This window comes from Oncorhynchus masou, chromosome 32 (genome assembly GCF_036934945.1).
Source record: "Oncorhynchus masou masou isolate Uvic2021 chromosome 32, UVic_Omas_1.1, whole genome shotgun sequence".
Taxonomy (NCBI): domain Eukaryota; kingdom Metazoa; phylum Chordata; class Actinopteri; order Salmoniformes; family Salmonidae; genus Oncorhynchus; species Oncorhynchus masou.
This window is the reverse complement of record NC_088243.1, coordinates 36,129,824-36,191,470: the sequence shown is the minus strand read 5'-3', so window position 1 is coordinate 36,191,470 and position 61,647 is coordinate 36,129,824. Positions and strand designations below refer to the sequence as shown.

The 61,647-nt window shown below is 43.5% G+C and overlaps 2 protein-coding genes across 2 annotated transcripts; one reads left to right on the top strand and one right to left on the bottom strand.

Annotated features, from left to right (window-relative positions):
* The first annotated feature begins 10,607 nt into the window (after positions 1 to 10,607).
* On the top strand, positions 10,608 to 12,490 carry LOC135526981 (gap junction alpha-5 protein-like). Its single transcript, XM_064955654.1, has 2 exons — positions 10,608 to 12,119; positions 12,452 to 12,490. The coding sequence occupies exons 1-2, from the start codon at positions 10,608 to 10,610 to the stop codon at positions 12,488 to 12,490; spliced, it is 1,551 nt and encodes a 516-aa protein (XP_064811726.1).
* A 2,422-nt stretch (positions 12,491 to 14,912) lies between these two features.
* On the bottom strand, positions 14,913 to 60,865 carry LOC135526022 (transcription regulator protein BACH2-like). Its single transcript, XM_064954042.1, has 5 exons — positions 60,631 to 60,865; positions 35,485 to 35,766; positions 23,043 to 24,593; positions 19,323 to 19,529; positions 14,913 to 19,084 (listed from the first exon to the last, which is right to left on the bottom strand). Exons 2-5 carry the CDS (start codon positions 35,752 to 35,754, stop codon positions 18,581 to 18,583), a joined length of 2,532 nt encoding a protein of 843 aa, XP_064810114.1. The 5' UTR covers positions 35,755 to 35,766; positions 60,631 to 60,865; the 3' UTR covers positions 14,913 to 18,580.
* Positions 60,866 to 61,647: the final 782 nt, after the last annotated feature.

The window sequence follows — 61,647 nt, the reverse complement described above, 5'->3', positions numbered from 1 at the left end:
CAAGCCTTCAACTTCCAGCTTATACATACTAAATATATACATTTTACAGACACTGTATACTTTGCATTAGTTATGTTTTTGTTTTGTTTTTAGTCCTATCCTTCAGCTGCCCTCAACTCTTCCCATCTATCTCTGAAAACCATCCAGTTTTGATTTCTATTTGATGTTTCCCAAAAGTTCTGAACCTTTCTATTCTCATAATTTCTACAGATCATAAATTAAAGATTAACATTTTTACTAAGAGTATTATTATATTAGTCCTTGATTTTCAAGTCACCCAGCAGTGCTAAATGTTTAAATTCTTCAGACATTCATGAACCTGTGACCAGAAACATGCTACGTATGTGCAGCACCAAACAAGTGATCTAATGATTCTGTCTCTTCACAGCAAAATCTAAAGAGCTGGGATGGTTGCAAGAATTTTGTATAATAATTTACATGTTTTGAATCCCGTTTTGTTTTGTGTATCAGTTCATATATCATGTGCTATGGAATTGGCACATCGAACATCTCTTCCCAACTATTTTTCAACCTGTACTTCTCTTCTTGGTGACTGACAATTTCCACTCAGCAGGAGTGCTGGTACTGGATTAAAGTCCCAGGGGGCCAAGCAGCATGCAGGCGGGGTTCAGTGCACAGCAGGACAGGGCCAAACTCCTGCAGAGAATCACTAGCCTGGAGGAGGGGTTGGAACTGCTCAGGACCAATGGGAGCACAGAGAACTGATGCCAACCATGGTTGACAACATGAATTCTGACATTGAGGGAGTTTTATTAACCTGAGCAGCGGCTCACCAGATAAAGCGTTTTTATCAAAGGCAATCACCTTTGCATGTGAAAACAGAGTCCTACGCATTACTCCACATGCTTAATCTATTTTAGGCTATGTCACTTTTGTTTTGAGTCAACTTCGCCATGGGCTCTCACACTTGAGATGCAGCTCAGTTCCAAAACGAATGCAATCACTGTTCACCCGGTGAAAATGTAGCGCAGATGTATGAAACATACTCCTCAGTCTGAACCAATAGCTAGCTTTTCACATGGCGTGACTGGTAAGATGCTTCAGGAGGGTGGTCACGTGTGCTAGCAAAGCAGAGGTCCTGGGTTCGAAGCTAGTGTGAGCTAAATCAGGAAGAAGTGGTACTTGCTAAGCAAGCAGTGTGATGTCCTTTACAGTGGTGCCTAGTGACTTGAATCAACAGTTGCGCAGAGATCACTGTTGAGTAAGTTTGAGAGGGGAATGTTGCAATTCGGGATGTGAACCTTAATCCTCAGCCTGAAGTGTCCCCCACTTGTGCCAGCAAATAGCTAGATTTCTGCCAGGCGTGACTGGTAAGATGCTTCAGGATGGTGGTCATGTGTTCTAGCAAAGCAGAGGTCCTGGGTTCAAAACTCAATGTGAGCTGAATCAGGAGGAAGTAGTATTCACTCAGCAAGCAGTGTGACATATACTTTACACAAACTCCTCCCACCAGGGTTACCCGGGCCTTATAATCAAATCCCCTCAGTTACTATGGGAACAGCCCCCGCCAACCTGCCACCCAGCCTTCTCGTGCCAGAGCACAGGGCACGTGCCAATAAGCAGCAAATTAGATCTTACTGTACAGTGTGGTATGGATTGAGAATGATCTGTCTATATCTGTGATGAGGCACTGTGGCCCCTCTCTTGCGCTCTCAGTTAGTCCTGTATTATTTTCACTATACCCTGCAGTCACACCTGCAACCCTGTTCATGTCACTATTAAACACTCTGAATCTCTATCTCTCGCTTTCTTACTCTCTCACTCTGAATTGTGTTTGCTTTCTATACCTTGTGTGATATACTGTAAGTAATGGGTGTGAAAAGTACTGGTAATCAATTGGTAATTAATGTGTATGTGGACACCCCTTCAAATGAGTGGATTCAGCTATTTCAGCCACACCCGTTGATGACAGGTGTATAAAATCAAGCACACAGCCATGCAATCGCCATTGACAAACATTGGCAGTGGAATGGTCTTACTGAAGAGCTCAGTTACTTTCAACGTGGCACCGTCACAGGGTGCCAACTTCCCAACAAGTCAGTGTGTCAAATGTCTGCCCTGCTAGAGCTTCCCCAGTCAACTGTGTTAGGTTCTAAATATCAGAGTAAGAACTCGACGGACACTATGCAAGCTTAAACCAATTTCATTCATTCATTCATCATCGAACAGCTGAACAGACAAAGACATATTCACACAAACACGGATATTTAATCCTTTCTCCTATGCAGAGTCTCCTCCTACACATCTGAACATGCAATGCATCTCTGTTGCGAGACAGAACCTTAGTGATATCTGTTCTTCCTCACTTCATCTGACCTGACCTCTGCCCCAAAGTGCTCACTCCTGCCCAACTCACGGCTGTCATGTTGACTCGTTCCAGACTGTGTCTTTCTTCCTCCCATGGGATCCCTGATGGCTAACAATAACATATCCCGACTGAATGCAAACGTTATACATTCCCCTCTCTCCCTCAGTGACATGAATAAGTATGTTTCATATTTTTCAGAACCCAACAACTGTAAGTGCCCTTGTTGATAAGTGGAAACGTCTAGGAGCAACAACGGCTCAGCCGCGAAGTGGTTGGCCACACAAGCTCACAGAACAGGACAAAGTGCAGAGGCTCGTAGCACGTAAAAATCATCTGTCCTCAGTTGCAACACTTCAAACTGCCTCTGAAAGCAACATCGGGAACTTTATGAGATGGGTTTCCGTGGCCGAGCAGCCGCACCATCTCGCTTCACCATCTGGCAGTCCAACGGACAAATCTGAGTTTGACAAATGCCAGGAAAAGGCTACCTGCCAAATGCATACTCACAACTGTAAGGTTTGACGGAGGAAGAATAATGATCTCGGGCTGTTTTTCATGGTTACGGCTAGGACCCTTAGTTCCAGTGAAGGGAAATCTTATTACTACAGCATACAATGACATTCTAGATGATTCTGCGCTTCAAACTTTAGGACAACAGGTTGAGGAAAGCCTTTTCCTGTTTCAGCATGACAATGTCCCTGAGCAACAAAGCGAAGTCTATACAGAAATGGTTTGTCGAGATCGGTGTGGAAGAACTTCACTGGCCTGCACAGAGCTCTGACCTCAACCCCATCAAACACCTTTGAGATTAATTGGAACGCCGACTGCGAGCAAGGCCTAATCACCCAAAATCAGTGCCCGACCTCACTAATGCTCTTGTGAATGAATGGAAGCAAGTCCAGTAGCAATGTCCCATCATCTAGTGGAAAGCCTTCCCAGAAGAATAGTCGCTGTTATAGCAGCAAAGGGGGGACCAACTCCATATTAATGCCCATGATTTGGGAATGAGATGTGTCCACAAACTTTTGGTCGTGTAGTGTATCATGTCGTGTATCTGCTGTATCTATGAGTGCTGCCTGCCTTGTGTGTTTTCTTTATTGATCCTGTCTATGATCACAGGGTTTAATGAGGGCTGCTATGGCCCTTGGTATTGTTAACTTTTTATAAACCACTCTGTGATCCCACAGTACATCATGTGTTCTCTACAAGTATTGACGGGTTGCTACGGCACAACATAGAACATCCTTACATGACCTCGACCTTTAGGAGCGCCACCGTCAGAGATAGTATGGCCAATCAGGGTCGACTCTGTGTGAACATCCTGAAGGTAGCAAAGTGGTCGTGGACTGTTTAGTAACACTTTGTGTGGCACGGCTGCATAATCAAGACTTTGACGCAGAACCTATAAGTATTCAGATTTAAAGCTGACAACTCCATTCTACGAGAAAGGCCCATATCCTGTGTGTGAGTACAAAGGTAGCAGACTACAGTAGGGAGACTGTAAGTACACAAGAGGTGTAAGAGTTAAGTTAATACATTGAGTGGCACTAACGGGCGTGAGTGTGGATGTTGTTTCTGAGTATTATCACAACAATGTGCTTCAAGGGCCAACCAGCAGTTGAAACAATAACAAAGTAGCTTCCCCGCCACTGTTTATTTGTATTATTTTTAGGGGGCAGATCAGCTTTAATATTGCAGATAGATTGTGGCTTCCATCAATGTAATTGTCTGCATCACTTCCAATCCCCCACATATTGTTTTTGCAAATATATATACACTACCGGTCAAAAGTTTTAGAACACCTACTCTTTCAAGTGTTTTTCTTCATTTTTAATATTTTCTACATTGTAGGATAATGGTGAAGACATCAAAACTATGAAATAACTCATGTACTCATGTGGAATCATATGGAATCATGTACTAACCAAACAAGTGTTAAACAAATATATGTTATATTTGAGATTCTTCAAATAGCCTTGATGACAGCTTTAGACACTCTTGGCATTCTCTCAACCAGCTTCACCTGGAATGCTTTTCCAACAGTCTTGAAGGAGTTCCCACATATGCTGAGCACTTGTTGGCTGCTTTTCCTTCACTCTGTGGTCTGACATCCCAAACCATCTCAATTTGTATTTGTATTTTTGTATTTATTATGGATGCCCATTAGCAGCTGCCAAAGCAGCAGCTACACTTCCTGGGGTCCAACAAAATTAAGGCAGTTTATACATTTTTAAAAACATTTCAATACATTCACAGATTTCCAGCACACTGCGTGCCCCCAGGACCATACTCCCAATCTACAGTACTAATTCCATGTGTATGCATAGTGTGTGTGTGTGTGTGTGTGTGTGTGTGTGTGTGTGTGTGTGTGTGTGTGTGTGTGTGTGTGTGTGTGTGTGTGTTGCTTCATAATCCCTGCTGCTCCATAAGGTGTTTTTTATATCTGTTTTTAAATCTAATTTTACTGCTGGCATGAATTACTTGATGTGGAATAGAGTTCCATGGAGTCATGGCTCGATGTAGTACTGTGTGCCTCCCATAGTCTGTTCTGGACTTTGGGACTGTGAAGAGACCTCTTGTGGTATGTTTTGTAGGGTATACATGGGTGTCCGAGCTGTGTGCCAGTAGTTTAGACAGACAGTTCGGTGCATTCAACCTCTCATAAACAAAAGTAGCAATGAAGTCAATCTCTCCTCCACTTTGAGCCAGGAGAGATTGACATGCATATCATTAATATTAGCTCTCTGTGTACATCTAAGGGCCAGCCGTGCTTCCCTGTTCTGAGCCAAAGTCATTTTTTGTGGCACCTGACCACACGACTGAACAGTAGTCAAGGTGCCACAATACTAGGGTCTGTAGGACCTGCCTTGTTGATAGTGTTGTTAAAGAAGGCAGAGCATCACTTTATTATAGACAGACTTCTCCCCATCTTAGTTCCAACTGCATCAATATGTTTACAATTTAGGGTTACTCCAAGCAGTTTAGTCATCTCAACTTGCTCAATTTTCACTTATTTTATTACAAGATTTAGTTGAGGTTTAGGGTTTAGTTAGTGTTTTGTTCCAAATACAATGCTTTTAGTTTTAGAGATATTTAGGGCCAACTTATTCATTGCCACTCACTCTGAAACTAACTGCAGCTCTTTGTTGTGTGTTGGTTGAGGTCGGGAATTGTGGAGGCCAGGTCATCTGATGCAGCACTCCATCACTCTCCTTCTTGTTAAAATAGCCCTTACACAGCCTGGAGGTGTGTTGGGTCATTGTCCTGTTGAAAAACAAGTGAGTCCAAACCAGATGGGATGGCGTAACGCTGCAGAATGCTGTGGTAGCCATGCTGGTTAAGTGTGCTTTGAATTCTAAATAAATCACAGACAGTGTCAGCAGCAAAGCACCACCACACCATAACACCTCCTCCTCCATCCTTTACAGTGGGAAATACACATGTGGAGATCATCCGTACACCCACACAGCATCTCACAAAGACACAGTGGTTGGAACCAAAAATCTACCATTTGGACTCCAGACCAAACGACAAGTTTCCACGGGTCTAATTTCCATTGCTCGTGTTTCTTAGCCCAAGCAAGTCTCTTCTTATTGATGTCCTTTAGTAGTTGTTTCTTTGCAGCAATTCGACCATGAAGGCCTGATTCACACAGTCTCCTCTGAACAGTTGATGTTGAGATGTGTCTGTTACTTGAACTCTGCGAAGCGTTTATTTGGGCTACAATTTCCGATTCTTGTAACTCTAATGAACTTATCCTCTGCAGCATAGGTAACTCTGGGTCTTCCTTTCCTGTGGCGGTCCTCATGAGAGCCAGTTTCATCATAGCTATCATGACACAAGGCGAGATCCAGATGCAGACACAGGAGGCAGGGGCCTCAGAAACTATTTCTATTCTGGTTAGAGCCAGTTTGCGCTGTTCTGTGAAGGGAGTAGTACACAGCGTTGTACAAGATCTTCAGTTTCTTGGAAGCCTTCATTTCTCAGAACAAGAATAGACTGACGAGTTTCAGAAGAAAGTTATTTGTTTCTGGCCATTTTGAGCCTGAAATCAAACCCACAAATGCTGATACTCCAAATACTCAACTAGTCTAAAAAGGCCAGTGTTATTGCTTCTTTAATCAGCACAACAGTTTTCAGCTGTGCTAAATAATTGCAAAAGCATTTTCTAATGATCAATTAGCCTTTCAAAATGATACACTTGGATTAGCTAACACAATTTGCCATTGGAACACAGGAGTGATTGTTGCTGATAATGTGCCTCTGTACGCCTATGTAGCTATTCCATAAAAAAATCTGCCGTTTCCAGCTACAATAGTAATTTACAACATTAACAATGTCTACACTGTATTTCTGATCAATTTGATGTTATTTTAATGGACAAGACATTTGCTTTTCTTTCAAAAACAAGGACATTTCTAACTGACCCCCAATTTTTTAACGGTAGTGTACATGTAGGTTTGTTTAGGTGAATGATTGAAGTACTACGTACATGTAGGTACGGGGTGAAAAACAGAAAGTCTGGGTAGCAATTTCATCAACTGTTCAGCAGTCTTATAGCTTTGGAAGCTGTAGAAGCTGGTAAGGAGCCTTTTGGTCCCAGACTTGGTGTTCCGGTATCACTTGCCATGCGGTAGCAGAGAGAACAGACTGTGACCTAGGTGGCTGGAGTCTTTGACAATTTTTAAGGCCTTCCTCTGACACCGCCTGGTATAGAGATCCTGGATGACAGGGAGCTCGGCCCCAGTGATGTACTGGGCTGTACGCATTACTCTCTGCAGCGCCTCGCAGTCAGATGCCAAGCAGTAGCCATGCCAAGCTGTGATGCAGCGAGTCAAGATACTCTCAATGGTGCAGCTGTAGAACTTTTTTAGGATCTGAGGGCTCATGCCAAATCTTTTCTGCCTCCTGAGGGGGAAGAGGCATTGTCGTGCCCTCTTCATGACTGTTGGTGTGTTTGGACCATGATAGGTCCTTAGTGATGTGGACACTACAGCCCCGTCAATGTGAATGGGGGCGATCCCGTCCCTCCGTTTCCTGTAGTCCACAATCAGATCCTTTGTCTTGCTGATGTTGAGGGAGAGGTTGTTGTCCTGGCACCACACTGCCAGGTCTCGGACCTCCTCCCTATAGGCTGTCTCATTGTCGTTGGTGATCAGGCCTAAATCCATTGTCTCGTCAGCAAACTTAACGACGTGGTGTTAGAGTAGTACAGTAGTTGTTTACAAACATTGGAGTAAACCAAGCTTATATTTTGGGTTCTGATGGGGTAGTACATTTGAACTGAGGTCATGAGGCATTTATAAGTTACATTCTTCAATAATCAATGGGTACATTTCATTCATGTATAAGTCCAAAAATGAATGTAGCAACTACTGATATAAAATATGGTATGTCACCATCCAAATGTATGACCTTGTTAAAGTTTAAAGGTCAACCTGTACCTGCGAACTGCAACAATATACTCAATGGCCAAATACCCTTGTCTTGTAACGTTTTGATGAACGCATGTTATTGACATCTCTATTGAATCAATAACATTTAACAGTGAGCAATAGAACAAATGACTAAATGCATGTCGTTCAGTCAGAACAGAAAAAGGAGAAGTTAATCAGATGAAAACATATGGGTGCAGGTCTGGGCATCAGCAACACAGATAGACAACAAAAAATCCAGGCCCCAGCCCCTATGGATCGCTAGCTAAGTACTAGATGAACTCGTTATGTAATGCATCGTCCCGATGTGACATCTGGCATTTGCTGTTGAAGCTTCTGCAAGGGAAAATCAAATCAATCCTCCATTGACTCTGTCAGCGTGCAATGGAAAGCTAATTAAAGCCCTGAGGCTTGGCTGGTCTTTTTATACAGCAGCAGCTCAACTACTATTGTGTACTATTACTTAGCATGGGGTATGGGGGGGTTTGTGTTGTGTAGATTAACTTCAGAACCACACAATTCCACTTCTCGACAAGGTGATGTGATTTCTCTGCTAATCTTCATGGCTATGCAGTGCGGTATGCCTTTAGTCCCACAGATAGAAGGGGAGTTCAATATTCATTTTCAGTGGATAAAACCAGTTCAGGAATATTGCACTGCAAACCAAAGTGAGCATACAATTCAGTTTGCATGGTGTGTTGTTTTTGATAGACAATACTCATCAGGACATAACCAATACTTTGAAATGCAAAGCAAAATAGAGATCACACCAACCAACTCACACCAAATTTTACTAACTCACTATATGACCTATCCCTACAGTACTCAGTCGTTGGATTGGATAGATTGAGTATGTTTTGCACTATGGTGTTCTCTTTCGGGAGACTAACCATCAAGGGGTTAGAACACACATACACACACTCCAAAAAACAATAACTCCCCATGCAGCTAACTATGAAACTGGACATTGAACCAGTGTGTCTGGCATTATAGATTATGCATTACATTAATCCGATATGAGGGATTACATACCTTTGCCTCAAAATGTCAATATCTGAAGCTTCTACTTAGGAGGGTTCCTATTCTAACTAAAGGGCCGAAATGGGAGCATTGTGGGAATGTAAAACAATACACAAATATACCCTCTCTTCCCGCGAGCGGGGTATTAATGGGGGTTAGCGGGCACTAGCTGGGTTGGCACTGTTGGTTGGTGTGAGAGCAGGCCGTTGCAAGCAGGATTCAACAATTGCCTGGCAAGATGTGCCATGGGGCATTGTCCCTCCCGTTGGTTGCAGATCAATCCTCACATCCTGTGAACCCTGTGTGCAACAGCAGCACAGTAGAACACAGAACAGTCACTCTGTGTGGCGGACTGACTGACTGAGGAATATATGTGCTTTTGCAAAGGAAACCAACTTCTCCATGGGGTAACCATACCAAGCATGTGATTTTGGCGAGTGGGAAACATGTTTTGCATTAAGAGGCAAAGATCGTACCCATACCATTGATATGTAAGTGCTTGTTAATCTTTGCATTGAAATTATGTATTGAATTCTGTAAAAACAACATGTAGGGGAGAGTAGGTGTAAAGGGGTAAGCTGATCAACACTCTAGGAAACAATTTGACTCGATATTTAGGAAGAAGTTACAATTTCATGGAGTCTGTGATGAAAAAAAACACATGGAAAGAGTGGTAATGAAGCTAGGTTCAGAAAACTGATTTTCCCCAAATCAAATGAATGTATTGTTTCAGAGGTTTCATGATACTTGTATCTATACCAAAGAAGATCATTTTAAGATGATTCTATACATCAGTTGGGGTCTCTATAACCTTCAATATGAGGTCCTAAACCTAGCATGAAAGTGCGTCATTGTAGCCTTGTGGGCTAATATAGTCAAAATGTTTGCCTTGGGTAAGTAGAACCAATGGCAAGTTGAACAAATTGAATTGTTGTCTTCCCAGGCGTAATGCAAGGTATTATTGATGGGATATGAGCTAACAACAGGGCCTATGTTAAAAGTGTTATATAGACATGGTTTTAAAAAGTTAGTGATAACGTTTCATTCAGGACAGAAATTTGAAGGCGGCTTAAATTACCCTGCCCGCGGCTCAATTTACCCCATGCCTGGGGGAAGAGACCACTTTTTTTGGAAAAGCAATGTTTACATGTAATGTTTACAATGACCTCTGATTATTGACAGGGATACACAACATCCTGAAATATATGTATATATCTTTGTTAGAAAGAATACCATTATTTCCCTTGACGAGGAATGCTAAATGTTAAAATGGCTCAACTTACCCCCACTCTCCCCTACTGCTCTTACTGTCTGAATCATGATGCTGATTTGTAATGCGGTTGTCTCACCAACATAAAAGTTAAAGAGAGGAAAACAAGGAATGCATTTCTGAAATGACAACAACTAAGTGAAATTCTTAGGTGAAATTCTTCACTGCGTTTCGACTACAAAAGTCTTCTTCAATGCTGCCTGAACAAGACTTTTGTAGTCAAAACATGTTGCAGTTGTGTGTCCTGATGTAAACTATAGATCGATCTGTTCCTACTATATGTATGATTAGTTCACTAAACTTTTCTGCATCCTACTGGCCCCTTACTTGTTTTCTTTCAATGGATTATCTTCCATTGAGGTGGCTTCCTTCCACCGCGCTTGTCTCGATTATTAAGTCCATTCATTGCATGATAATCATAAACATTGCATGTTTTAAACTAGAGCTACAATCAAAGTGTTAAAAGAAAATAGATGGGATATCCCTTCTGGTCTCTTTCTCTCCAGTGTGAGGACATGTGGCAGTAGAGACCAGTGAGCCTTGAGGAGAGACTATGGGGGACTGGAACCTGCTGGGCAGCATCTTGGAGGAAGTACATGTCCACTCCACCATCGTAGGAAAGATCTGGCTCACCATCCTCTTTATCTTCCGCATGCTGGTGCTGGGAGTGGCGGCCGAGGACGTGTGGGACGATGAGCAGAGCGAGTTCATCTGCAACACGGACCAGCCGGGCTGCAAGACCGTCTGTTACGACCAGGCCTTCCCCATCTCCCTCATCCGCTTCTGGGTCCTGCAGGTCATCTTCGTGTCTTCGCCCTCCCTCGTCTACATGGGCCACGCGCTCTACCGCCTGCGCGCCCTGGAGAAGGAGAGGCACCGGAGGAGGGTCCAGCTGAAGGCAGAGCTGGGGGAGACGGAGGCGCTGGTGGAGGAGCACAAGCGCATTGAGAAGGAGTTGAAGAGGCTGGAGGAACAGAGGAAGGTGAAGAAGGCTCCACTGAGAGGGTCCCTGCTGCGGACGTACGTCATCCATATCCTAACACGCTCCGTGGTGGAGGTGGGCTTCATCATGGGCCAGTATATCCTGTATGGAATTGGACTGGAACCTCTTTATAAATGCGAGAGGATGCCTTGCCCCAACAGCGTGGACTGTTACGTGTCCAGGCCCACGGAGAAAACAGTGTTCATGGTGTTCATGATCGTCATTGCCGGGGTGTCTCTCTTCCTGAACCTCCTGGAGATATCCCACCTGGGCATCAAGAAAATCAAACAGACTCTGAAGGGAGACAAGTACCCAGCAGACAACGACAGTTTGATTTATAAGCCGAAGAAGAAAGCGATGATACAGCAACTGTGTGTGATGAGGAAACTGTCTTCTCACAATGGGCCGCTGACTCAGACCATCTTCAAAGTCATTCCTGAGGAGGATCTGAACCCAATGGACCCACCTCCCCACTACATACCTAACCACGAGGTGCCCAGGCACAACAGCGTGGCTCCAGGCCAGCACCTGGCCAACTGCACTGGCCTTCAGCCCCATCAGCACTACCAGCAGCAGCAGCTCCAGCAACGTCAGCCCAGCCAAGGGATGATCCAGACCCTGCACCTCCAGGGAGCCCCAGAGAACCACACCACCACCATGGTTGACCAGCACCCTCCAGCCTACGGAGGAGTTTTCTTGAATGGAGATAGTGGGCCCAGGAACCTGCAGGGTCAGCCGAACCATAAGGACCCCAATTTACACCCTCAAGGCCACTACCAGCCCAGCCACATGGAAGTAGTACCTGTGCCTATTGCAACACACAGACCCAGCATCATGACAACACACAGACCAAGCTTGGCTCCAAGGGACATAGACCTGGAGGAAGATAGGAGGAAATCAATGGGCAGTGACTTCCTCTTGCCTAACCCAGGAAGGAAGCAAAGCTTCATGACACGTATGCCCTCTGAGAGCATGTCCACCATCAGTGACTGCAGCAGCAACTCTCTACGGACATCTGACTCTGAACTGGGCGACATGGGGGACATGCCCATGATGCCACCCCCTGGAAGGAGAATGTCAATGGCAAGTAGAGCCAAGAGACAGGCAGCCTCTGACCTAGTGGTTTAGAGAGCCATAAACACTCTGTAATGTGAGCTTATTACAACAGGGCATGATAACAACAGAGCATGAGAGCATGACTCAAAGCATAAGACAGGAAGGTAGTGGGACAGAAAGAGAGAGAGAGAGAGAGAGAGAGAGAGAGAGAGATGTCTAGATTTGACTGTTAAAGCTGCAAAAGATTTGTAATGTTGTAAATGTAATGTTGAAATCTTCCAGGAAGTAAGTCATGATGACAAGCAAGTGTCAATGTGTTATCTAGCCTCTCTCAATCCTAAATGTTCTCTCTCTTTCAGAGTGTATTCTTGGACATCTCCTCTATCATGAAAAAGTGAAGAGGGAAGAGAGCAAAAATAGGACCCAGGAGTTGCCTACGAGTGAAGCAACACACAGAAGATATCAATAACACTGCACTCATCATTGATTGAGCCAAAAACAGCCACCATCCCATGCCAGGCCATGCGTGGGCGTATGTAGTGCCATGTGTGGGCATGAGCCATACGCAGTGCTGTTCCCCAATGTGTTTTCAATTCAAAGCACCTAAAAATGCTCAGTATCTCCAAATGAGTTACTTTTAATGTGGTTGATCGTGGCAGAAAAGGAAAAGGATTGTGCACATCAACAGAAATGTGTGAAGTGTGAGAACTTCAAATGATTGTGATAAAAGAATGTTGGTGAGCATGCAAAAGCATGGAAAATGTAACGATGTCCCTTGAAAAACTTTTACATGCTTATATAGAGCATTCACTTTTATAAAAGTATTATTTTGCTTGAACTTTTTTTAACCCTAACAAAGACAACGCTGGGCCAATTGTGCGCTGCCCTATGGGGCTCCCAATCATGGCAGGTTGTGAAACAGCCTGGAATCAAACCAGGGTCTGTAGTGATGACTCTAGTACTGAAATGCAGTGCCTTAGACCGCTGCGCCCCCGTTTTATTCTCAAATTGATTAAATACATTATTTTCCTTATCAATCTACACACAATACCCCATAATGACAAAGCGAAAAAAGGTTTTTAGAAATCTTTGCAAATGGATAAAATAAACAACAACATAAGTATTCAGACCTTTTGCTATGAGACTCGAAATTGAGCTCAGGTGTATCCTGTTTCCATTGATCATCCGTTCAGATGTTTCTACAACTAGATTGACGTCCACCTGTGGTACATTCAATTGATTGGACATGATTTGGAAAGGCACACACCTGTCTATATAAGTTCCACAGTTGACAGTGCATGTCAGAGCAATGAGGTCGAAGGAATTGTCCGTAGAGCTCCGAGACAGGATTGTGTTGAGGCACAGATCTGGGGAAGGGTACCAAAAATGTATGCAGCATTGAAAGTTCCCAAGAACACAGTGGTCTCCATCATTCTCAAATGGAAGAAGTTGGAACCACCAAGACTCTTCTTAGAGCTGGCCTCCCGGCCAAACTGAGTAATCGGGGTAGAAGGGCCTTGGTCAGGGAGGTGGCCAAGAACCCGATGGTCACTCTGACAGAGCTCCAGAGTTTGGAGATGGGACAACCTTCCAGAAGGACAAACATCTCTGCAGCACTCCACCAATCAGGCCTTTGTGGTAGTGGCCAGACGGAAGCCAGTCCTCAGTAAAAGGCACATGTCAGCCCGCTTGGAGTTTTCCAAAAGGCACCTAAAGGACTTCCAGACCATGAAAAACAAGATTCTCTGATCTGATGAAACCAAGATTGAACTCTTTGGCCTGAATGCCAATAGTTACGTCTGGAGGAAACCTGGCACCATCCCTATGGTAAAGCATGGGGGTGACAGCATCATGCTGTGGGGATGTTTTTCAGCAGCAGGGACTGGGAGACTAGTCAGGATTGAGGAATAGATGAAGGGAGCAAAGTACAGAGAGATCCTTGATGAAAACCTGCTCCAGAGCGCTCAGGACCTCATACTGGGGGCGAAGGTTCACCTTTCAACAGGACAACGACCCTAAGCACACAGCCAAGACAACGCAGGAGTGGCTTCGGGACAGGTCTCTTCATGTCCTTGAGTGGCCCAACTAGAGCCCAGGCTTGAACCCGATCTAACATCTCTGGAGGGACATGAAAATAGCTGTGCAGCGATGCTCCCCATCCAACCTGACAGAGCTTGAGATGATCTACAGAGAAGAATTGGAGAAACTCCCCAAATACAGGTGTGCCAAGCTCGTAGTGTCATATCCAAGAACCCTTGAGGCTGTAATCGCTGCCAAAGGTTCTTCAACAAAGTACAGAGTAAAGGGCCTGAACACTTATGTAAATGTGATATTTCCTTCTTTTTTTATATACAAATTTGCAAACATTTCTAAAAAACTGTTTTTGCTTTGTCATTACGAATTATTGTCTGAAAAATTATTTTTTTTTTGAATACCGCTGTAACGTAACAAAATGTGGAAAAAGTCAAGACGTCTGAACACTTCCCGAAAACACTATATTAAAAGCAATTTTCCCACGTTAGTGAAGACTGCATTCATGATAAATGCTTGATATGTCAGCTCAATCAAAAATTACGTGTTAATGGCGCTATAAAGAGGATCTTTCACAGCCCACATTGAATCCAGGCCTCAAACATTCATCAAGAGACTGTTATGCTAAGGAATGTGTCTTTAGTTGTTTGATATACAATCTTAATTTATGACATTAAATGCTTATTTACTAAAACTGAAAATCACTTTTTGTCATCCTCTTTGATGGGTTAAAAGTATTATTTTAGATGTATCATCATTTCACAGAAGAAAAAACAAACAAAGACTTGACACATGCTATTTGTTTTAATCCATAAACAGAAATGTTGTCTTTACAAAACATTGTTTCTTCTTCCAAAACACTTGGATATCAAATTAACAAAAAACACAGTTACACCCTATTTACAATATAGCAAACTCAGGCAATTTGAACAGTCAAAGATAAGATGGGAAAAGCAAAACAGCTGAATCTGCAGTTTTGCAGTTTACTCAAATTACACATAAAAAATGGATCACCAGAAATCTACAAATACAATAATAACCACTGTGTGTGTAAAAATAGAAACAACACCACATACAACTTATTCCTACAATACAGTCCTAGACCCAAAACGAGAGGTATGCCGAATTTTACAGGTAGATAAGTGTGAGAGTCCATTATGTTCCAACGAGGCATGACCTCCGCATACACTGGGATGGGATTCCCAGTGTTGGGATTCAATCAAACCTTTACTGTGGAAAAAATAACATTGTTCATGCACATTAAAAGAAAAATGCAATTATGTTTTTCCCCAACAAGTAAACAATTTGTTTGCACTCAAATCAATAATTTTTCATGGTACGGACAGAATGTTTTTTTCCCACAGTATGGTTTTAAATTGACACCTTCCGTGCCCTTTCACATGAGTTTGGCCTCTGAAACCTCTAAGGCAAGACTTGGAGCTGCATTTGTCAAACATGTACTTTTAAAATCTTGTGTGAACACATCATCCACATACAATTTTATGTTCCATTTTAAAAACAGTTTAAAAAAAATCGAACTTATCGAACCAATTACACAAAGTCTCTTGTCATGGAAAAATCCTTAAAAAACAAAAACATGTAACAAAGACATTTGTAAACACTTTCACCTCTTTTAAACCATCGCTTAATTTGTACTAAATAAGGACATTGTGAATTATACAACACACAAAAGACTTCTCTTTCATCCAAATTGTCAGTAAAAACAACAACCATTAAAAATCACTAGAATCAATATTAGGAAGTTTACATTTGTACCAACAAATAATCCTCATAGGAAACATTGTTAAAATGAATTAATTTAACAACATGTTCATATTTCTTTTCTAAATTCAAAAATATCAAAATGGGGTGCTAAGTATATTCAATGTAGTTAGAGTAACAGTACATTCTGTGGAGCTCTGTCATTGGTACTTTGTACTGTGAGGAAAACTAATGAATGTCAATGAGATTCCCCGAATGTGACATTTGAAAGTTCCTAGAGAAAACAACAAAGAAACCACTAAGCTAACCCTGACACATGCTACAGAACTATCTTCCACAATGGAATCATTTGGCATTACCATGGATCAACAACTATCTATCTCTTTGAATTCGTTTTTAACATTTCACTTGATAATACACCTTTAGGAATACTGGACAAGTTTAGAGGATAAATTGCACGCTTATATCTAAGAATTTATATGGATTATCAAACAAGGAATATGTGGTGCCTTCCACTTATGTCCCAATACTTTAATACATCTGATTTACACTAAATGTACGTGGAAATACCTCAGGAGGAACTACATTTTCACTACATGTGGGAAGGTACATTTCTACCCCTAAAAGCGCAATATGTTTCAGATAAGTATGATAGTCTTTGACACCATTAATATTTGTTGAATATAAGTTAAGTAAGTACTTGGCTTGGGAGTTTTCATTTCTAAGTGCCAATTTCAATGCATTTGGTAGGGATATGTTACCTCTTTGAGGTGCTGAATGGTGCAGGTCATTTTTATTTAGTTTCATTTCCATCTTTAGCTACGGTATGTTGATTCCTGCATTTATTTATTTATTTTATTCTTTCTTTCACAACAGATGCTACTGTGTGTCACAGGCAAAAGAGGAATGTTCATAAAAAACATGTATGCAGGGAAAAGAAAGTGAGAAATAAGAACTGAAGGAAACTTTGCATATGAGAGTTAATTCTACTCTCAGCTGTACAGAAGAACTCTTCAGATGTACAATTTGTAATGAAATAGCTTTTTACAGAGACATTATTGAACATTCAGAGGAATTCCTGAGTTTAACCTCCCATGATGAGAGCCAGGGAGTGAGTAAGGGAGAGAGAGAGAGAGAGAGAGAGAGAGAGAGAGAGAGAGAGAGAGAGAGAGAGAGAGAGAGAGAGAGAGAGAGAGAGAGAGAGAAAGGAATATATACCCAGCTAGCACATAATGTTCTGAGAACCATATGTTTCTTAGAGCTTGGTGAGAGTGTGGTTGTCCTATGGTTATTTTGCTTAGAACCTTTCCAAAGGTTGTAACTATTATGTACTTTACACTATTATGGTGCATAATAGTTGCTTGGCTTTGGAACATTCTCAGCACATTTAAGGAACTTGACAATAAGTTATTTTATTGGTATTTCATTACTTTTAAGAGAACGTTTCCTAAAAGTTCAACGTTGTTACATTTAATTTCAATTTTGGTAATGTTCTAGGAACATTCTCCAACTGGTTTGACATTGGGAATGTTCTCAAATTGTTCAGAGAACGTTAAGAAACAATGTTCTTCTGTGGGAATTTCGGTACTGCAGTATAACGTTTCCTACAGGTTTCCTCATGGTTCCATTTAAAGTAATGTTCTCAAATTGTTCAGAAAACGTTAAGAAAACTTTTCGTAAAAAAACACAAGAAAACTTTAGTAACGTTCAGAGAACGTTCTAAGAATGTTATTTAAAAACATACATTCCATTCTCAGAAGGTGAATTTTTTTCCCATAAAAATCACAAGAAAACGTTAGTAACATATACATGTTAACATATACATTCCGTTCTCAGCAACAACAAAACTCTCTCTATCCTCTATCTTGTTAAGCGTGTTCAGGTTTGTTAACCGCACCCACTTATCAGCCACACCTGATCTTAATGAGTGCTTGTTTTCCTTGAAATGGGGTCTGTTTGAATAGACAAAAATGAACAGTTTTGAATGCGTAAAAAACATGGCATGCTTGCTCCATCCTGGTAGTGCAGTGGACTAATTCCATGGATAGAGAACAGAAGACTAAAGGTTTGAATCTCACTGATGCCGTGTCACAATAAAATATAATTGCTTTTGCATGATTAATGCCTGAGGAAATACATTTTGATGTCTCTTATCTGTGCTTGGAGTTCAAAAAAGTTAACACAAAATAAGCTAGCAGTGTTATTAAACATCTTAATGAAAGTTTTAAGGAAGTCATTCAAAAACCTCCAAATAACCTATAATTTCTGCTCTCAGAGCGTTAATAAAATCTCCCAGGAAAACGTTCTAGGAACCATAGTAAGATGTTATCATAACTTCCCTGAAACCTAAAAATAAACATTCCCAGAACAGGCAAAATGTTCCCTTCTATTCTCATTTAAAAACGTTCAGTTTTACCGGTCAGGAAACGTATGGCTTCGTTCCCACAATGAATGTGAAACCAAAAACATACATTGCCACAACTTCCACGGAATTAAATGTGCTAGCTGGGTGGAGAGATAAAGAGAGAGGGGGAAGCTGCCAGTGCTATGTCTTAAGGAGTTTGATAACTCCAAATACCTGTTTTAACAGTATTGCTGATAAGACAACTGTAGTGTCATCCTTTAAAAAACACACATAATAAATGTATTTCAAATTTTATACATATCAAGGTAGAGATGTGTGTCATAATAACAATAAAAACACTAATGGTTGCTAGTTATTCAGTCGTTGCTAGCTAGGTACAGGCCTGTCCGGGCTGTTCTTCTGTCGTGCATTTCTCAGTCATCTCTTGACAGAAATCCACCGAAACAGTGGGGCTACACACACCCGGAGATGCTCCAGGCTCTAGGGAAGACTCCAGGTCCTCCTGCCCCAGGACAGACACCTCTGTCTCCACACCGCCCTGCCCCCTCCTAAGCCTCTGCCCAGAGCCAACATCTCTCTCCACAGGGCTTTCATAGGAGCAGGGTGACTTGGCCAGGCTGCCCTCTGAGGTTGGGGAGCTTGGGTTGGAAGTGAGGTCGATGCTGGCCATGATGGAGATGTTGTTGGTGGCAGCGGTGGGATCGCTGGGCCTGTGTGTAGGGAGCAGGGCTTTGGTCTTCTCGGGGTTCCCCTGCACCTCCCTGCACACCTCCTGGGACACAGCCTGGGATAGGTAGGAGAGGTTCTGCCACAGCTCACCCATACACACCTTCAGCTGGTTCCTCTCACTCAGTAGCTTCTCCTTCTCATGCACCTGCAAGAAAACACACATACAGTACAGTACATGTATGTTATGAGTACATAGAGAATAGACACACAGCTTACTCTCATGGAATACAAACATATAGAAAATCCATACGTATACAGTGCATAACCAGTTTACCAAAACCTGCTCTCAAAATATTAAAAAAACAGACAGTCCTACAAATGCTAACCATAAAGATGAACCTTTTTATGATAAATAGACCTTCATGTTAAAACAATGTACGTACCAATTTGCGTATCTCCACCTCCAGGTTCTGGATGCAGTCTAGCTTCCTCTTGCGGCAGCGCTGGGCGGCGATGCGGTTCTTACTGCGCCGCCGGATGTCGTGAATGAACTCCAGCTGCTCTGAGGTCAGTTTGTGCATCTTTATCATGATCTGGAAGTCATTACGGGGAAGGTTGGTGATCTGATCCACCGGGAATGGAAGTTTGACCTGGCAGACAAATAACAAAATACAAAGAAGAATGCATTGGGGATATACAGCAGTTTCTATCTTCTCTGGTGTACAATACAACACAACTTTATTGTGCATGTTACAGTGAACAACTGAAATGTGTCCTCCTCTCTAATTACTCAACTCCCCCAGATAACACACACACACACACACACACACACACACACACACACACACACACACACACACACACACACACACACACACACACACACACACACACACACACAGTTGAAAGAAGCCCAGGATGTACCCACTCAGTCCACTAGGTGACACTGTCATTCTACCTATCGTAGATGGTCATAGCCTGTACATGATGTTCCACTACATACACTACATGACCAAAAGTATATGGACACCTGCTTGGTTCCAAAGGTTGGAACCTGCTTGGTTCCAACCTTTGCTGCTTTAACAGCCTACATTCTTCTGGGACAGCTTTCCACTAGATGCAGGAAACTTCCTGCAAGGACTTGCTTCCATTCAGCCACAAGAGCATTAGTGAGGTCGGGCATTGATGTTGGGAAATTAGGCTTGCAGTCAGCATTCCAATTCATCCCAAAGGTGTTTGATGGGGTTGAGGTCAGGGATCTGTGCAGGCCAGTCAAGTTCTTACACAACGATCTCAACAAACCATTTCTGTATGGACCTCGCTTTGTGCATAGGGGCATGTTCATGCTGACACAGGAAAGGGCCTTCCCCAAACTGTTGCCACAAAGATGTAAGCATAGAATCGTCTAGAATGTCATTGTATGTTGTAGCATAAAGATTTCCCTTCACTGGAACTAATGGGCCTAGCCCGAACCATGAAAAACAGCCCGGGCCATTATTCCTCCTCCACCAAACTTTACAGTTGACACTATCCATTCGGGCAGGAAGTGTTCTCCCGGCACCTGCCAAACCCAGATTCGTCCATCGGACTGCTAAATGGTGAAGCATGATTCATCACTCCAGAGATCGCGTTTTACTGCTCCAGGGTCCAATAGCGGCAAGCTTTGGCATTGCGCATGGTGACCTTGTGCGGCTGCTCTGCCATGGAAACCCATTTCATGAAGCTCCCGATGAACGGTTCTTGTGCTGACGTTGCTTCCAGAGACAGTTTGGAACTCGGTAGTGAGTGTTGCAACAGACAGACGATTTTACATGCAACGCACTTCAGTACTAGGCAGTCCCGTTCTGTGAGCTTGTGTGGCTGAGCCGTCGTTGCTCTTAGACTTTTCCACTTCACAATAACAGCATTTACAGTTGAATGGGGCAGCTCTAGCAGGGCAGAAATTTGACGAATTGACTTGTTGTAAAGATGCCATCCCATGACGATGCCACGTTTAAAGTCACTGAACACTTCAGCAAGGCCATTCTACTGCCAATGTTTGTCTATGGAGATTGCATGGCAGTGTGCTCGATTTGTTTTTACACCTGTCAGCAAGGGGTGGGGCTGAAATAACCGAATCCACTAATTTGAAGTGGTGTCCGCATACTTATATATTAGTCAAAAACAGTGGGAGGAAGATATTAATTTACTTCCAATTGACAGAAAGTACTTTGAAAAATACAGATTAGCGGATGTTCTCAAACTGATGTTTAAGATACAATAAAGTTCTCTCCGTTAACGTCATAAGGAACTCCTCCAATGTAAATAGTTGTCTGCATGATGTTCCCAATTGAAAGTCCTAGTATTCAGTGTTTAATGGGTCAGTATATGCTGTGTGACGTTTTGTCATGTCTCAGAGAGAGCTGGGGAGAGGCAGGGGACTTAGGGAGTGCTAGGTTTCAGCTGTGACCTTGGGGGAGGGGGGCTCTCTCTATCTCTCAGAGCTGGATAGACATCTATATATAGCCCCTCCACTCACCCAGTCCCATAACAAGGTTAGGATGACAGAGTGAGCTTCAGACACAGCCGTAAATCCTGTCCTTCTCTCTCTCTTGTTCTGGTTTCCATTTTTAACTCTGCCTCCCTCTATTCAGTTCATTACACCGCTCTGTGAGTGGGTCAGCGCTAAGAAGTAGGCCTCATCTGTTTCAACTGGTGTGTGTCTGTATTATATGGGCCAGGTTCTGGGCCTGGTGCTCTGTCTCCAGGCAGGGGGCTCGCATAGTGGACTGTCCTAGTTAGGAGTGTCTAAACTGGGGGAGGGTGCCAGATGGTAGAGGGTACAGGGACACAACACCTTGTACCTGGCCATTGTGGATCCTGGGGTGTGTGTGTGTCTGTTCTGTCTGAGCTAAGTGTGTCAGCGCTGAGAACTGGTATGAGCATATGGACACACACACTCCTCACCTCCCTTTCAGACTTGAGTGAGAAAAATCGCTAAAGCATCCACCCTCACTATGAACAGAATATAATTTTATTGCACTAATTAAAAAACGACACCTCTACGGAGCGACTGAGACTGAGAGTTACTTCAATTTCCTTCCGTTCATCTAAAAAAAAAAAAACTGTGCCTAAAAAGTTGAATAATTCTATCCCTGTTTGTGTATTTTCAGCAGACATTCATTGTATTACATAAATCTCTTTCCCACGCACACCCGTTCCAACAGCCTCTGACTGACTGACTCATCACTGGTCCTGAAATAGGGACTTGAATCAAACGAGGACGCTGATACAGATGAGTTAATAGAAGAAGCTGCTGTGTGTGTGTGTGTGTGTCTCTCAGAGAGAAGCTGAATGACAAGCTTCAGCCCACAGTGCAGCACAGGAGGAATCATCACATTTCTCTGCACACAGCAACATGAGAGACTGAGTGTGAGCTTAAACATTGCCATGGCAACCCCTGCGGTTCTCTTGATATCAAGGCAGTGTGAAGTCAAGGCAGTCAAGGTCTTATCCTCAAGAGACTAGGCTGTGTGGATGGATGGTGTGTACCAGTATGGACGGTGTGCGTGTGTATGGATGGGCCATGACTATAGCTTTAGAGATGAATAGCATCACAGATGACTAGTACTGTTCTAAACTCTCCAGGCTCTTCTTCCGCAGAACAATGGTTGTCATACCAATAACCAGTCCATTCATTTACCACTGTCTCTCTGTCTCTTTCTGTGTCTTTTGTCTCCACCACTGCTTTCATAGCAGTTCATAAAGTGGAGTGATCGCAGTTCAGAAATGTTGCCCTTTTGGTTTAAAAAAGTATATTTCCAACCATCAGAACATATTTACCACAACCTACACTCTTAGTAAAAAGGTGCTATCTAGAACCTTAAAGGGTTCTTCGGCTGTCCCCATATGAGAACCCTTTGAAGAACCCTTTTTGGTTGCAGGTAGAACCCTTTTCGACAGAGGGTTCTACATGGAACCCAAAACGGTTCTACATGAAACCAAAAATGGTTCTACCTGGAACCTATGGGGACAGCTGAAGAACCCTTTTGGAACCCTTTTTCTAAGGGTGTAGTTCATCATTTTAGCCATAACACTAGTAATATCTTGACAGAGCAAACCAATTTCGAAACCCATCACACAGATTGCAATTGTAATATAGAGTGTAGATGAAGTATTCTGACCTCAGGGCCTGGCTCTCTGGCAGGGCCGGACTCACTGTCTCCCTCTGAGAAGGACCCAGATTCATCACTGGAGTTGGCCCCGTACGAACGTTCACACTTGATCTTGGCACGGCCCTGAGAGAAGATGGCTTCCCCCACCACCATCCCACCGTGCTCCCTCTGCTCCCCCACCAGACAGCGAGCCAGGCCAGAGCCCGACACAGAGCATGGGGAGGAGGAGAACTCAAACTGGGGCATGTTGGAGGGCGAGTCCCCGCTGCCCACGTCCTCCAGGTAGGAGAAAGATGAGCAGGAGCTGGAGGTGCGTGTGCGGGGCTCGCATGGAGGGGAACGGGGGGAAATCTTTATGGGCAGAGGACAGCTGGTCGTGGGTTGCACTCGGCAGGCCACTGTCAGCAGGGGGTCCTGGAGGACCGTGGTGAGGGTGGTGGAGGAGGATAGGGGAGAGTAAGGCTGGCGGCAGGGGAAGGACTGACTAACACCTGTCCACAGGGATTTTGATGTGATCTCCAACAGATCTTTTTCCAGAGACTTCCGGTCGCAGTAGGACTGAGACGGTGTTCCCAGGCGGTCGCACACTCCAGAGGAGAAGATGACGCTGCTACGGCGATCCAACTCTACTTCCTGCTTGCTGAGACCGTCTGAGGGCAGAGGTTGCATAGTCACACCATCCACAGACAAATGCACTGTCCCTGCAGACCCCGCCCTGAGGTCCCTTCCACCCTCACCTTGAAATGCCCCCCTGTTCCTGTCCCTATCCCTGTTATGGGCTAATGAGCGTTCGTTGTTCAGTAGCTGCTGGGTGAGAGGAGTGGTAGGTAGAGTGCTGTCTGGGTTACTGAGATCCAGGAGGCCCCTCTGGAGGTAGGAGCTCAGGCAGGATGGTGAGCCTCTGCTGGGGAGACGCTCTGAGGGCTCCGGCCACATCTCCATCTCCAGGACATCCTGGCTATCCTCTGACAGTCCTGGGGGACTCCCCTCTCCCTCGCCCCAGGAGCGGGGTTCCTCTTTGATTCTGGAGGGGGAGAGGGGGTGAGGTTGTCCCTCTTGACGGGTGCTGCTGGTCTCTGAGAGAGGGCCTGGGGAGGTTGAGGTATGGCAGTGTGACGAGGCGGCTGAGGTGACGCTGTCATCGTCGTCATTCTCTCCGCTGTGCTTGGCGCAGGCCTGCTGGTACTTCCTGTATTTGGGGCATCGTGGGAGGTCAGAGGTCAGGCTGCTGGTGAGGGACGTGAGGGTTGAGTGATTGGGCCGCCGCCTCGTCACTGAGGATGACGTCACCCTGAGCTTCTCCGACGATGCGGAACCACCACTACCGTCCATCTCTGTGATGAGGTCATCGGTGTGCTCCTTGCGGCAGAGAAGGCCATTGTTGTGATCAGCAGTGTCGCTGTGCAGCTGGGCCTGCAGAAAGCGGAAGCAGGAGTCCTCTAGGTTGTGAACGCCCAGGAAGTCAGCACAGCGGATCACCTCATGGATGTTCTCTTTGCTCAGAACCAGCTTGGCTGTGTAGGCAAACTGTAGCAGCGGGGCAAACCCCCTGGCTGTGACCTGGTTAGGGGAGCAAAAGAGGAAACGCAGTGTTAACATCTATTATGTTGTTATTGGTCCTGGGGATTTTGTGTGGGGAGAAAGCTGCTGCTTACAATGCTTACACACAGGCAAACAAACCCTGCAGTGTGGACTACCCATTCATGTTTTTATTTAGACATTTTTACGAGAGAGAGAAAGAGATAGAGAGAGAGAACATCTTTACAACACTGTATATAGACATAATATGACATTTTAAATGTCTTTATTATTTTGGAACTTCTGTGAGTGTAATGTTTCACTTTTGTTTATTATCTACTTCACATGCTTTGGCAATGTTAACATACGTTTTCCACACCTATAAAGCCCTTGAATTGAGAGAGAGAGAGAGAGAGAGAGAGAGAGAGAGAGAGAGAGAGAGAGAGAAAAACTAACTGGAACACATCACCAGCATGTCTTTACCTCCACACCTCCCCACTACTCCACCATCATCCCAAAACATTCCTGGGGGCTCGTCCGTGTCTGAAGGTGAACGTCACCCAACCTTAAAGTATGTCTCTTCCTCCCTTGTCGTCTTCTCCCCCTTCAGCTCGCTATCTCTCCCCTCCACTTTAGTACCTCCTAGCACCTTCCTCTTCCCCTCTTTTCCCCCTCCTAGCTCCCCCTATCTTCTCCTGCCCCTCATCATCTCTTGTTCTCTCTCATAGTAGCTGATAGCCAGCAGGCCTGGTGTGTGTGTGTGCGTGCAGCGTGTGCGTACCTGAATATGTGTGTGTGTCTGAGTGTGCCTGTGTGTGTGTGTCTGTGTCTGTGCCTGTTTATGTGTGTGTGTGTGTGTGTGTGGGGGTGGGGGTGGGGGGGGGTTAGAGTGCTGAGTGTTCTGAGGCTCTGTTTTCAGCTAGCGTCAGCAGCTGCCTCCTATGCCTGCATAAGCATGTCTTTATGAACACACAGAAGCATGTCTTCATGAACACACAGAAGCATATCTTTATGAACACACAGGAGCATGTCTTTATGAACACACAGAAGCCAGGCGAGTTACCTTTAATGTTACTACCATCCTTCCTAATAAAGGCAGGGAAAGAAAGAGTGAAAACTAAATGAGAGACAACGGAGAGAGCGAGAGAGAGGAAGAGATAGAGAGAGACACTACAAAGCAAAAAGGAGGCAAGCGAAAGGATGGATAGAGATAAAATTAGTGTGAGTGAGAAAAAGAGAAAATTCACACTACAAAGGATAAAGGAGGCGAGAGAGGGAGAGAGAGGACGTCTGGTGAGAAAGAAAAGAGAGAGATGTGGAAAATAAGCCATTCGGTCGCTTGAGCAAACGCTGTCTGGCCGACCTCGCGGTTGTACATGACGAACCAAAGTATATATCAATTATCTTCAATAATAATGGTCCAATAATTGCACTATTTTAAAACCTGTAGTGAAACCTGTGCAGCAGTTCGGGATATGGTATGGGGTATGCAAGTACAAAGTGTGCATGCGCAAAACCACAAGTGGGCAGTTGATAACAATCCCTAACTCAATCTTCCTGGGCCCGTACAATGGGAAGATCCCCTACCCTAGACAGACCCCTCGATGTTACATCTCCCAGAGGCTGGACCATCAGGTCAGTGCCCAGAAGTGTTGGAGACGTGGAGACCCTGAGTCTCCAAGCATGTGCACCCTGTGTGCAACGAGGCCCACGACTTCTTCATGTGTCCCCCAGTCTTATGTCTACAAAGCGAGGGCTTCAAATCAAATCAAATCAAATGGTATTGGTGACATACACACAGCAGATGTTATTGCGAGTGTAGCGAAATGCTTGTGCTTCTAGTTCCGACAGTGCAGTAAAATCATCAATCTAACAATTCCACAACAACTACCTAATACATACAAATCTGAGTAAAGGGATGGAATAAGAAAATGTACATATAAATATATGGATGAGCTATGACAGAGTGGCATAGGCAAGACGCAATAGATGGTATAAAATACAGTATATACATATGGGATGAGTAATGCAAGATATGTAAACATCATTATTAAAGTGGCATTAATAAAGTGACGAGTGATCCATTTGTTAAGAGTGGCCAATGATGTCAAGTCTGTATGTAGGCAGCAGCCTCTATGTGTTAGTGATGTCTGTTTAACAGTCTGATGGCCTTGAGATAGAAGCTGTTTTTCCGTCTCTCGGTCCCAGCTTTGACGCACCTGTACTGACCTGGCCGTCTGGATGGTAGCGGGGTGAACAGGCAGTGGCTCAGGTGATTGTTTTTGGCCTTGCTGTGACATCGGGTGCTGTTGATTTCCTGGAGGGCAGGTAGTTTGCCCCCGGTGATGCGTTGTGCAGACTGCACCACCCTCTGGAGAGCCATGTGGTTGTAGGCGGTGCAGTTGCCGTACCAGGCGGTGATACAGCCCGACAGGTTGCTCTCGATTGTGCATCTGTAAAAGTTTGTGAGGGTTTTAGGTGACGAGACAAATTTCTTCAGCCTCCTGAGGTACTGCATGTGTGGGTGGACCATTTCAGTTTGTCCGTGATGTGTACGCTGAGGAATCTAAAACTTTACATCTTCTCCACTGCTGTCCCGTCGATGTGGATAGCGGGGTGCTTCTTCTGCTGTTTCCTGCCGATCATCTCCTTTGTTTTGTTGACTTTGTGTGAGAGGTTGTTTTCCTGACACCACACTCCGAGTTCCCTCACCTCCTCCCTATTGGCTGTCTCGTCATTGTTGGTGATCAAGCCTACTACTGTTTTGTCGTCTGCAAACTTGATGATCGAGTTGGAGGCGTGCATGGCCATGCAGTCATCGGTGAACAAGGAGTACAGGAGGGGGCTGAGCACGCACCCTTGTGGGGCCCCAGTATTGAGGATCAGCGAAGTGGAGATGTTGTTTCCTACCTTCACCACCTGGGGGCGGCCCATCAGGAAGTCCAGGACCCAATTACACAGGGCAGGGTTGAGACCCAGGGCCTCAAACTTAATGATGAGCTTGGAGGGTACTATGGTGTTAAATGCTGAGCTGTAGTCAATTAACAGCATTCTTACATAGGTATTCCTATCCAGATGGGATAGGGCAGTGTGCAGTGGACCTATTGGGGCAATATGCATATTGCAGTGGGTCTAGGTTGACAGGTAAGGTGGAGGTGATATGATCCTTGACTAGTCTCTAAGCACTTTATGACAGAAGTGAGTGCTATGGGGCGATAGTCATTCAGTTCAGTTACCTTTGGAACAATGGTGGCCATCTTCAAGCACTTGGGGACAGCAGACTGGGATAGGGAGCGATTGAATATGTCCGTAAACACACTAGCCAGCTGGTCTGCACATCCTCTAAGGATGCGGCTAGGGATGCCGTCTGGGCCGGTAGCCTAGTGAGGGTTAACCTGTTGTCTTACTCACGTCGGCCATGGAGAAGGAGAGCCCGCAGTCCTTAGTAGCGGGCCACATCAGTGGCACTGTGTTATCCTCAAAGTGGGCAAAGAAGGTGTTTAGTTTATCTGGAAGCAAGACGTTGGTGTCCGTGACGTGGCTGGTTTTCTTTTTGTAGTCCATGATTGTCTGTAGACCGTGCCACATACGTCTCGTGTCTAAGCCATTGAATTGCGACTCCACTTTGTCCCTATACTGACATTTCGCTTGTTTGATTGCCTTGCGGAGGGAATAACTACACTGTTTGTATCCGGCCATATTCCCTGGTAAATACGGTAGTTTGCGCTTTCAGTTTTGCATGAATTCCACCATCTATCCACAGTTTCTGGTTAGGGTAGGTTTTAATAGTCACCGTGGGTAGAACATCTGCTATGCACTTCCTTATAAACTCACTCACCGAATCAGTGTATAAATCTATATTACATATCCCAGTCCGCGTGATTAAAACAATCTCGAAGCGTGGATTCCGATTGGTCAGACCAGCATTGAATGGTCCTTGTCACGGGTACATCCTGTTTGAGTTTCTGCCTATAGGAGGGGAGAAGCAAAATGGAGTCGTGGTCAGATTTGCCAAACAGAGGGAGGAGAAGGACCTTGTATGCATCGCGGAAGTTAGAGAAACAGTGACCCAGTGTTTTGCCAGTCCAGGTACTACAATCAATATGCTGATAGAATTTAGGTAGCGGTGTTCTCAAATTTGCTTTGTTAAAATCCCCAGCTACAATAAATGCAGCCTCAGGATATATGGTTTCCAGTTTGCATAGAGTCCAGCGGAGTTCCTTGAGGTCCGTCGTGGTATTGGCTTGAGGGGGATATACAGGGTTGTGACGATAACCGACAAGAATTCTCTTGGGAGATAATACGGTCGGCATTTGATTGTAAGGAATTCTAGGTGAGGTGAACAGAAGGACTTTGAGTTCCTTTATGTTGTTACAATTATACCATGAGTCGTTAATCATGAAACATACACGTCCTTGTTCTTCCCGGAGAGATGTTTATTCCAGTCGGAGCAATGCACGAAGAATCCCGGTGGCTGTACCGACTCTGACAGCATGTCCCCAGAGAGCAATGTTTCCGTGAAACAGAGTATGTTACAATCCCGGATGTCTCTCTGGAAAGTAACCCTTGCCCTAATTTAATCTACCTTGTTATCTAGAGACTGGACATAGGCGAGTAATATACTCAGATTGCGGTGAGGGGGGGGGGTGCGCCTCCGAAGTCTGACCAGAAGGCTGCTCCGTCTACCTCTTCTGTGGCAACATTGTTTCGGGTCAGCCTCTGGAATCAGTTTGAATGCCTTAGGTTGTTTGAGCAAAGGATCCGCTTCGGGAAAGTCATATTCCTGGTCGTAGTGCTGGTAAGTTGACTTCGCTCTGATATCCAATAGTTCTTCCCGGCTGTATGTAATAACACTTAAGATTTTCTGGGCTAACAATGTAAGAAATACATAGTTTCCTAAGGCCTAGAAGCGAGGCGACCCTCTCTGTCGGCGCCATCTTGCTATTGTCCCCAATACAGCCCAGGGGAAGAGCCGGGAGAGGAGAGAGCGAGAGACAGGGCCACCGACCCCAACAGTGAGTTCCATCCCCCACACCACGACAGAGCGCGAGGTCACCACTACAGGTTCATGCGCAGCTTACAGGCAGATGTTAGTGAATGAGAGAGAAGCAGAGGGAGCTGAATCCAAAAGTTAGGGCGGCCAGATCTCAGAGGTGTAGGTGTAGAGGGAGCTGAAAGTGTAAACGAGAGTATCCAATCCCCAAGTCCAGCTGCAGTGAGAGTGAGGAAGAAGAGTCCTTTGAGGAGATGAGTGAGTCAGACTTTAGTATTAATTCTGCGACCCCCGAAAGAGAGAGAGAGATGACAATGAATCCCGTCCCCCCCTGCCCACATTCTCTCTGCTCCCTTCCCTGCCAGAGTTAGTTCCCCCCACCACTCAAGCAGGTGGAAACCCTATTCAAACTATCCAATCCAAAGCAAAGTTAAAAATAAAGATGAGAAACCAAGTCCCCAGTAGAAGGTAAACAAATAATCTAAAAGAATACCAGACTTTGCAAACATTGATTATTTAATATTGGACTGCTACTTTAGAGGAATGAAAATAAGAGCGATAAATGTATACACAGCATCTGATGCAAATAAGAAAATATATTATTTACGAAACTAGGGGCTATTTATGTGTGAGATACTCAGTAATTATATGTAGGGATTTGAATACTCTGACGGAACCTAATGATTGGGTTTCTCAGACAATTTCAGACATTTAAATATTAACTGGAACAGTCTTTTGAACAAAACTATCAATAAAGTGATTTCTGATGAATTATATAGTGGTGAAGTGGCATATCGCAACCTGACCCCTGCAAAAACAAAATAATTTATTACTCTGTGCACTACTGTCAAAACATTTAAGAGATACTGCCTGGGTGATTTCAGTACGACAGATAGTTATCAATATTAGTTATTTATTGTGTAGGCTGCTAAATTGTTATATTTAACCTATATTTATTTATTTTATTTAACTAGGCTAGTCAGTTAATAACAAATTCGTATTTACAATGACGGGCTACCAAAAGGCAAAAGGCCTCCTGCGGGGACGGGGGCCTGGGATATAAAAAATGTATTAAATACAATATAAATATAGGACAAAACACACATCACAAAAGAGAGACAACACAACACTACATAGAGAGCTAAGACAACAACATAGCAAGGCAGCAACACATGACAACACAGCATGGGTTGCAACACAACAACAACATGGTAGCAGCACAAAACATGGTACCAACTTTATTGGGCACAGAAAACAGCACCAAGGGCAAGAAGGTAGAGACAACAATACATCACAAAAAGCAGCCACACCTGTCAGTAAGTGTGTCCATGATTGAGTCTTTGAATGAAGAGATTGAGATAAAACTGTCCAGTTTGAGTGTTTGCTCCAGCTCGTTCCAGTAGCTAGCTGCAGCGAACTGAAAAGAGGAGCGACCCAGGAATGTGTGTGCTTTGGGAACCTTTCACAGAATGTGACTGGCAGAACGGGTGTTGTATGTGGAGGATGAGGGCTGCAGTAGATATCTCAGATAGAGGGGAGTGTGGCCTAAGAGGGTTTTATAAATAAGCATCAACCAGTGGGCATTGCGACGGGTAGAGAGAGATGACCAGTTTACAGAGGAGTATAGGTGCAGTGATGTGTCCTATAAGGAGCATTGGTGGCAAATCTGACGGCCAAATGTTAAAGAACATCTAGCTGCTCGAGAGCACCCTTACCTGCAGATCTATAAATTACGTCTCCGTAATCTAGCATGGGTAGGATGGTCATCTGAATTAGGGTTAGTTGGGCAGCTGGAGAGAAAGAGGAGCAATTACGATAGAGGAAACCAAGTCTAGATTTAACTTTAGCCTGCAGCTTTGTTATGTGCTGAGAGAAGAACAGTGTACCATATAGCCACACTCCCAAGTACTTGTATGAGGTGAGTACCTCAAGCTCTAAACCCTCAGAGGTAGTAATAACACCTGTGGGACGAGGGGCATTCTTCTTACCAAACCACATGACCATTGTTTTGGAGGTGTTCAGAACAAGGTTAAGGGTAGAGAAAGCTTGTTGGACACTAAGAATGCTTTGTGGTAGAGCATTTAACACAAAATCTGGGGAGGGGCCAGCTGAGTATAAAACCATATCACCTGCATATAAATGGATTGGAGAGCTTCCTACAGCCTGAACTATGTTGTTGGCATAAATTTAGAAGAGCGTGCGGCCTAGGATTGAGCCTTGGGGCACTCCCTTGGTGACAGGCAGTGGCTGAGACAGCAGAATTTCTGACTTTCTACACTCCACTAGTTAGCAAACAAGGCCAAAGGCCCCTCAGAGACACCAATACTCCTTAGCCGGCCCACAAGAATGGAATGGTCTACCGTATCAAAAGCTTTGGCCAAGTCTATAAAAATAGCAGCACAATATTGCTTAGAATCAAGTGCAATGGTGACATCATTGAGGGCCTTTAAGGTTGCAGTGACACATCCATAACCTGAGCGGAAACAAGATTGCATACCTGAGAGAATACTATAGACATCAAGAAAGCCAGTCAGTTGATTATTGACAAATTTTTCCAATACTTTTGATAAACAGGGCAAAATAGAAATAGGCCTATAACAGTTAGGATCAGCTTGATCTCCCCCTTCAAATAAAGGACCACCCGTGGCTGCCTTCCAAGCAATGGGAACCTCCCCAGAAAGGAGAGACAGGTTAAAAAGGTCAGAGATAGGCTTGGCGATTAGAGGGGCAGCAACCTTAAAGAAGAAAGGGTATAAACCATCTGACCAAGATGTTTTTTTGGGGTCAAGTTTAAGGAGCTCCTATAGCACCTTGGACTCAGTGACTGCTTGCAGGGAGAAACTTTGTAGCGGGGCAGGGGAAAAAGAGGGAGAACCATCGGGGATAGTCGCATTAGAAGGGGTGGGAGATGAGGAAATTTTGGATGGGAAAGGAGGCATGGATGAATCAAATAGGAATCCTGACATGAAGTGGTGATTAAAGAGCTTAGCCATGTGCTTATTGTCAGTAACAACCACATCATCAACATTAAGAGACATGGGCAGCTGTGAGGAGGAGGGTTTATTCTACAGATTTTTAACCGTTTTCCAGAACTTCTTGGGGTTAGACCTGCTCCTTAAACTAACTTTGGCCTTCCGGATAGCCTGAGTGCACTTATTTCTCATTTGCCTGAACGATAGTCAGTCAGCCTGAGTATGCGTGTGCTGGGTCTTTTAACAAATGCAATTATTGAGGTGGAGTAACTCTGCTGTAACGAATGCGCTGAGAGTCAGGAAGCAAGTTCAGGGAGTGTTTAAATAAATAAAATAAACACGAAACGCAAACAACGCACCGACATGAAAACAGAGTCAATAACACCCGAGGAAAGAACCAAGGGGAGTGACAAATATAGGGAGTATAATCAAGGAGGTGATGGAGTTCAGGTGAGTGTCATGAGGCGCAGGCGGGCGAGACGATGGTGACAGGTGTGCGGGATAATCAGTAGCCTGATGACCAAGAGGCTGGAGAGGGAGTATACGTGACATCTGCAAGATCATGGTCGAACCAGGGGATGAATCTGTTTTTAATTCAAATTGTCTTTATGGGGGCGTGTCTGTGAACAATACCACTGAAAATATCAAAAAATAAGGTTCAAGCGTCTTCGACGGAGGGGGGGTCAAGCTGATTCTATACCATTTAACATAGGCCAGTTCACGAAGGAAGGCTTGCTCATTATTTTGTTTTAGCAATCGTCTATGACAAATCAGGACAGGTTGTTTCACTGAGCAGCCATTACGAACACAGGCTGTAAAACAGTGATTACTAAGGTCATTTCAAAAAACAACAAACTGATACCTATCAGGATTATTTGTGAGGATAACTTCGGGGAGAGTAACCTTTTCTGGATGTTTGGTGTTATACCTTGCGGGATTGGGAATAATTTAAGAAAGATTTAGGGAGTCCCATTGCTTCAGGACTTGGTCAGGTGGTTTAAGCATGTCCCAATTTAGGTCACCAAGCAAGACAAATTCAGACTTAGTGTAAGGGGTCAGGAGAGAGCTTATAGGGCAGGTAGGGTACAGGCCGGTGCAGATGGAGGACGATGGCACCCAGCAACAGTAAACAAAGGGCTATTGGAAAGTTTGATACTTAAAACCAGCAAATCAAATTGTTTGGGGACTGAAGGTGATCCTTGGTAAATATTTCCACTCCCCCACCTTTGGAAGATCTGTCTTGCCGAAAATCAGTTTTCAAAACACTCTTCCTTAACCACATCTTAGTAATGACCAACACATCTGGATTGGAGCTGTGAATCCACACTTTCAATTGATCCATTTTAGGTAACATGCAGAAAACACAGGCTTTTATGAGAGCAGAAATCAGAGAAGCAGATATCAGAGCACAAGTCAGAATTGGGGCTAGGAACAGTAGATGTACATGCACATTTCCAGATATCATCAACAGTAATACAGTCAAGGCACGGCAGAGGACAGGGAGAGCCCTGCAGTGCTGATTTATGACATCTGAATGTGCATCAGATGGCAACAAGATCATATTGTACAGCAATTTCATTGGGTAACATGAATACAAAGACGGCGAGAGCTGGTCAGAATAGGATGGGAGGCCAATTAGGCAGGTCAGTTTAGAACAATGAGTGCCAGAGTTAGGAATTGTGTGTGCTGTGTGTTTGTGTGTTGCGTGTGTGCACATGTTCATTTGCATGTGTGCATATATGGACCTGTGTCAACACTTTAATTGTATGACTTAATTTGCCCTTTTTCCTTTGAAAACAATGACCAGTGCGTGCTACAGTAAAGTGGAGTTGTTTTGTCAAAAGTTAACTGTGTCCTATGCCTAATTGTCATGATGTAGAGAATTTAGAAAAACTTTAAGTGAAATACTACAGAAGTAAAGAAATAGCGGATCTGATGAGAATGATCGTGTTTGATGTATGTATAAATCCCAAGTCAAGGTGTCTTTGATATTTACGTGGATTACTTTACTAAAGAAGTATGGTGGAGAATATTATGCATTGACATTACTTAACAAATATTGTGGACAATAATATGCATTATGAACAGTAAAATGTGGAAGACAAGATGTCTATGAGACTATAAAACAACTTTATTGTTCAAACACTATTTACTTATTTTACAAACCAAAATTAAACTAAAAACAAGAAGAAAAAATAAATATATTGCTTACTATTACATCTGTAAACCATGCAATGTAATTATGAACTTAAATGTATTGATGTGAAAGTTGATTTGTATTCAGGTGAATTATTTATGATTTGCAAAATGTGTAAAAACTTGAATAAAGATATATATTTTTTAAGCAAACCAAAACTGAAATAAGCCATGCTTTCTAGTCATTAGAGGATGGATTTTGACATGTGAAGTGGTTCAGTTGTTGATAGTGATTACTATATGAGGTAGAGTCAAATAGATAATCAAATTGACAGATCTAGGACATTATATGCTAATGGAAGCCACTGGGATGTGGGCCGGGGCTGTTCCGCCCGCAATTAGATATAGCGGCGTAAAGATAACGTATCACTGATTCTGAAAATTCAAACAGGGTTTTCAGGAATCCTTCCAACACTAGGTAAACAAGCTATTGGAATACTTCAGTGTGACACCTGAGCAAGCTACTCGGCCGCCTCCCTGTCTCTATCTGACTCTTTCTCTCTCTGACTCACACAGACACAAAAGATCATTAATTTTGAGTACTCAATAAGTCTAGATTCTCTCGCTCTCTCTCTCTGTCTTTGACTGACACTTCCTTTTTACCACTCTATTGCAGGTATCTGAATGTAATGGAAGGTCTGTGTAATAATACATTGTAACAGTATAAAACGGCCACGCCCAGGGGTGCATAAAGTCTTTCAAGTCAAGTTATTAGCGCTTTCTAAGGGCTGTTAGACATACATATACATGTACATGATTGGTCATTACCCACCTTGTCAGACAGGCTGATGATTGGCTCCTGCTCGGGGTGTGTGTGTCCCAGCAGCACCTGTAGGAAGTATCTGCTGCTGGCTGCCAGGACGGCCCTGTGGGCCCTGATCTCCGTCCCCTCCACCACCACCGTCACATCACACAGGATGTCCTGCCGCCGCTGGTCCTCCAGACTCAGCAGCACGTTGGCACAGTGCACCGTCGACTCATACACGTACATGGGAGCATCCCCGGACCTGACGTGGGCATGAGCCCCCTCATCCGCAGACATCCTGCTCACGTCCTGCAGAGAACACAACACACAGAAGAGATGTTTGTTGGATACACAGTCAATGGACCCAAAGGATGCAAAGGACCTCATTTCTCGGAGGTTTCTTTTTTTCTTTCTTTCTTCTACAAATATGGAGAACAGAAAACGCTGTCTCTCTCCTCCATACACGTACAAACGTGCCCACGTGCACGCACAAGCGCACAAACTTTCATTCTGTTCAGGTGTTCAGATAGACGGGGGACATACCACAGTAATGACATACCTCAAATGTGTTTTTATCACCTCTTCGCCACTAGCTTCAACAGAGAATCCTGGATTCAACACCTCTGCAAGACAAACCTGACATACATCCCGTGATCATTTCCTAATAGGATACACATGTAGTCTCTGAACTAGTCTCTCTTGACCCACATTCATAGCTCAGACGGTCATGGCGATTTGAGATTACTAGCCTACAGCACAAACAGCATTATCTTGTTGTGCTGATACCTAGGAAAGGACAACGATGACATTAGTTAAGGGCTCTAGCACGCTACAGACAACAATGATTGAGCGTTAATTGTAAAAATAAAAAAATAAAAATGTAAAGCACATTGGAAATTATATGACGTGACAATAAAAGCATCGAAAATAAATACGTTATGTACAGGAAGTCTAAGGTAGCGTCACTCAGTATGGTTCCACATTGATTCAAAGTGGTTCAATGCAGAGGCATTTTTCATTGTGCTCATCTCAACACTGGAGCACTTAAAGCTCCTGCAGCCCTACAGACAGCTGAGGCTGCAGTCTGTCTATTTGAGCCCAGGAGTGTGTGGTGTGTGTGGACTCATCATGCTTGGAGGGGTTTCTTTCTGCTGAGTCACGGTGTTTTAATGTGCAGAGCCTGGAGCCAGGGGCCTGCTGCAGAGGAACAGACTCCAGGGGGGGAATCTTCTCAGAATTCTAAATCGTCTACTATTTGCCCTCAGGTTACCTTTATGACTAGGGGAGAAAAAGCTCACAATAGCATCATAATATTCCTTTTCTTTGTAGCTCGATAAATAAACGGTGATGCTTGCAAACACTGTTAATAAGCCCCTTTGGTGTCCCTCTCCTCATAATATTTTAGTTATTACAGTATGTACATTTCGGCATTGATATTTTCCCCCTTGTCAAAATACTGTATTTTTCTAGAGCAGTGTTGACTAGTACTATTACAGTAATACGCGTGATGCCATTAATTGGTCTTGATTGAACAGATTGATTGCCCTAGTCCATAGATTATTTCATTCGTAGTCTCTGTGAGCTAAGCAGGCCAGCAATAGAACAGAACAATTTTCTCTTTTTAACAGTTTGAATAATGTAGAGGAAAAAACATTTGGACAAAACAACAAATCAGCCACAGACAAAGAGCTTGTTCCCTTTCCATGGCCTAATCTTCCACACCTTCCATCTCTCTCTGCTGCATCTACAGGACAACCACAACCTTCCCTCGTTATCTTTAATACACCGATATGTCTATGGAAATGAGCCCTAACTTCAAACCAGTGTCAATACCCTTACAATACCTTGTGAATTAGACTAGCAACCACATGACATACCTTTGTAAATTAGACAAGCTATCATTCTTATGTTTGACACTTGATCTTCAAAGTCCAATTCATTAACTCACCAATAACCCCAGATGAATATTGTTTCTAAACAGTCTATTTCTGTAAACAAGCCGTTGCAAGTCGTTTCATCATGTTGTCTGTTGTGTGTGGATGACATATTTCGACATCCTATTTGTCTGCCAGACAGACAGCTTCAAGACAGACAGGCAGCTAACTGTATAATCATTACTCCAGGCTTCTTGGAGTCCAACTGTTAATGCTTGACGAGAGCCAGGGGAGGAGAGCATATCCCCCTGCTCACCCCTCCTTCTCATCCCTTCTCGTTCCACTCTCAGCATGTCACAGTTCTGGGATTATATTGGAAATAATTGAGCTTTGACTGGTTCAGACTGAGGGTAGAGCTAGTTGGGTGAAATAAACAGGACGTGAATTGAGGTTGGCGGGGTATAGAAAGTGCTGTAGGACTGTTTTGCCTTGATGTGCCTGTAGGTGACTACATTGTAATAGGCTACAGTGTACACGGAGGTTGCGTAGGCAAAATCAGACATCAACTCAGAGATAAATATCAGTTGTCATTTTGGAGTACAACAGACTAACAAAGAGGAAGAGAATTCATCTTTCAGAATGAAAGAATCAGCTGGTGATACAACACTATTATTATGAGCAACGACTCAGTGAGGAACTGTGTGTGTGTATATGTGCATGTGTGTGCGTGAGTGTGACATTATAAAGGCAATAAACAAACACATTAACAAAGGGCACAGTGGGAGGGTCTCCCTAAGTCTCCTTTGTAGATGACTTTATGAAGCTGTACAGTATCAGTGACAACAATTAACAATTAAATATTGAACAGCTCCTCTGGGTCTCACTGTCTCTGCCTTCTGTTCAAATGAACAAGCTCAGCACTAGATAGCACAGCTGTGATAGGCACTTACCTAACTTCATTGTTGAAGTATAAAAACATTAGTTACCAAACCCGTTCACAGTTTTGGTTAACTCCTGAGCTTCCTCGGGTGTTCACCGAATTAAGTAAATCCGCTTTTAGTTTTAACGCACCTCACTGCTGCAACAATTTACAAAACTCATTACAATTGGATGTTCTGGTGCCACTCGGGCAAACTAAAGTATTGATTGAGGTCCTAGTAGCTGAGAAATGTCATTGTTTTTCTTATAAAATTGTACATTGTATTGATCGCTGTTTTGTTTCATATCGTATTTTGGATTTTTAGGTTACTGTGATCAGGGCGCCGTTGTGAATGAGACTCGGATATCAATGGGTTAGTCTCAGAAGCTCAACTCAAAGGAATGCCCCATCGATCCACATCATCTTCCATAGTTAGGGTTGCAAAGGGAGGGTTATATTACTGCGAACATTCTATGTTTACCAGTAAACTACTAGAATTTTGGTAACTTTCAATGATTTTATGTTTTTTTGCATTTTTTTATTTCACCTTTATTTAACCAGGTAGGCCAGTTGAGAACAAGTTCTCATGTACAACTGCGACCTGGCCAAGATAAAGCAAAGCAGTGAGACAAAAAACAACAACACAGAGTTACACATAGGATAAACAAAAGTACAGTCAATAACACATTAGAAAAATCTATATACAGTGTGTGCAAATGGAGTAAGGAGGTAAGGCAATAAATAGGCCATAGTAGCGAAGTAATTACAATTTAGCAAATTAACACTGGAGTGATAGATGTGAGGATGAGATGTGCAAGTAGAAATACTGGTGTGCAAAAGAGCAAAAAGGCAAATAAAAACAATATGGGGATGAGGTAGGTAGTTGGATGGGCTATTTACAGATGGGCTATGTAGGGTACAGCTGCAGCGATCGGTAAGATGCTCAGATAGCTGATGCTTAAAGTTAGTGAGGGGGATATAAGTCTCCAACTTCAGCGATTTTTGCAATTAATTCCAGTGACATCGCCGAAGTCGAGGATTGGTAGGATAGTCCGTTTTACGAGGGTATGTTTGGCAGCGTGAGAGAAGGAGGCTTTGTTATGAAATAGGACGCCGATTCTTGATTTAATTTTGGATTGGAGATGCTTAATATGAGCCTGGAAGGAGAGTTTACAGTCTAACAAGACACCTAGATATTTGAGGTTGTCCACATATTCTAAGTCAGAACTGTCCAGAGTAGTGATGCTAGTCGGGACGGCATGTGCATTTAGTTTTACAAGCGTTTAAGAGCATTTGGAGGCCACGGAAGGAGTGTTGTATGGCATTGAAGCTTGTTTGGAGGTTTGTTAACACAGTATTCAAAGAAGGGCCAGATGTACACATAATGGTGTCGTCTGAGTAGAGGTGGATCAAGGAATCAACAGCAGAAAGAGCGACATCATTGATATATACAGAGAAAAGAGTCGGCCCGAGAATTTAACCCTATGGTACCCGCATAGAGACCGACAGGTCCGGACAACAGGCCCGCCGATTTGACACACTGAACTCTATCTGAGAAGTAGTTGGTGAACCAGGCGAGGCAGTCATTTGAGAAAGGCTGTTGAGTCTGCCGATAAGAATACGGTGATTGACAGAGTCGAAAGCCTTGACCAGGTCGATGAAGATGGCTGCACAGTACTGTTTTTTATTCTTGGAGGTTATGATATAATTTAGTACCTTGAGCGTGGCTGAGGTGCAATCATTGTTGACCTGAGGTGCATCCGTGACCAGCTCGGAAACCAGATTGCACAGTGAAGAAAGTACGGTAGGATTCGAAATGGTCAGTGATCTGTTTGTTAACTTGGCTTTCGAAGACTTTAGATAGGCAGGGTAGGATAGATATAGGTATGTAACAGTTTGGGTCTAGAGTGTCACCCCCTTTGAAGAGGGGGATGACCGCGGCAGCTTTCCAATCTTTAAGAATCTCAGACGATACAAAAGAGAGTAATAGGGGCTGCAACAATTGCAACGGAAACTTTTAGAAAGAGAGGGTCCAGATTGTCTAGCCCAGCTGATGTAATCTATCACAAGACATTTAGTGGCCCTTTTGGGTCCTTCAGATTATCACAGGTGTCTGTAATTATCTTTGACCCTCTGTGTGGCCTTATCACATTAAATTATTAAATAATGTTATTTTTTTATCACAAATTTAATGACAAAGCTGTTAAACATTATTCTAAATATGAACCATAAATTTAGTGAATACCATTGGTATTTAATCAAATCTAATTTTATTTGTCACATACAAATTAGTTAGCAGATGTTAATGCGAGTGTAGCGAAATGCTTGTGCTTCTAGTTCCGACCATGCAGTAATATCTAACAAGTAATCTAACAATTTCACAATATGAGGGTTTCAGCATGAAATATCCTTTAAAAAAAATTTTACACACTTTTATTATTTTACTATGTCAATATGTATTTTTTGTCAATGTTTTGGCATCAAAATGGTGGGAGTTGTGAAAAAAGTCAATAGTTGAAAGAGTTTTTTTTTTTTCATTAATTAGGCTATTTTCTCTTGAACCATGTGGTCTATCTACTAGAAACTCGTGTACAATATAGACACTGATATAAAAAATGAATACTATATATGAATATATATTTAAAAAGTTATTCAAGTATAAATTAACAAAGTTACGATAGATTGCCATAGATTTTCTGTTAATTAGCAAAAAATTAGTGAAGATTCCAGTAATTTTAGTAAATTACCGGTGGCTTTGCAACCCTACCCATAGTACCAAATCAAAAGAAGAAAAAAAATACAGTTTTTACAGTGCATTTATTTTTCTAGGATAACTTACAAAACAAAACTAATTTTATTATATATTATCCCTGTTTCGACCTGGAGTTTCCACAGGGAATGCACATAAACTTTTGAGTAATTTAGTGCAATATTATAACATGGCATTTGTAGTTTAAAGTGAGGCTAGCCTATATTCAATCCATCTGCATCTATCAAAACACATCTAAGGCTGCCCCCTGAGTGAGAAGGAGGAAGAAAACAACCTTGTGATCGAAAGTAAACCAGCAGGATTATCAGCAACTAACTGTGAATTATTTAGCACAGAGCACAGAGAGTGGGGCCCCAGTCTTCCTCTGGGCTGGCAGAGAAATATTAATTAACAAACAGTAATAATTCAGGGCTTCCCACTTGAAGGCCGATGTTGGTGGTGATGTACAGTACACTATACACCACTGACAACTGCTATGCCCTACTTCCCTCCACCCTGTGTTCTTCCTGCCCTGATTATGTCTTATTTTCAACTCACGACAATGTGTGCGTGTATGTGTGTGCGTTGGGAGTGTGTGTGAGAGAGAAAAAGAAAAGGAAGGTGGTGAAAGTGGGTTTTGCGTGAGGTTGACCTCGACCAAAACACACAAAGCCAAGCTCGACGGCAATGTGTGAAATCAATAAAACAATGTCAGACTTCTTTTGTTCCAACACATATTGGGGAAGAAAATATAAACACATTTGTTTTTATAATTAGTCATCAAAAGGGGCATTAGGTGAAACATCATAAGACCAAAGCAAAAGGAATTGGGCAACAGGGTTCATTACCAGGGGCCTTCCCCTGAGGGCTGCTGGGACGGAAATGCACCAGTCACATCATCATCATCTGCGTTTAACAAAACCTCTTTGTTCCAGAATCAGGGTTAGGAGATCTCACTTTCAGAAGGTCAGTGAAACCCATGACATACAGTATGTCATCTGAGGTCATACCTAACACTGTTTGTGCGAGTCTCAATCTTCTTTACGGCTAAGTCACCCAGGCATTGTGAAGTGAAATTGGATTTACTGCAAACGAGCTCCCCACTGGCCCTCCAGACAGGAAAATGGCATATTCAAGGGTTAATCGAGACGCAACTGAAGGGCGAGTTGACCTGTGCACAGCCAGCCTGTTTAATAAAGGGCCTGTTTCATTTCAGATGAACTAGGTTAGAGCACACGGCATCTGAAATTCATTCATCACGGAGAGGAGAGATCCTTCATTATGAGTAGTTCATGATTTAACTACAGAATAGAGAGAAAGAACCAGCGAGAGAAAGGAAAAAGAGGGAGACTGTGTGTGTGTGTGTGTGTGTGTGTGTGTGTGTGTGTGTGTGTGTGTGTGTGTGTGTGTGTGTGTGTGTGTGTGTGTGTGTGTGTGTGTGTGTGTGTGTGTGTGTGTGTGTGTGTGTGTGTGTGTGTGTGTGTGTGTGTGTGTGTGTGTGTGTGTGTGCAGTAGTAGTAGTGGTGTAACTTAGAATCTACTCCCCTCTAGACGCTGACATGATACATTGAACGTTGGCTCCCATCTCTGGCCATTGACTATCAATAGTCACTTTCACCTTGCTCGCTACCTCAGCGCACAGACATGCACACGCATACATTTTCTCAGGGAAAGTCATGCACAAACAATGGACCCACAATGTGGGTCACAAACTTAGTCAGCCCAAGACAGCTGGTTCTCCACTCCACAGCTGTATTTGACTAAGGTTGCACACATTCTTTCTCCCCAAAAACAACTTCTTTGTAATGGTGGACACTCCATGAAAGGACAACAACACACTCACTAAAGAGTTATCATCCACCACAACCATGAGTCATGCAGTGCATACCTCAGAAACCTTTACAGAGCAATTGCGTAATGTCTCTCTCTAGTCCATGTCAGGGTCAGTGACTCCAGTTAAATGCACACTAGGCCTAGTAAACCCTTTCTCTCAGTGGGCCAGAGCAGATATTCCCCATAGGTAACAGCAGAAATGCATGGTGGTGCTGGAGAAAAGCAGTCTGTCCATGCTAGCCAGCCAGTCAGTGGGGAGCGCGGTCACGTCGTAGTAGCCTGGAGAGTATTTTGGGCATGTGGTGGTAACTAAACTAAAGTGAACTAAGCAGAGGGAGCAGGAGGAGTGAATCATGACTTCCCACAGCTCAGCGCTTTGTTGGTCGGAGCCCAGCCAGCCCAGGGTGAGTCACCACCACAGCCCAGTTTAGAATGGTAACACACAGCTTAGAGCTAGCCGAGCGGCCATGTGACAGAAACGTACACTGTTGCTCTGGCCAGGAATAACCCCCAGCAGTCAGTCAGTGTGTGTAGAGAACTAACACGGCTGCCCAGCATTCATTCATGGTCAAACATGGACAGGCTGTTGAATGGATGAGTGTGTGTACATATGTGTGTGTTCGTATGTGTATGTGTGCGTGCACGTGTGTGTGTGTGTGTGTGTGTGTGTGTGTGTGTGTGTGTGTGTGTGTGTGTGTGTGTGTGTGTGTGTGTGTGTGTGTGTGTGTGTGTGTGTGTGTGTGTGTGTGTGTGTGTGTGTGTGTGGGTCTGCATGGCTGCTTAATGCTTGACAATAGCCATGTCAGTACAAACAGACCATTCTCAGAAAGTATCAGTAACCACACAAGGATTTCAGTTGAAAAATTCCTCAAACAGAGAAAAGATGAAAAACATCTCAGATTCAACGGTTCCTAAAACATCAGAGTGGCTTAAATGACCAAAGTCATCCAGGAGTGTAAAGGCTTTGTGTGAACCCTAAGAACTGCATGTCTCCTCGGGGTCTGTATCAAGGCTGACCCCCTGCCATGTGATACCCCCTGGTGGTAATTTGGCAGCAGCCTCAGCACCCGCCATACCGCCTCCGACCATTAACGACTGGCTGGATCCTCAAACACAGAGGCCTGATTAGTAGAAGGAGAGCGAGAAAGCTGGTGCGGGCGGCAAACGAGGAGAGCTGTGGCTGATCACGTTTCACCCCAGAGCTGGGTGACGACCTCACAACAGCCGGTGTGTGTGTGTGTGGGAGAGAAAGATGAGTGAAAGAGAAAGGGAGGGGGTGAGGAAGTGGGGGAATGTAACTTACAAATATGAAAACGTCAAACACCAAATATTTGTAATTTCCCCCCTAAAAAATTATTGAAATGCCATCAGGGGTCCACTCATATCTGCAACGTCCTGTGATTAACAAGCTCAAAACAGTACAGGTCAGGAACAACAGTGACATGCTTTCACAGTTTATCACGCCTCCATAGTATAGCATTCGTTTTCATATCAAGTGGAAATAGTCTGGGGGAGGAAATGTGGTTTGGAGCCATGACACGGAACGATACCTTAATGTCAATGTGAGGGAGGACCTAGCGAAATATCACAGCAGTGAAAGTCAGGAGGATATGAATGGCCAAAATTGTGACGGAAGTGAGAGAAGGTGTGCGACAAGACCACAGGGTGACTTTCTGTTAAATACATTCTGGTTTTGAGGTACTTTCACAGAGGAAGATGAAAAACATGGAACTTGACTCTCCGGCACCTCTGAGAGGTCAGACAAGGATGGAGATGGCCAACAGCCCCCGTTTCCACTTCCTCTAAAACATACATGAAAAAAAAAACCATCACTCAAACAACCAGCATTAATCAATAATCAATACATCCCAAAATTGTATCCTTGAAGTCTAGTCGTGGCAAAATATCTCTGGGTATTTAATCATTTTGCTTATACGCAATTTACGATAACTGATATTGATGTATGGGGACAAAATCCATATGCATGTAAAAAGAGATTGACTGATAACCACGAGGGTGTGAAACCTCTCTGTTGACAAATGAGTCACAAAGAGAGGAAAATTGTGACAACCACTTTCATGTGGGATATTTCATTCACTGGCTAACACTAACATCCTCTGCAGCTGAAAAACGAAAGTACATGTGTGGGTCGTTCCACACCTACAGTGTTTCCATAAAGGAAAATCTACCTGTTTAAAAAGCAAGATAATACAGTACACAATGACACGATCTGAATTGTTACTCAGAAAGTTTGTTATTTACAGCGCAGCAGATATTCTGTCAGATTCTGGAAATGTATTCTGTAAGGACCAAATCCTAACTCAGATATTTGTGTCAAATCATGCATTGAGGTCAACAGAACATTCAGGTTACACATGTGAACTCAAGATACACTTTAGCCCTGCAAAGAGAAAATGTATTGATGAAATCCGAGCGTAATCCATTGCTGTAATTTTATCCAGAAACTGAGTCACTGTGGCCTGGATACTGGATGTCAGGATGCAGCTGGGAAGAGATATTATTAAGAAAAGATATTCAGTGGCATCTTGGTTTATTCGTTTATTGGGATCCCCATTAGCTTTAGCAGAAGCAGCGAATATCCTCCCTTCTCACAGGAACAGTGATGATAACAACTGGCCCTAATAAAAAACAGAGCAGCTTCTGTGACAAGGTGTGTGTATAGATTACACCTGTCCTCACTCAAGCAAGGGACTTTCCATCTGTGGGGACATTTTATTGTATGTCAGTCCATTTCCTGATTGAAGTCATCCACTCTCCTCTTCTTTCTGCTCTGTGGCTGACATCATTTATGGCCTGGGGTCTTTTGCTTCAGTCTCCATATCTTGCACACTCTAGGGTTTCTGATCAACTCAGGTGTTACCCCCCAAAAAATGATTGGATGTCTCACATCTGTAGAGTCATTCAATGGTAGAGCATCTAGTGCCAAGATAAATGTTCGAGGCTGGGAATCCACCCAAAATGAGATATGGGTGATATAAACAAGTAAGAAAGAAAGGTTGTGGACCAATGTACTTCCCCAACAATGTCCGACATCAATCAAACTAACAACTCTATCTTCAACATCTCGCTCCATCTACCCTACGCGTCAAAATATGGTACGGTCCCTATGATCGCTGTCTCTACCAAAGTCATTAGACTACGCCAAAAGAAGCTGATCTCAGGGCCTCCACAGCTCCATTAGTGTTAATGGTACATGATGGGGAATATTAATACAAGCCCAAAAGACCACTGTCTCGTGCCATCGCAAAATGAGCAGATTGTGCCCCTCTCACATCGCAATTAACACGACACAGCAGCCAATTAACGTGACACAGCAGCCATTTCTTCATCATTATCTGTAATACATTCACAGCTGCCTAAGATATGTCAGACATTCATAGAGAGGCATGTGTAACGGCAATCTCTATTGGGCCTCTCAAATTGGATTATCTGTCATATCGGATGTGTATGACAGTACTGCAGGGGCTTGTGAGAGTTCTAACCTGACAAAAGAAACTAAAAAAAGACAATGGGGTCTGTTGCAGTGTTGCAGTGAACATTCCAAGTAAAGGATTAAAAATAATACTTGAAATTTCTATTTCAGTCATGTTGTAGAAGGATGATTTATTTTAATTTTACTAGGCAAGTCAGTTTTCAATGACGGCCTAGGAACAGTGGGTTAACTGCCTGTTCAGGGGCAGAATGACAGATTTGTACCTTGTCAGCTAGGGGATTCAAACTTACAACCTTTCGGTTACTAGTCCAACGCTCTAACCACTAGGCTACCCTGCCGCCCCTATGCTTGTTTTCGTATTGGAGAGTAAAAGCAAGGTGGTGCGTCACTTCCTACGAGTATGACCAAGCGGTTGTTTATTTACCTCCTACTGTACTATATAATCTGTCCCAGAACCGTCGAGGCTCACAAACACTAATCCCCTCACATCAAAGACCAAACTATGTCTTCTTTCAGCCACAAGCATGGAAATGAATGTGGAAGCATTATCATGTAAAAGGACAGGTGTAATATCCACCCCATAGGGCACAATCTCACATCCAATGAATGTTTGTTGTTTTGAATGTTTTGAATGAATGTTTTGTCATACCCGTGGTATATGGTGTAACGGCATTCAAAGGTGGAAGGATCGGACCAAAGCGCAGCGTGGTAAGTGTTCATGATGACATATTTAATGAAATGAACTGAACACTGAAATACAAAACAATCAAGTGAACGAACGAAAACCGAAACAGTACCGTGTGGACCAAACACTCACACGGAAAACAAACACCCACAATCCAAAAGTGAAACCCAGGCTACCTAAGTATGATTCTCAATCAGGGACAACAATTGACAGCTGCCTCTGATTGAGAACCATACTAGGCGGCTCAGGACAGACTGGCGGCTCTGGCGGCTCAGGACAGACTGGCGGCTCTGGCGGCTCAGGACAGACTGGCGGCTCAGAACAGACTGGCGGCTCAGGACAGACTGGCGGCTCTGGCCGCTCAGGACAGACGGGAGACTCTGGCAGCTCAGGACAGACGGGAGACTCTGGTGGCTCAGGACAGATGGGAGACTCTGGCAGCTCAGGACAGACGGGAGACTCTGGACAGACGGGAGACTCTGGCGGTGCTAGGACAGGAGGAAGGCTCTGGCGGCGCTGGACAGGCGGGAGCACCTGTAGGGAGGAGACGGAGAGACAGCCTGGTGCGGGGGGCTGCCACCGAAGGGCTGGTGCGTGGAGGTGGCACCAGATAGACCGGTTCGTGCAGGCACACTGGAGCTCTTGAGCACCGAGCCTGCCTAACCTTACCTGGTTGAATGCTCCCCGTAGCCAGGCCAGTGCGGCGAGGTGGAATAGCCCACACTGGGCTGTGCTGGCGAACCGGGGACACCATGCGTAAGGCTGGTGCCATGTACGCCGGCCCAAGGAGATGCACTGGAGACCAGATGCACAGAGCGGCTTCATGGCACCTGGCTCGATGCCCACTCTAGCCCGGCCGATACGAGGAGCTGGGATGTAGCACACCGGGCTAAGCACGCGTACAGGGGACACCGTGCTTTCCACCGCATAACACAGTGCCTGACCAGTACGACGCCCCCTCTCTCTCCACGTTAAGCACGGGGAGTTGGCGCAGGTCTCCTACCTGCCTTAGCCACACTCCCCGTGTGCCCCCCCAATACATTTTTGGGGCTGCCTCTCGGGCCTCCTTGCCCGCCGTGTTCCCTCAAATCGCTGGCTCCTCTCTCCGGCTGCCTCTGCTCTCCTAGCTGCCTCCACCTGTTCCCATGGGAGGCGATCCCTTCCAGCCAGGATCTCCTCCCATGTGTAGCAACCCTTGCCGTCCAAAATGTCCTCCCATGTCCAAGAGTCCTGACATCGCTGCTGCTGCTGCTGCCCGTTACCACGCTGCTTGGTCCTTTTGTGGTGGGTGTTTCTGTAACGGCATTCAGAGGTGGAAGAAGGATCGGACCAAAGCGTAGCGTGGTAAGTGTTCATGATGACATATTTAATGAAACGAACTGAACACTGAAATACAAAACAATAAAGTGAACGAAGGAACGGAAAACAAACACCCACAATCCAAAAGTGAAACCCAGGCTACCTAAGTATGATTCTCAATCAGGGACAACAATTGACAGCTGCCTCTGATTAAGAACCATACAAGGCCGAACTCAAAACCCAACATAGAAAAACAAACATAGACTGCTCACCCCAACTCACGCCCTGACGATACTAAAACAAACTAAGGTCAGAACGTGACATACGGTCTGATATACCACGGCTTTAAGCCAATCAGCATTCAGGGCTCGAACCACCCAGTTTATAATACTCAATAACTTATCAACATTTACCACAGCTGCTGCAATAACATTATTTTTAGAATAAGAATGCGTGAGGAGAAATGCACAACCCTGTTCTTTCCACATTAAAATGAAAGAGGTCGAACCGCTGACTAAGTGATCAAACATAACAAACAGACCAGAGCAATGACCTGTGTTTGTTTTTGTTCCCTTGATTGGAGTGGTTTTCCCCCTCAATGACCCCTCGTTCCTCGTGGAGCACATGACTCTGTCATAGAGTCTGACTGGCCGGCTGGCCGGTGTAACTTAGCTCCCAGGAAGAACCTTAGAGCCCCACTCAGGTTCACTGGGTTCAGCTGGTTAATGACTGACAGCCTGTAGAATGTAGTACCAGCTAAAGTGCATTCCAAGAATCCAGCTCATTCTCTCTCGCCCTGCCTATGTTTCTTCCTGTGGTTCGTGAGGATTCCATGCCTGCCTTCCTGTCTAACTCCTCTCTCTGCATGAAGCTTCTCAAGGGTTTCCTCTCTCTCTCTCTCTTTCTCTCGCTCACACACTCACACCGAGCTTGATGAGTTCTACAGGCCTTTTTCCTACTGACTTGTTCACTGGCTTCACACTGGCTCTTCGACTGCAAGGCCTTTGCCATTGTTTTGCCCAGTGGTGCCATGACTCAAATCAAATATGACCTATATGTATCTGGAGGCCTATAAACAAGCAAGAGAGAATGGCAATAAACAACATGGGCTTTGGCTTATCTGGTGGGCACACCCATGGAATCCATGGATTAATGCACCCCCCTAAACAACAAAGACCCAGGGTATGATCTTGTCACCATCTGCCCATGCTCCACTAATCATGCCCTGCCATGCCAGATGGGCTGCCAGATATATGGCAAGGTTATCCAACCCCAACCCAGCCAGCCATCAGCTGTGCCAATACTGGGCCAGAATGCCCGGACTGGGGACATTCTAGTTTCTATAAAGCAGACTAGCCTGGTATTGGGCAATCAAGAGGGCTTTTCTGTTAAATCAATGCATACACATTAGAGCATATACATACAGCCTCTGGACTGTATGAAATATATGACAATGGTGGTCTGTGTCAAACTATGCTGCCAAAATGTGTAAGCATCCCCTAATATGATGTCAAAATCCTACCATCCGGCGAGCACAATTCTTACCAGCGGTAGGTCCGGATGAATACATGAATGTGGAATCTGTCAAGAAACGCCAAAATTCAACCACAATGTGAAAACAACTGTCATGCTGTGAACATGAATTGTCAATTCCATGCCTATTAAACGTGATGTACTGGTGGCACAGATACGAGCACAGCCCACTGGGCACACCACATCATATCAACATGGATAATTGGGTAATATTTGATTGAGATGTTGATCAATGAGATTACAAACTATATTCACCCACTCAAAAAGACAGCCAAAAGTTTGTTGAAATTCCAATGTGTTATCACTATGGTGGTTTCTAGTGATGTGCAGTTCGCGAACAATTTGTGCTTTTTGAATGACTCCTTTTACTGACTCGTGAGTTATGACTTGTTTTTATGGGCAACTCGTTCATTTTAGTCATTCGTTTGATTAATACATACTACTCCTGCTCAGCGGCTCCAGAAATGTGCTCCGACCACCAACTGTCTGTCATATGTGCACAGGACAATAGATCATGAGCATAGAGGAAAAAGACATGTTAAGAATTGATAATTGATCGTGCATGGTGCAAGAGTGAATGCAATTCAATGATGATTGAATATTATGACGGACAGAGCTTTCTAGAACCTCAACACACTCAAGCTCTAGAACGTCCACAAACACGAACTCGAGGAAAGAATCGTTGGGGGTCTGCAGTTTGCAGAACGACATTGCTCTTATCACCCTCACGGCAGTCAAGCAATGCACTCTGTCAAGAGTCATTCACAATCTAGCCCGGTTGCGGCCCCAACTAGACCTCATTTCAAATGTATCAACACATTTGTATGCCCAGCGATCAACAAATGTACATTGTTAAAAGCACAGTCACAAATGACAGTCTCAGTCACAAATGACAGCTCCAATAAGACACCTATTGTGAACGACGTGAACGAGAGGCTTGTCGAGTCATGACTCTTTCGAATTTTCAGTTCATCGTTCGGTCGTGCTCTGGGCATGACTGACTCAAATGAACAAAATGAGTCGAAAGATTTGTTCTTTTGACTGAACGAGTTGAAAAGATCAGAGTCGGTTAAAAGAGCTGAACCTCCCATCCCTGTCTAAAAGCACGACCAAATTCCAATGGAAAAACAATGAGTCATTTTCGGTTTAGTCACCACCCAAATGTCAATCATTGCACATTCAACCATTTAAAAGCACAACAAAGTTCAAATGGGAATACAATGTCAGATATTTTGTTTATTTATACAACAGATTAATGGGTTACCAATGTGCTTCATCTAATAGCAGAAACAAATGGTCTGGACTGCAGATGTGATTACATTAAAAGTACATGGTGCAAATGAGATTATTACAGAAATTGTGAAGATCTCCACAGACCTGCGAAGATCTATGCATGCTATGTTGAACACGCACGCCTTATATGATTACATAAGAAGAAATGTATAGTTACAGTAACCTCAAAATGTGGCCATGGATGTGTTAGGGAAAGGGGGATACCTAGTCAGATGTACAACTGAAATGTTTCTTACACGTTTAACCCAACCCCTCTGAATCAGAGAGGTGAGGAGGGCTGCCTTAATCAACATCCACGTCTACGGTGCCCAGGGAACAGTGGGTTAATGCCTTGCTCAGGGGCAGAACAACTGATTTTTACCTTATCAGCTCGGGGACTCCAGCCAGCAAACTTTTTGTTACTGATCCAATGTTACATTCGTTTGTAAGATAACCTTAGCTTAGGTTATTTGCTGTATTACAAAAGTAATATTGAATTGTGTTTGGTTGACAAGGCAACCAACTATAAACATTTAAAAAAAAATGTATCTACTGCTTGGTTAATTCCATCTGAGCCACTGCCTTAATCCCATTCCTTAACTTTTATTTGTGGTTGAGTTGGAGACGTGAATCGAACATATAATTTGTTAACTTGTCGGCAACTTATTAGACTATTTATTGCATTTCAAAAGTGATATTGAATTGTTTGGTTGTCAACGCAACCAAATATCAACACTTGATTTATCTTCTGTTTAGATAGTTCCATCTGTCCCGCTGACTTAGTCTGGCTTTAATGCCAGTTTGTATACAAATTAATAATTCATACATTGATGACTTTTTTCAAAGCCAATGTATTTTCCACACAAATTCCACATCACAATACGTTGACAAATTACATTGAATCAATGCTGATACACATGCTTTCACACTGATAAAAAATACACATTTCTGCTGTGCTAGTAGGGCTGGGGGATATGGCCTACAAATCATATCTCGTTTTTTTTTTTCAAACTTATGGGCGGTTCACATTTCATAAGAAATAGCACAAAAGGTTAATATGTTTTTATAAATGTGTGCACTTCCATACATTTTGCATTAAAAAAACAAACATTTTATTTCATATAGGAATTTGATGGAATATCGGTTTCGATGCAGGTTTGCTGACAGTCATGGTGAAAAATCACGGGATCCAGGCGTGAAATAGAATCACATGACAGACACCGCTGCTTGAGCACCATTAAACCCTCTACTGCATTCACAGACAATATGTTAATGGGGGAGAAAGCGAGAGAGAAAGAGAGAGACAGAGATATAAATGCATAATAAAGGTACATAAAGGAGGGAAAGCCAAAGATAGAGAATACAGAAAGAAAAAGACAATGAAAGTGATAGATAGAAAGAGAGGGATATTCATCTACAGCCTCTCTCCACGGTTTGGTCTGTCTGCCCTGGAGCGCTCTGGCACTCAGGCGTCCCCAGAGACAGTCTGTCCTTATCACCTTGGACGGATTGATGGGAGTGATAATGGGGAGAGGAGAGGAGGTGGCGAGGCGTCGCTCCGACTGCTTTTCCTGCACCTCAGCAAACCTCTCAGAGAGACAGGAATCCTGATACACTCAGTCATACCCGCACTTGACTTTCACTGCGCTCTACACTGTAAATTATACATGTACCTCACAGCACTATCTGTACTCTGTACATACTAGGGGGCTGTGCTTCAATACTGTCTGCCAGACAGTGTGTGGAAGAATAACATACGAGTTGATGTCTCATATGGATAGATTCCGCATGGGTAACGGTAGATTCTGTACTGTCTTTCTCCAGTGGAGTTGAATCCAATGCATTGGTACCAGTGTCTGTCTATCATACAGACGTTCTCCCTCTGTGTGACAGCACCGAGAAATGCCTCACAGTGCTACACCATACATAACGTAATTGTCTATTTCCATGTAAAAGGGCCAATGAGCGCCAACATGTCAAGTACATAGGAGCATGTCCAATTGGCTGTCAAATGCAAGCTAAGAGTCAATATTTCTTTTGAAATTAAGGTATATACTGTATACATTTTTCAACAATTTTCCATCCTATAAATTAGAAATAATCAAAGGCTTTGATTCTGGTCAAACAGAAGGAAAACATCTACCGGAAAAAGTCTTAAAAGGTTTTAGAAATACATCAAAACAGAATAATGTTGATGTAAAGACCCCTTCCAACTAATATCAACACTTATATTTAGTTTAGGAGAAATGTTTCTGCCTTCTATAAGTTTAAGAAACATTGCCTTGTGCCTTGAAATTCCATTACCAAAAACCCACATATCTTTAAGATATTTTCTCATTTCTATCCCTCATGAGGAGAGGATAATGAAAATTCACAAAAGTAACAAGTAATAGAACACCTCTCAATTAGTTATAGTGTTTTTACTGATTAAGTGATTAATCCCCCCCCCCACACACACCCCCCCACGCTAAATTTGCCACCGCTGCTGAAATAAATCCTAAGGGAAACACTATGAGTGGAATATGACAGGCACACACACAAAGACGCAGCAGACACACACACACAAGCGGACACAGACACATAGGCGTATACAGACACAAAGGTGGACAAACACACATAAAACACCCTCTGGCAATGTCCTCACATGACGAATCTAAGATGAAAATAGACTCGCATTCAGTTCAGCTAGTCCTATTTATTCTTATTACGATGTGACAAAATACGGGTCGGCAGCCGGCAGATAGCATAGTGGTTTGAGAGGCAACCGGAGGGTTGCCAGTTCAAATGTCAGGTCTTACAAGACAAATCTGGCAGGAAGTGAGCTGGCAACCGGAGGGTTGCTGGTATCAAATCTTAGATACCATCACTTGCTGTTGTGGACTTGAGCAAGGCACTTAAACCCCCGAAAACAACTACTCCATGGGCCCCATAGTATTTTGGCACCCTGTTCCATGTGTATCTTTCTGAAAGGCTGGGCTATTTGATTTTTTTTAACCTTTATTTAACTAGGTAATTCAGTTAAGAACAAATTATTATTTACAATGGGTAACTGCCTTGTTCAGGGATAGAACAACAGATTTTTTAACTTGTCAGCTCGGGGATTCAATCTAGCAACCTTTCAGTTACTACCCCAATGCTCTAACCACTAGGCTATCTGCCACCCCAAAGTGCGGAAGTCAAAGTTTTGTTTGACCTTGATACAATTAGACAAATAAAGTGATCTTAATCTTTAATCTGCAAGATGCAATTTTTGGGGCGACCCAACCAAATTCATATAGAAATGTGATTTACAGATCTGTCATTCTCATTGAAAGCAAGTCTAAGAAGCGGTATATCTGTTCTATGTGCGTTATTTCTATGCTTCCCATTCTTAAGTTTAGTTTTGAGTCTTTAACTTTCGGTTTGGTACATCAGCTTCAAATACAATACAATATTTTTGGTGATGGAAAAGATATTTCACAGCGGTTTAGATGATACAATGATTCTCTACATTGCAACTGCTTGTTTTGTCACATAAACTGAAATTAGGGGAACTATTAGAATTTTAGCAACCAGGAAATGGTGGAGCCATTTCTGCATAGTGCATTTTTTATTTGAATTTAGACACAATCTACAATTTCCACTATAAATGTGACTGTCAAAACACTACGGATTTTGCTTTTCTGTACAGTGCATGTCCACATATCTTGGATGTGTTGCTGATATGACAAGGCAGTGAGAAGTTACCACAAGCAAATCCTGTTATTTAAGCGAGTGACAGTGACAATACGCCTCCGTACATACACAGCACAGGAAGTGTGTTTCACTCTCCTCCCAACCACATGTATGTCTGTCACAGGATGCAAATCGCCAACCTGAACCTGCCCACCACACACTCACTCATTCGAAGTTACTGAAGTAGAAGACAAGCCACACTTGCAGTGTTGTGTATTCATGGATGCCATATATACTTAAAAAACAATAGTATTATCTTTCATCTCTCTGTTTCAGTATGTTTATTTTTTTTTATAGACAAGTCAGTTAAGAACAAATTCTTATTTTCAATGACGGCCTAGGAACAGTGGGTTAACTGCCTGTTCAGGGGCAGAACGACAGATTTGTACCTTGTCAGCTCAGGGATTTGAACTTTCAACCTTTCGGTTACTAGTCCAATGCTCTAACCACTAAGCTACCCTGCCACCCTATATGTAGCCGATGTATCTGATGCTGTCTGGACAAAAAGAGTATGACATGGTGCCATCATAGCCTTAGATTGATTGATGTTTTGCAAGCATTTGATTTCCCTTGATTAAAAAAAATATAAAATAATTAGCCAATCAGCGTTGAGCTGAGATCAAGTTCAATATGTAACCCTAGCCTAGATGTTGCCTAGTGTGCTCAGTTTAAAGCTGATATATGTACATTTTTGGGCAACCCAACCAAATTCACATGGAAATGTGAGTTACAGATCTGTCATTGAAAGCAATTCTAAGAAGCGATAGATATTTTCTATGTGCGCTATTTCTATGCTTCCCGTTCTTAAGTTTAGTTTTTGCGACTTTTACTTTCGGTTTTGTACACCAGCTTCAACCAGCTGAAAATACAATATTTTTGGTTATTGAAAATATATTTCACAGCGGTTTAGATTACAATGATTCTCTACACATTGCCTGTTTCAAATCAAATCAAATTGTATTAGTCACATGCGCTGAATACAACAGGTGTAGACCTTACAGTGAAATGCTAACTAAAAAGCCCCTAACCAACAATGCAGTTTAAAAAATAATAATAATAAATAAAAGTAAGACTATTTACAGGGGGTACCGTTACAGAGTCAATGTGCGGGGGCACCGGTTAGTCAAGGTAATTGAGGTAATATGTACATCTCGGTAGTGTTATTAAAGTGACTATGCATAGATAATAACAGAGAGTAGCAGTGGCGTAAAAGAGGGGGTGATGCAAATAGTCTGGGTAGCCATTTGATTAGATGTTCAGGAGTCTTATGGCTTGGGGGTAGAAGCTGTTTAGAAGCCTCTTGGACCTAGACTTGGCCCTCCAGTACCGCTTGCCGTGCGGTAGCAGAGAGAACAGTCTATGACTAGGGTGTCTTTGACAATTTTTAGGGCCTTCCTCTGACACCGCCTGGTATAGAGATCCTGGATGGCAGGAAGCTTGGCCCCAGTGATGTACTGGGCTGTACACACTACTCTCTGTAGTGCTTGCGGTCGGAGGCCGAGCAGTTGCCATTCCAGGCAGTGATGCAACCAGTCAGGATGCTCTTGATGGTGCAGCTGTATAATATCCTTTTGAGGATCTGAGTACCCATGCCAAATTTTTCAGTCTCCTGAGGGGGAATAGGTTTTGTCGTGCCCTCTTCATGACTGTCTTGGTGTGCTTGGACGGTGTTAGTATGTTGGTGATGTGGACACCAAGGAACTTGAAGCTCTCAACCTGCTCCACTACAGCCCCGTTGATGAGAATGGGGGCCCCTGTGTTGAGGATCAGTGTGGTGGATGTACTGCTACCTACCCTTACCACCTGGGGGCAGCCCGTCAGGAAGTCCACGATCCAGTTGCAAATGGAGGTGTTTAGCCCAAGGGTCCTTAGCTTATTGATGAGCTTTGAGCAATAAATAGCATTCTCACTTTTGCATTCTCCTTTTGTCCAGGTAGGAAAGGGCAGTGTGGAGTGCAATAGAGATTGCATCACCTGTGGATCTTTTAGGGTGGTATGCAAATTGGAGTGGGTCTAGTGTTTCTGGGATAATGGTGTTGATGTGAGCCATGACCAGCCGGTCATTTAGGCAGGTTACCTTAGTAGTCATTTAGGCAGGTTACCTTAGTGTTCTTGGGCAAAGGGAATATGGTGGTCTGCTTAAAACATGTTGGTATTACAGACTCGGACAGAGAGAGGTTGAAAATGCCAGTGAAGACACTTGCCAGTTGGTCAGCGCATGCTCACAGTACACGTCCTGGTAATCCGTCTGGCCCTGCGGCCTCGTGAATGTTGACCTGTTTAAAAGTCTTACTCACATCTGCTGCGGAGAGCGTGATCAAACAGTTGGTGCTCTCATGTATGTTTCAGTGTTATTTGCCTCGAAGAGAGCATAGAAGTAGTTTAGCTCATCTGGTAGGCTTGTGTCACTGGGCAGCTCTCGGCTGTGCTTCCCTTTGTTGTCTGTAATGGTTTGCAAGCCCTGCCACATCCGATGAACGTCGGAGCCAGTGCTGTATTGACACTTTGCCTGTTTGATGGTTCGTTGGAAGGCATTGCGGGATTTCTTATAAGCTTCCGGGTTAGAGTCCCACTCCTTGAAAGTGGCAGCTCTAGCCTTTAGCTTAGGGCAGATGTCTGTATTCCATGGCTTCTGGTTGGGGTATGTATGTGCGGTCACTGTGGGGACGACGTCATTGATGCACTTATTGATGAAGCCAATGACTGATGTGGTGTATTCCTCAATGCCATAGGAAGAATCCCGGAACATATTCCAGTCTGTGCTAACAAAACAGTCCTGTAGCTTAGCATCTGCTTCATCTGACCACTTTCTTATTGACCGAGTCACTGGTGCTTCCTGCTTTACTTTTTGCTTGTAAGCAGGAATCAGGAGTATAGAATTATGGTCAGATTTACCAAATGGAGGGCGAGGGAGAGCTTTGTACACGTCTCTGTGTGTGGAATAAAGGTTGTCTAGAGTTTTTTAACATGCTGATAGAAATGTGGTAAAACAGATTTAAGTTTCCCTGCATTAAAGTCCCCGGCCACTAGGAGCGCCACCTCTGGATGAGCGTTTTCCTGTTTGCTTGTGGCAGAATACAGCTCATTGAGTGCGGTCTTCGTGCCAGCATCGGTCTGTGGTGGTATGTAGACAGCTACAAAAAATACAGATGAAAACTCTCTAGGTAAATTGGTCTACAGCTTATCATGTGATACTCTACCTCAGGCAAGCAAAACTTTGAGACTTCTTTAGATATCGTGCACCAGCTGTTGTTTACATATATGCATTGTCCGCCACCCCTTGGCATACCAGACTCCGCTGTTCTATCCTGCCGATACAGCGTATAACCAGCCAGCTAGCTGTATGTTGATAATGTCGTCGTTCAGCCACGTTTTGTCACATAAACTGAAATTAAGCGAACAATTCGAATTTTTGCAACCAAAAAATGCGGAGCCATTTCTGCATATTGCACCTTTAATTAGCTAGCTAACTTAACTTGTTCATTATTGCTCATTTGAGGAGTTTGGCTACCATGGACAGCCACATGTTATTTAGCAACATTGGGTGCACTAAATTGTTTAATTGTATCTTTATGTTTGTTTTCACTGTATTAGACCCAGTTGATTTAATAAAGCTTACATTTTTAAGTTGAAATGGTGTTGGAATAGCAGAGACAGTGCTCCAGTTTACTTTTTGCTGACTTTCGGCCTCAGGCCGAGACAATAACAAGACACAATGGCATAATAAATTCAACCACACCTTTGTTTCATCACAAAAGTTTAGAGCAGCCGCTGTCCGGTGAAGTCCAAAAAGCATATTGCATGTAACAAACAGTTAAATGACCTACAGCATGGTCAAGCAAGTTAATGTTTTCGACATTTTCGGGCTACTAAACAACTATTGATTTAGAACCATGGAGTTACTGCAAGTCGCAAAGAAAACAGGAGCTGGCACCACTATTACAGCACCAAGAGTGCGTGTATAACGCGAACATCTAGCAACCCAAAAGTTGCAAGTTCGAATCTCATCACGAACGACTTTAGCTAATTAGCAGCTTTGCAACTACTTGCTACTTTGCAACTACTTGGTATTTTAGCTAACCTTAACCATTTAACCTAAATCCTAAACTTAACCCTGACCCATAGCTAACGTTAGCGGGCCACTTAGCTAGAATTCGTAACATATCATACATTTTGCAAAGATCGTTACATATCATACGATTTTCAAATTTGTAACATATTGTACATTTCGCAAATTCGTAACATATAATACTAATTGTAATGTATCATACGAAATGGGCCATGAAAATCCACAAATAATACATACCATACAAAACGTAACATATACTAAATGTAGTGTCTCGAATTTATGTACAGAATAATACAAAATGATGGGCTGAAACACATACAAAGACCGAGGGGCGCTGTTTCGCTCGCTCGAATGCTTTCTCCGGTGAGATACATTCAGCGGCTTGCGAATTGATTATACATCATGAAACACAGAGAGACGAAAGATACATTAATTTATTGGTCAATTTTGAGTGGAAACCTGGCTTCACTCGGCATCCATGAATACACGCCACTGTTCACAAGTCATCTCTCACATGCCACGTTCTATTCAATGTAGGACATGATCCTGGTGCGTGGTTGTGTGCATGTAGCTAGCTTCCCCATGCATGATTGAATGTGTTCATTGACTGGCTCTGGCAGACTGACAACAACTCAGGGTCGTCCAAGTCCCACCTTCTCCTTGCCCCCTCTCCCTCATTCTATCCTTTCATTTCAAAACAATGATGCAAATCCGCTTCCTCGGAATCAGATGCTGTGCTAAAAATGTTCCACTCTCAAGTGCTTGAGTTGCTATTGCACCCAAATCCGCCTTTCCCCGTCATGTGAGACCATAAACAAGGAAAGATAAGGGAAAGCAAATGACCTTAGTATGATTACATTAAAACAAAGAGGCAGCTGTTCAAAGACTGCTCAAGTAGCAGGTCAGGGAGTGCGAGTGACACCACATTCCAGATTGAAAGATTACAATATGATTAGATGGCCAGAAGGGGTATAGGAGATTCATGCATGGCACTGAAACGAAATCCGTTATATTAAATCAAAATAATCAATCAATGCAATTAATCCAAAAAATAAGATTAGGACATTCAATCATTGATCATTTAAAAATCATAATTTCAGACATTCATCTACATATGTTAAGATGTTATTGTCAACTGTAATTGGTGTTTGTAGCCTAACACGTGGGGAGCAGAGTGACATCTAGCCGTGAAACAAAAATTGTCAATGTGCAGTTTATTTCCCGTTTTTTTGTGAGTAAAAATCTATATTGCATGATTGCAAGTCACTAATTCGTTGAAAAACGTTAATAAAATGTCCTTCTAGCGCGGCCAAGGGCGGGAATAGGAGCTACGAGATGTGATCCTTTGTCCCTCTCTGCCCCCCCTTTCCGCAAAATGACAGTGCCCTCATCGTTATGGAAGCTCGAGTCATGTTGACCAGGCAGCGACCACCCAGCCTCTGCGCTTTGACCGTTCGAAAACATGCCCCCCACAACAAAGCGCACTGTCACCGCTCTGCACAATGGGACGAGCACTTCAAGGTACAGCCAAATGAAGGATATTCGTTCGCTATGCTGATTAACAAAGTAAAAAAATACACGCGTCTCTATGCATTTACGTATGCATATGAATGGATGTCAACAAAGAACTTGTGGGAAATGTAATGCAATGCGCGGCAACATCAGTATAAAGCAATCACTGCAAATTGAACAATGCAATCGGGAAAAGGAACGCACTTTAAACCAAAGCCATAATGTAATTAGTTATAGGTAATACGCAGTAATAAGCTCACCGTAACTTTCCCGTTTTCTTGCACGTCAGCGCTCCGTTGGTCTCTTACAAATTAGAATGGTTCCACATGGTGACTTCAGCAGCACCCCCTCCAAACTGCTGAAACCGCGTGTTTTTCAATAGTCATCAATGTTTTGTTTTATAGCGTGTAAAAGTGTGGTTACACTATTACAATTGCTATTCAGTGAATGTTACGGGTTTTGTCCCTTTGAAAAACAGCGTGCAGCCTCCTCTGCTGTTTGTATCGCTTATGAAACGCCTTCTCCCAGGAGCTACATTGTTGACATTCGAGCGCTGACGTCACCCTGTCCCTCATTCACAACAATGCGCTGTGCAGAAATTACGCGACAGCCCCGGTCGCTTTGACATTTTACTCAAAATAGCGGGACGCACTTGGGGTTGGTGAATTGGCCTTACAATCATGTCACCGTAAATCCCCGTTTGGCTATAGAAGTGTTTAATTCAGCGCGGAGCGAGGCACAGGAGGATGGCTAGGAATGAAAACAGCATACAATGACGATAATCCTATGATGATCAACCATTGATAAAGGACAAAATAACATCCCATCGTCATATCAGCCCGAAGCCATAAAAAAGCTACAATAACAATTTAAAAAATTCATAATAATAATAATGCATCTCATTGATGACACATTTAAACACATTTATGACCAACCCCCCATTAACTGATTGTCATCACTCAGAGCAAACAATCCCCTTATTGCACATCACCAGTCTCTCCTTGAGTAGCAGAGATTCTTGTCAGACTCTATTCACATCACTGTTAGACCTCAGGACACAGAAAGCATGATCTCATCCTGCTACAGATCCATGACTGACTGACTGAACAATAGCCAGCATCAGCCGTGTTCACAACCTCATTCCCCATTATGCTACTAAAACCCTACACAATCACCATCAAGTGATGATGACATAGGCTATATAATGGTAAAGCTACTGATAGTATATTTTTCTAAAATAAATCATATTATGGCCTATGAGTTTCAAGTTTCAAAGC

Excerpts from the sequence above, each read along its gene's own strand:
- LOC135526022 (XM_064954042.1), bottom strand. The coding sequence starts at position 35,754 with ATGTCTGCGGATGAGGGGGCTCATGCCCACGTCAGGTCCGGGGATGCT. Across the intron at positions 24,594-35,484 it reads TCATCAGCCTGTCTGACAAG|GTCACAGCCAGGGGGTTTGC; the intron begins GTGGGTAATGAC and ends TCCCCTAACCAG. Across the intron at positions 19,530-23,042 it reads CCAGAGAGCCAGGCCCTGAG|GTCAAACTTCCATTCCCGGT; the intron begins GTCAGAATACTT and ends TTTGTCTGCCAG.
- LOC135526981 (XM_064955654.1), top strand. The coding sequence starts at position 10,608 with ATGGGGGACTGGAACCTGCTGGGCAGCATCTTGGAGGAAGTACATGTC. Across the intron at positions 12,120-12,451 it reads CTGGAAGGAGAATGTCAATG|AGTGTATTCTTGGACATCTC; the intron begins GCAAGTAGAGCC and ends TCTCTCTTTCAG.